Consider the following 72,089-nt stretch of genomic DNA (forward strand, 5'->3'; position numbering starts at 1 on the left):
TAACCAAATACAACCTCATCACAGAAATCCAACAATGACAATTAAAACAATGATGTTAAACTAACATCCCATTAGTAATAAGCAGCAGTAAATGGTAAACAAGATTAGTAATCTAACACTTATAATGGAAAACAAAAATTAAACTAACTAATTAACTAAAAGAAATGGTGTTACATGATGCTTGGTAGTGTTGGATGATGATTGAAGGGTGGAAAGAGAAGAGAAGAAGGAAAGAAATGGAAAGAGGAGAAGAAACGAAGGTGGGTAAAACAGGGCAATCCACGCGTGCGCGTCATGTGCGCGTAAGCGTGGATTGATGAAATGGAAGCGACGCGTACGCGTGCAGTGCGCGTACGCATGCATGGCAAGGCAGAGAGTCGACACGAACTCGCAAGGTACACGTTCGCGTGCCCTGGGGCACAATGTTGGCACACTTCAGGCACAACTCTCGGGTGAATGTATGGAGGGGGTGGAAAAACTTAATCCACGCGTACGCGTACATGACGCGTGCGCGTCGATGGCCGAAAATACTTGGGCATGCGTACGCGTAGAGTGCGTGTGCGCGTGGATGGTGCTCTGTTTTTTTCAAAATTTTCTATGTTTTTGCACCAAACCAAGCATTCCAAACCTCCAAACAACTACCAAAACATTATAAAACCTTATTTAACCTACTAGACTCCCAAATAAACTCAACTAAACAATTCAAAACATGAAATTAAACTAGTTTTACCAATATATACAAAAGAGAAAAAGGAAAGAGTTTACCATGGTGGGTTGTCTCCCACCTAGCACTTTTGTTTATTGTCCTTAAGTTGGACTTATGGGGAGCTCTTCATCAAGGTGGCTTGTGCTTAAATCCATCCTTAAACATCCACCAATGCTTGGACTTCCATTGTGCTTCATCATTCAAAGTTAATAACTCCAAGCTTTGATGGAGTTCTTCACAAACCATAGACTCCCAAAGTTGATCTTCCTTGTGCGATCCAGGATCCCACACTTTGTTTTTACACCCGTCCTTGAGTTGATCATGGTGATTTCCTCCGGGTGGCAAGAGAGATGAATTCTCATGAAGGCATGATAAACCCCATATTTAGGGTTTATCCTGTGTTGAATTTAGAGGGTTTTGTCAACCTTTCTCCCATTTATCCAATGAAATAGCATGATTTTGTAAATTCTCCTTTAATTGTGCTTAAGAGTGAAAACATGCTTTTTAGGTCCTTAATTGTTTAATCTTGATTTACCTTTGATTCCATTAGATGCCTTGATATGTTTGTTAAGTGATTTTAGATTTAGGATGCAAATATTGGATCAAGGGAATGAAGGAAAAGCATGTAAAAATGGAGAACTCATGAAGAAATGAAGGAATCGCAAAAGCTGTCAAGCCGACCTCGTTGCACTTAAACGACCATAAGTTGAGCTACAGAGGTCCAAATGATGCGGTTTTAGTTGCGTTGGAAAGCTAACATCTGCGGCTTCGAAATGATATAATATTTGTTATATTTGCATTTGAGAATAGGGACGTGCGCGTGCACGGTGCGCGGATGCGCCGATGGTGGCACATGCTTCACTTAATGCAACACGTGGCCAGCGATTTTAGAAGCCTTGTAGGCCCAATCCAACTCATTTCTGATGCTATTTAAGCCAAAGATTGAAGGAGAATCAAGATACTTTAGATACTTTCACACATTAGTTGAGTTTAGTTTAATTTTTGGAGGAAAAGTTAGTTTTAGAGAGAGAAGCTCTCACTTCTCTCTAGGATTAGGAGTAGGTTAGATCTAGATTAGAAACTCTTAGATCTAGTTTAATTTCATGCTTTGATTTACTTTTTCTTTGCAATTTCTTCTTCTTCTACATCTCCTCTCTCTAGTCTAGCATTTAATTCTTGTAATTCTCTACTTTTATGTTCATGCACTTTTGTTTCTTCTATTTCTCTTTAATGCAATTTATAATTCATGTTCCTTTATTGTTCAATTGAATTGTTGTTGTTGTTTAATTCCTTGCAATTGAGTAGTATAGATTTACTTTTCTTGCAATTTTACTATGCTTTCCTTTTATGCCTTCTAAGTGTTTGATGAAATGCTTGGTTGGATTTTAGTGTAGATTTTGTGTCTCTTGGCTTTGGTAGAGTAATTAGTGACTCTTGAATTATCTAACTCCTTTGTTGATTGACAATTAGAAGTTGCTAATTGATTTGGATACCACTAAAGCTAGTCTTTTCCTTGGGAGTTGGCTAGGACTTGTGGAATCAAGTTGATTCATCCACTTGACTTTCCTCCATGGTTAGAGGTTAACTAAGTGGTAGCAATGCATAATTCTCATCACAATTGAGGAGGATAATGAGGATAGGACTTCCAATTCTCATAACCATGCCAAGAGCTTTTCATAGTTGTTAGTTTATTTCTTTTGCAATTTACATTCCTTGTTCCTTAACTCAAAAACCCCCAAAGCTATTTCATAACCAATAACAAGGACATTTTATTGTAATTCCTAGGGAGAATGACCAGAGGTTTAATACTTCGGTTTATAGATTTTAGGGGTTTGTTACTTGCGACAAACAAATTTTTGTTTGAAAGGATTGATGTTGGTTTAGAAACTATATTACAACGAAAATTTATTGTGAATTCTAAACCGTCAAAAGTCTAATCATCAAAATGGCACCGTTTGTAACACCCTAACTACCAAAGCTCGCACTTCCGGCTGCGCGACTCTGATAGTTCGGACATTACGACGACACTTATATTAATTAATACTAAAATATGAGCCTGTTTAAAACTTTAAACCGCAATACCGCTCCCAAAGATACTTTCGTTCGATAACGTACATCCATAAATACCATTCAACTTACAACAACTCATAAAGAGTACATCCATATATATACATAAATATATATAAATAATATTACAAACATAATCCAATACAATTCCTATCCCTCTTACAGATTATATCAAGATAAAGGCGAGGGTGCAGTAAACCATAACTAAAACAATACAGAGCATCACAACAACAATTAAATAAGCTCTTCGTAACTTCTGCGCCCATATCCTGAAAGGGGAAAAATGTAGGGGGGTGAGAACATCATCCTCGAAAGGGTTCTCAGTAGAGGGTTTTTGGGAATTACTGTAATAGGATACATGAAGATAAACCGTACCAGTGATTAATAACTGTCTTATGCCTCTTTTCAAAAACAACGGTTTACAATAAAAATAAAGTCGGAAATCTTTTCTGAAAGAGGAACCATTCAATTCTCAAAAACTCAAAAGCCTTTCAAAACGGTTTACCTATGCTGAAACAAAATAGCCTTTCATATTTTATTCCAAACCAGAAACACAAAACCGAAATCAACCATCGGTTCATCTCATTCCAACCACAGCCCTAGGCCCAAACAATCCAACAACAACCAATCACCACAGTCCAACAGAGTCCCAGTAGCAAACACAAATAGGAAGATGCAAGCACAAACAAACAGTTATTGCAAGTAGAATAGTTAGCAATTAATCACATAGGCAAACCAAGTATAATATGCACACCCAAGCAATGTCACATAAATGCATATGATGCATACCTGTCCCTAGTGGCTGATGATATCATCTGTCGGTTATATAGCCAACCCGACACGTCCTGGTAGCTAACCATGGACAGAAACAGCCATCGCGGAGCAAGTAGGTTTGAGCTACAACCCCATTGCTACTACCCGCTCAACCCAGAGCCAGTGGAATAACCACTACTGCGGCTACTACCCAGGCGGGTGTTTAACAGCTCAACCTGGAGCGAGTGGAATCACCACTACTACCGCTACTACCCAGGCGTCACAGTCTCTGACCTGGAGCAAGTGGGATGAACCATAACCCTTGCTACTACCCAGGTATCTCAAGCATATATTCATTCAGTCCCAGTCATGGATCAACATCCATCTCAGTCATCCGGCTTAAGTTCATAATTCATAGTCAGCCAAACGGCCCATAACTCATTCAGCAATCAGCCATAAATCAATATCTTACACAGCCATTCCAGCTCACGGTTCAATCCAAAACCAGCCATTATTCATAATCATACACAGCCATTCCGGCCCATAACAAAACAGCACTTTCACCATTCAACATCATCGAATTCATAAAACCGGCATTTAAGCCTCAAATCACTTTTCTCAAGCCATTTCACTTTGAAATCAAATTTTAACTCTTTTCAGCCTTGGCTTTAAATATCTCATTTCTCAAATCATCTCAGGCTCATAAGCCAAATTTACTCAAAGTAAGTTCCCTTTTTAAAACAAAACCGCTCTCGGTATCCTCTTTCCAAGACTTCCAAAACCATGGAAAGTTAAAGATTCAATTTGGGAACAATCAAAATCACCCATTTTACAATGGGATTTTATAACAAAATTTCTCGGCAGAGTCCCAAGTCTTTAGGGGAGAATAACATAACTCATTTCACCAAATTGAGTCATGTAATCATTCACTTCTTTCAAAGCCGTTTCCTTTACTTAGGCAAAACCAACTTCAACCCCCATGATAATTCTAGAACGTTTTAACTGTTCAAAATTGTTTTAGTCTTGCAAGAATTCAGAATTCAAAGAGTACTTAAAACCTTTCTCAAAACATTTCAAAATAAAACTTGTCAATAGACATTCAGGTTCTTTCAAAGTCATTGAAACTTCTTTAATTGAAACCCCCAAGTCAAATTCAAAGGCATAAACCCTTTTCGCATTCAAACAGCTTTAAAACACAAGTTTCATCTAAATAACTTTCTCTTGAAAGAGATACAATGCCTTTCTTAAGAAGCAAGACTAAATCACAATTTTCTCTTTACTAACTCATTTCGAAAGCATGAATCATCCTTTTCTTGATAATTCAAATAAAATAGCAGAAGTCTTTAACTCATCATTTTCCAGACAACATTTCAATAAAGACTCGGATTTTATAGAAATTTCGGCAGCACCTCCCCTAAAACTTGGACTTTTGCCACCCGGTTCGGGTCCCAACTAAACCGTTTCTCATTCCTTTTCAACAGCTCAAAACCAGAAATCAATTCAAAAGCAAGCTAGATCCAACAATCGCCTCAATGGCATACCTCAAGGAAACCATTTCAAAAATCAACTCAATATCAACCGATTTAACTCATTTATAAAGCTTTAAAGAATCGGTTCAGCAATAAATCATTTATCAAAACCAGAGCAATTAAAGCAACTCAGGCTGGATTTCAAGAGCATTCTATCTTTCACATCATCAAAATAATTGACTCAATTCAAACCAATCCTCAACGGATTAAACTCATTTCAAATATTTAAAGAATCAACTTCAAACATTACATTTCACAAGCCACACAACAATTTAGCCAAGCCAACATCCATAATCGTTCGAGTCAATCAAGTAATACATAAGGCAGATACAATCACTAATTACACCATATCTCACATCAGTATCCATATGTAATAATTCCAATAATAAACTGTAGTTTTCGGAAAGCGCCCCTACCTCAAAACGCAAATTCCATAACTCAAACGCGTCACAGAGTCCTTTCCGCCTCAACCCGAAATCAACAATCAAAATCCCGGTTCCGCGTGTCTTTCTCAATAGTAGAAACAGCCTCAACGCCACAAGTAAACTCGGGTTCTAACTCTTAGAACCATCAATATCACAATTACCTTATTACACGGAACAGAACACTAACGCAGAGCTCTCGAAACATGAATACTTACTGAAACTAAGAAAGAACGGCTGAACCGAACCGCAGTGCCCTCTGAATCGGTTGGGCGGTAGCCCCGGCAGTTAGCCCCAAGCAGCAGCGGCGATCTGAACCACACGCAGCGACGATGAAGTTCCAGGAAACTCAACAGAAGGGAAACTCAACTTAAAAGCCTTACCGGCAATGGAGCTCGGTGGCGGCAGCGGCGTTCCCGGCGGTTGAGGCTCGGCCAGAAGCTCCAGCGACACAGCAGCAGTGATGTTTTCCGGCGGCAGAGGCTTACTGGCGCACCCCATGAGCGGCGATAAGGTTCCCAACAGCAGCTAGGCTTCACGGCGCGTACGGCGGCAATGCGGAAGGACTCCGATGCGGTGGTTGGACCTCAGCTCGGCCTCAGATCCATTCTCTCCTTCGTGCATCTCCCTTTCTCTCAGCCTGGCTCGGCGACTCGCGGATGGACCGAATGATGGCGGCACGGGGACGGTGGCGCGACGGCGAAACGCGGGTGGACGACAGGGCGCGGCGGCATGTTCTGTTCTCTCTTCCCTTGCGTGACAGCCCTCAAGGCGTGGCACGGCGGCGCGGCAAGATGGGACGGCAGCGCTGAGCAGGACGACGACGCGATGACGGTGGTGAGACTAGCACGCCAGCGCGATTCTTCCCCTCCTTCTCCCTTATTCCGCGGCCCCTTCCCCTTACCCTCATTCTTCTTTTTTTTTTTCGTTCTTTCAGAGAGAAAGGAAGCTTTGTGTGCGTGTGCTGCCACTGCTGGGTGTTTGGGGGGAAGGTTCGGTGGCTGTTAGGATTAGAGATTAGGGTTTCATGTTTTTGAAACTTAGGGTTAATGGTATTTTGGTAATTTCACATAAAATTGGGAATAATATAATAATTGAAACCCAAATTAAATCCAATACTAATTATATATAGAAAATACTATTTGCTCATCAATTTCACAAATTATTTTCAATAAAATGTCCAAATCCAAAATTTAGAAATAATATAATTAAGGGTAAAGTATATTTTTTGTCCTTGAAGTTTGATAAAAGTTTCAAAAATACCCCTAAGTTTTATTTTATTTCAATTTTGTCCCAAAAGTTTTCGATTTGCATCAAATATACCCTTGACGGGTAATTTTTAAAAAAATTTAAGATCAATTCAATAACAATCTCATAAGAACAACCCTCAACACAAGCAAATCAAGCATCATTTCCATGCATTATTGTTAGATTGGTCTTAAATTTTTTAAAAATTTAGCCGTCGGGGGTATATTTGATGCAAATCGAAAACTTCTTGGACAAAATTGAAACAAAATAAAACTTAAGAATATTTTTGAAACTTTTGCCAAACTTCAGGGACAAAAAATATACTTTACCCTATAATTAATTTCTCTATTTTCCAAAATAGCAATATCAATATATTAAAATATTGATTATTTAGTCCATATCATATAAAATCCTTATTATTTCATAGCTATCAACTTTATAATGCAAATATAGGAAATAACCCAATAATTATAAGATTGGATAATAAATCCTAATTATTTCAAATTCAATTAATCAAAACTTGCTCTAAATTTCTTTAATAAAGAAATTTCTGAAATTAAAGCTGTGGAAGTACTGAATTTGAAATTAGCTAATAATAGCCCTTTTTCAAAAGTTCTGGGTCTTACATCCTACCCACCTTATAAAAAAAATTTTTGCCCTCGAAAATTGATGCAAAACGAACGAATTTCTCATAACAGTTCACCCTTGAACACATTTAAGGAAGAAGCAAAAATATCTCAACATATAAACATATATACGGTTTTCAAATACTTGGATGGTCGTATGCATAAAGTTACAAAGGCAGGAGTGTGATTGTAAAGCAAACGTTACAAGGTAGGCTCAATGCAAGAGATAACATGGGTCAATCATGTGATAGTAGGGCAAGGCATCAAAGGCTATAAAACAGGATGGAGTTAAAACGATGTGCTCAATATCCGCACACTAATCTTATATCAACCTCAAGGTTTCAACTTTCCAACTCCATCAACCACTTTACAATTCCATACTCGATCACAAGTCTGCCAATCACAAACCTGTTCGCAAGGAACAAAACGCCCACAACTCATACGTTGCACACCTACCGCTTCAACTTCCGTATACACATATCACGTCTTAAAGAACTAACGCATCGCGTTACTACATCTACAAGTCGCACGTGATATCAAAACAATTCTCGAGTCTACTCAGAAGAATACGAGATCTTAGAAAGGAGAGACAAATGTCAAAGACAATACTTATAGATTTGAAAGAATATATCCAATTCCAGATAAACAAGGATGTTCAAGCAATGAAGTTTGCTAGACACGATTCAATTGACAACTTCAAAGATAACCCTTAGATCAAAGAAGTTCAATAGGATCAATAAGAAGAAAACCAGCGCATCGGTTTGAAACAAACTCAAGCTGAGTCGAGGAAGCATGAGGTTTACAGAAGAGAATATTTCAAACCCAAGACAAAGCTCACAGAACTCAAGAGCACGATTAAAAGTACTTCTGAATACATTGTTCATAAAGGAACCAAAACTTGCGGAAAAACCACTTCGCGGTCTAAAAGAAAGGTTAAGTAACAACATCCTTCAAGAGAGTAACAAAAGCATAATCGTGGCTTTACTTCAATACAATTTCATGTTGAAGTAAATCATGTAGAGTTTTAAAAAAAAAACAAAATGCACACAAGTTTCGCTAAGAGCTAAAATATTTCCTCAAATATTTTAGAAAGATAATTAGGTGCACAACTTAACCAAAAGTAATTCATAAAACTCGGAAGAGAAATCAAATGCTTGTTCAAAAATTCCCAAAGCCCATATTCAAACAAGCGTGTATAACATTTATAGCGGGGACAAAAGAGGAAGTTAAACTCTCTTTAGAAAAGAAATTTCGAGGTAAAATTTTACTTATAAATTGGTAAGAAAACAAGTGGTGCGTTACAAACGGACAGGTTTCCACTAACCAAGGAAGATTCTCAAAACTTCATTTAAAATAGCGCATGCCGATTTTTAAATTAACTTCATCAAAATTGAACAATGGTTTCAATCTCAATCAAGCAACAGAAAGTAAATTCCGTTTAATATTTCTTCAAAGAGAATTCAAAACTTCTTTAAAAGGTTCAAAACAAGACTCCAAAAGCGTTCTTGAAATCACCATCTCAGAAGAACATTCAAGAAGTTTAAGATGCACTAAAAGGAGTCAAGCCATACTAGAAAGGATCTTAAATTAAAGTAGTTCAAACAAGAGCCACTAGACATGAAACATCAAACAAGTTTTAAATTGATCCAAAAGAATACAAAAGTCATAGAAAAGACAACTCAATCATTTGTAATTTCTCAATGATAAATTTTTAACTAAAACTATTGTAGAGATAATGAGAGAATAAACAATGCACTATTTTGGAACGAATCAAACTGACTCACATACGGATGAGATTCAGAAGAGAGGACAACCAAGATCAATGGTAATTTCACAAGATGTAAAAGATTAGTTAAAAACAGGGTCACGTATGACATTCATAGAGGTGCAAAGCTTAAGAAGGAACGAGTCCATTCATAAGAATAAAGCTATGAGTCCAACATTTTCAAAAGAACAATAATGGCATAAACCATGTAATATGCTAAACCACTCTCAATTCAAAATAAATTAAGTAAAGCTTATCAAACGAAACTCAACCGAGATAGAAGTGAAAAATCTTTCCTTTCCAAAATTTTGAAAAATATCCAAATACATAATCAAATGAATAAGTGCACTGGAGTTATAGTAGAATTACTAGAAAGCCAAATTGTAACTTAAGGTAAATGCAGTTCCATAAACCAGTAAAAGCACAGGCGATGTATTAGAAATAAATAGTCGTTAAACTGTATAAGAAATCTTCAAGTTCCACATGTGTAGATAAGTATATATCTAATCAACAGCAACTTTCATGAAAATCTCAGAATTAGCTGTAATCACTGTCAAATAAGAGGAAAACTAAATCAACAAGTTCTCTAAGAATGAATTCGGAACCCGGAGTTAAAAGTCACAGCACATTAAGACAAGTTCAAAGCTACATCAAGGAATATTGGAATCAGGAAGAACTCAAACAGAGAAAAACAGATGCAACAAGGATTTCAAACAAGCATATGCAATTGAGGTCAAACAAGAATGCATATGAATAAAGAAATAGAGTGGAAACATCAAATTACTTTTCAAGAGGAGTAGCAAACAAGAACTTCAAGTTAGGGTATGAAGAACAGGTCAACTCGAAAAAAATCCAAGATACACAACTGAATATCCTCGAGAAATAGTTTCTAACGTTCCCAAACCAGCGATTCGCTTCACTCAAAACTCGTATATCATCTATGATAACCCATTAGTGCTTTCATATACAAAATTCACTAGTATTAAGCTGGCCAAACTTAATACCAAGAATCATGCAATGCAAGACTAACAGCGTTAATCAATAGACCGTCATGTGCATAAAGCTCTAATCCTCGTCATTCGACAAGACCTAATACATGACAAACACTCAGAGTATGCAATTGAAGCATAGTCATTCCATTCCTCAGGCTCTACTGGAAGAACTGCTCTGATACCATAATGTAACACCCTAACTACCAAAGCTCGCACTTCCGGCTGCGCGACTCTGATAGTTCGGACATTACGACGACACTTATATTAATTAATACTAAAATATGAGCCTGTTTAAAACTTTAAACCGCAATACCGCTCCCAAAGATACTTTCGTTCGATAACGTACATCCATAAATACCATTCAACTTACAACAACTCATAAAGAGTACATCCATATATATAGATAAATATATATAAATAATATTACAAACATAATCCAATACAATTCCTATCCCTCTTACAGATTATATCAAGATAAAGGCGAGGGTGCAGTAAACCATAACTAAAACAATACAGAGCATCACAACAACAATTAAATAAGCTCTTCGTAACTTCTGCGCCCATATCCTGAAAGGGGAAAAATGTAGGAGGGTGAGAACATCATCCTCGAAAGGGTTCTCAGTAGAGGGTTTTTGGGAATTACTGTAATAGGATACATGAAGATAAACCGTACCAGTGATTAATAACTGTCTTATGCCTCTTTTCAAAAACAACGGTTTACAATAAAAATAAAGTCGGAAATCTTTTCTGAAAGAGGAACCATTCAATTCTCAAAAACTCAAAAGCCTTTCAAAACGGTTTACCTATGCTGAAACAAAATAGCCTTTCATAATTTATTCCAAACCAGAAACACAAAACCAAAATCAACCATCAGTTCATCTCATTCCAACCACGGCCCTAGGCCCAAACAATCCAACAACAACCAATCACCACAGTCCAACAGAGTCCCAGTAGCAAACACAAATAGGAAGATGCAAGCACAAACAAACAGTTATTGCAAGTAGAACAGTTAGCAATTAATCACATAGGCAAACCAAGTATAATATGCACACCCAAGCAATGTCACATAAATGCATATGATGCATGCCTGTCCCTAGTGGCTGATGATATCATCTGTCGGTTATATAGCCAACCCGACACGTCCTGGTAGCTAACCATGGACAGAAACACCCATCGCGGAGCAAGTAGGTTTGAGCTACAACCCCATTGCTACTACCCGCTCAACCCAGAGCCAGTGGAATAACCACTACTGCGGCTACTACCCAGGCGGGTGTTTAACAGCTCAACCTGGAGCGAGTGGAATCACCACTACTACCGCTACTACCCAGGCGTCACAGTCTCTGACCTGGAGCAAGTGGGACGAACCACAACCCTTGCTACTACCCAGGTATCTTAAGCATATATTCATTCAGTCCCAGTCATGGATCAACATCCATCTCAGTCATCCGGCTTAAGTTCATAATTCATAGTCAGCCATACGGCCCATAACTCATTCAGCAATCAGCCATAAATCAATATCTTACACAGCCATTCCGGCTCACGGTTCAATCCAAAACCAGCCATTATTCATAATCATACACAGCCATTCCGGCCCATAACAAAACAGCACTTTCACCATTCAACATCATCGAATTCATAAAACCGGCATTTAAGCCTCAAATCACTTTTCTCAAGCCATTTCACTTTGAAATCAAATTTCAACTCTTTTCAGCCTTGGCTTTAAAGATCTCATTTCTCAAATCATCTCAGGCTCATAAGCCAAATTTACTCAAAGTAAGTTCCCTTTTTAAAACAAAGCTGCTCTCGGTATCCTCTTTCCAAGACTTCCAAAACCATGGAAAGTTAAAGATTCAATTTGGGAACAATCAAAATCACCCATTTCACAATGGGATTTTATAACAAAATTTCTCGGCAGAGTCCCAAGTCTTTAGGGGAGAATAACATAACTCATTTCTCCAAATTCATTTAAAATCATTAAAACATTGGCTTTCTTATTTGAGTAAGAAGATAGGATCTAAGCCAAACCGAGTCATGTAATCATTCACTTCTTTCAAAGCCGTTTCCTTTACTAGGCAAAACCAACTTCAACCCCCATGATAATTCTAGAACGTTTCAATTGTTCAAAATTGTTTTAGTCTTGCAAGAATTCAGAATTCAAAGAGTACTTAAAACCTTTCTCAAAACATTTCAAAATAAAACTTGTCAATAGACATTCAGGTTCTTTCAAAGTCATTGAAACTTCTTTAATTGAAACCCCCAAGTCAAATTCAAAGGCATAAACCCTTTTCGCATTCAAACAGCTTTAAAACACAAGTTTCATCTAAATAACTTTCTCTTGAAAGAGATACAATGCCTTTCTTAAGAAGCAAGACTAAATCACAATTTTCTCTTTACTAACTCATTTCGAAAGCATGAATCATCCTTTTCTTGATAATTCAAATAAAATAGCAGAAGTCTTTAACTCATCATTTTCCAGACAACATTTCAATAAAGACTCGGATTTTATAAAAATTTCGGCAGCACCTCCCCTAAAACTTGGACTTTTGCCACCCGGTTCGGGTCCCAACTAAACCGTTTCTCATTCCTTTTCAACAGCTTAAAACCAGAAATCAATTCAAAAGCAAGTTAAATCCAACAGTCACCTCAATGGCATACCTCAAGGAAACCATTTCAAAAATCAACTCAATATCAACCGATTTAACTCATTTATAAAGCTTTAAAGAATCGGTTCAGCAATAAATCATTTATCAAAACCAGAGCAATTAAAGCAACCCAGGCTGGATTTCAAGAGCATTCTATCTTTCACATCATCAAAATAATTGACTCAATTCAAACCAATCCTCAACGGATTAAACTCATTTCAAATATTTAAAGAATCAACTTCAAACATTACATTTCACAAGCCACACAACAATTCAGCCAAGCCAACATCCATAATCGTTCGAGTCAATCAAATAATACATAAGGCAGATACAATCACTAATTACACCATATCTCACATCAGTATCCATATGTAATAATTCCAATAATAAACTGTAGTTTTCGGAAAGCGCCCCTACCTCAAAACGCAAATTCCATAACTCAAACGCGTCACAGAGTCCTTTCCGCCTCAACCCGAAATCAACAATCAAAATCCCGGTTCCGCGTGTCTTTCTCAATAGTAGAAACAACCTCAACGCCACAAGTAAACTCGGGTTCTAACTCCTAGAACCATCAACATCACAATTACTTTATTACACGGAACAGAACACTAACGCAGAGCTCTCGAAACATGAATACTTACTGAAACTAAGAAAGAACGGCTGAACCGAACCGCAGTGCCCTCTGAATCGGTTGGGCGGTAGCCCCGGCAGTCAGCCCCAAGCAGCAGCGGTGATCTGAACCACACACAGCGACGATGAAGTTCCAGGAAACCCAACAGAAGGGAAACTCAACTTAAAAGCCTTACCGGCAATGGAGCTCGGTGGCGGCAGCGGCGTTCCCGGCGGTTGAGGCTCGGCCAGAAGCTCCGGCGACACAGCAGCAGTGATGTTTTCCGGCGGCAGAGGCTTACTGGCGCACCCCATGAGCGGCGATAAGGTTCCCAACAGCAGCTGGGCTTCACGGCGCGTACGGCGGCAACGCAGAAGGACTCCGATGCGGTGGTTGGACCTCAGCTCGGCCTCAGATCCGTTCTCTCCTTCACGCGTCTCCCTTTCTCTCAGCCTGGCTCGGCGACTCGCGGATGGACCGAATGATGGCAGCACGGGGACGGTGGCGCGACGGCGAGACGCGGGTCGACGACAGGGCGCGGCGGCACGTTCTGTTCTCTCTTCCCTTACGTGACAGCCCTCAAGGCGTGGCACGGCGGCGCGGCAAGATGGGATGGCAGCGCTGAGCAGGACGACAGCGCGATGGCGGCGGTGAGACTAGCACACCAGCGCGAGTCTTCCCCTCCTTCTCCCTTATTCCGCGGCCCCTTCCCCTTACCCCCATTCTTCTTTTTTTTTTCGTTCTTTCAGATAGAAAGGAAGCTTTGTGTGTGTGTGCTGCCGCTGCTGGGTGTTTGGGGGGGAAGGTTCGGTGGCTGTTAGGATTAGAGATTAGGGTTTCATGTTTTTGAAACTTAGGATTAATGGTATTTTGGTAATTTCACATAAAATTGGGAATAATATAATAATTGAAACCCAAATTAAATCCAATACTAATTATATATAGAAAATACTATTTGCTCATCAATTTCAAAAATTATTTTCAATAAAATGTCCAAATCCAAAATTTAGAAATAATATAATTAATTTCTCTATTTTCCAAAATAGCAATATCAATATATTAAAATATTGATTATTTAGTCCATATCATATAAAATCCTTATTATTTCATAACTATCAACTTTATAATGCAAATATAGGAAATAACCCAATAATTATAAGATTGGATAATAAATCCTAATTATTTCAAATTCAATTAATCAAAACTTGCTCTAAATTTCTTTAATAAAGAAATTTCTGAAATTAAAGCTGTGGAAGTACTGAATTTGAAATTAGCTAATAATAGCCCTTTTTCAAAAGTTCTGGGTCTTACACCGTTGCCGGGGAGTTGCAATGGTGTTATGTTATTGGTTATTGTATATATGTGAATAGTGTGAATATGTTTGCTTTTGTTAGTTCTTGCCAGTTTTAGGATTTGGTTTTCTTTGTTTCTTATTTGATTTTATTTTAATTTTCTCTTAATATCATGAATTCTCACTTTGGCTATGAGTGTGATTACAATTATGTTGTAGGAAATGGGAGCTACAATGAAGATATGCATCAAGGATGGGATAACCAAAGGTGGGATGAGCCATATGCATATGATCAATCTTCATGGCAACAACCTCCACCTATGCACTATGAAGAAGAGTCATTCTATGATGCATACCAATCCAATGGTTATGGTGAGTCCCCTTGTGACTTCCAAGAACCACCACCATACACCTATGAGCTATACCCTCAACATAGCCACCTACCACACTCACAAGCCTCTTTTTACCAACCACCTTCATATGACCCTCATCCATATCCATCATTACAACAATCATATGAGCCATATGAACCACATATAGAGCCACCACCATCCCAACATCAATACTTTCAAGAGCCACCCCCTCCATGCTATTACCAAGATGAACCACCTCCAATGTGTATAAATTTGCAACCACAAGATGAATACCACTTCCCACCACAACCTCCCATGAAAGAATATTCATGTCCATCAATCCAAGAGCCATATGATTCTAATCATATTATCCAAGAGGAACAAAAGTCAAGGGATCGTCTTAAGAAAACATTGGATCAACTTCAAGCAACCATGGAGCGTGTTGTGCAACAAGTGGAAAGAGTGGAAATTATTGAACCACCACAACTCTACCAAGAAGAACCACCTTCCTACTATGAATCCTTCCCCCAAATTGATGAACCTTTCCATCCACCCCAACCTCCAATGGATGACATCCTTGACGTTCTTGTTCAAGGACAAGAGGAAATGAAAAGGGATGTGCAACAATTCCCGGCCACCTTGGATGAGGTGGTAAACCGGCTAGCATCCCAATGCTTGAACACTCAAGGGACTCCCATGGCTACATGTGGAGAAACAAATAAAGAGCATAACATGAAGGAGAGATTGGTGGAGAACGAGGGAAGTTGCTTTGTATTGGAACAATTGGAGGAAGCTATGATTGTTGAAGAAAGGGAAGAATTGGTTGAAGACTTAGGAGATGCGGAGCCTCCATGGGAATCTAGAATTGAAGAAAACCCCTCCAAGAAGATTGAATTTGAGGCTAAGGAGAAATGTGCACAACCTCCAAGGCATATCCCTTATGAAGACTTGGATGGGATAGAGCAAGAATTGAGTTCCCTTGGTGATGAAGATCAAGCATCAAACCTTAGTGGTAAAGAATCCTTTGAGCATGAAGAACCTTTTCCCAACAAGATGGAAAGCAATGTGGAGGTAAATTTTTCTCATCCTCCCATTTATGACTTGAGTAGGAGAAAAAGTTTAGATAAAATTGTTGAACAAAGGATTATAATTGAGAAGTCTTGTGAAGAGGTGGAAATCCTTAGAAAAAGGAGGATGGGAGTTGAATACGCTTTATCAAGACCTTTGGAGTTGTCTTTGCCTAAGTTGCCATCTACTCCTTCATTTGAGTGGGCGAAATTCATTTCTATTAGCTTTATTATCCCACTTGAATATGGTTTGCTTGAAACGGATGGCCAACTTAGGGAGCTTTGTGGGATGAAGCGTAAACAAAAAAGGTTTTGTGGTTGGCGTTGCAAATCAAGGCTCATTATAGTTGAGGCATCAAACATGAGATATAAAGGTTGGAGTAATGCTCAAATAGATGGGTCTAGAAGGATTGTTGGGCACTTCATAGAGAATTCACCTTACTCACCACCCGAATGGACTAATAATGATGATGAACTTCAAGACGGGTGTGAAAATAAAGTGTGGGATCCCGGATCACAAGACGAGGATCAACTTTGGGAGCCCCAAGCTTGTGAAGAACTCCATCAACACTTGGTGCAACAAATAAGACATCTTGGGGCACAATGGAGAACCAAGCATTGGTGGGAGTTCCAAGATGAATTCAAGCACAAGCCACCTTGATGAGGAGCTCCCCATAAGTCCAACTTAAGGACAATAAATAAAAGTGATAGGTGGGAGACACCCCACCATGGTACACTCTTTCCACTCTCTTGTAGCTTTGATTAATAAGTGATTTGAGTTGTCATTGTAGGTAGTTTTCCTTTTCATGTAGTTTTGTCTTAATATCTTGGTTATTAGTTACTTAAAGTGCAAGTTATGTTTATTTGCACTTGAAATTTTTTGTTAATATTGCATTTTAGTTGATCTTGAGTTGTAGGTAGTGTTAGGGAGATTTTTAGCTGCTTATAGTATTTTTGAAAAAAAAGAGGGGGGGAGAGTCAAGGACGTGTACGCACGCTGTGCGCGTGCGCGTCCATACGCATTATTCAGGCCTATACTTTTTCCAGAGAGTTGGGCCAATCTCGCGCAATAGCTAGGCCAATTGCACAACTGTGTGTACGCGTGTGCGCACTGCGCGCTTAGGCGTCGATGTCCTTATTTTGCATATGCGCGCGCCCGCGCACATGCCGCGTGCACGCCGATTCGCTAAAGTGGTTCCCAGGCCAATGACCCGAGAGTTGTGCTAACTCTGGGCCAGCGCTAAGCGTTTGGCCCAACCTCACCCACACGTGCGCACACCAGGCGCGTACGCGCCCTTCGGCCAATATGCACATCAGCGCGTAGGCGTGCATAACGCGTCCGCGCCGGTAAAAAAAAAGAGTTTTTTTTTCCTCATCTTCTATTTTCTTTTGTTTATTGCATTCGCATACTTCCCTTCTTTGCATTTTCATTTTATTTTTATAGCCTGTTTTTACTTTATTTTTTCGAGTTTCTTATTTTAATAATGGTGTTGCATTCTCTTACTCAATTGTTGAGAATTTCTTGCATTATTTTGGTGCCTCTTGACTTGTTTGTGTCAATTCTTATTTGATCTTGATGCTGAATATGCTCTTCATGCTTTGATTTTACTCTTGCATCAAGTATTAGTTGAGATTCCCTTTGCCTATATTATTTTCTCACTCACATGTTGTAGCTACCATGTAGTGAGAACCTTACTCTTATGTGGCATTAGCCGCCGTCTACATTCTACTTGCTTTGATATCTTTGTTATAGGATTAATTTTCTTTTTTCCTTTCCTTTTAGGTTGGCCACCAAGAAAGGAGGAAAAGGAAAAGCTTTAAAATGGGGCAACAAACAAGTCATCCGCACAACCTTTTAAAAGAGCTCATCAATTGTAACAACCCATCCACATTGCTCTTCTTTACATGCACCGAAGACGGTGCAATCTTCAAGTGTGGGAAGGTCGTCCGACCGATCTCCATGGGTAACAATTTCCTTTTCAACACCAATTTTTTTTATTTTTCTTTGTTAGATAGTTGTTGCATTACATGATAGGTTGCATGCTAGTTAGAATTTGTATATATTTTTCTACTTCTTTCTTATTAGGCTACTTGGTTAGGGTGATAATTTCTTTTCCAAGAAATTATTTTTAGGGCACCCTGCCAATTTAAAAAATTTTTGGTTGAACTTGCTTGAAAGAATTTATTTTGGAACATGGTATTTGAGCTAAGAATACAAGCAAGTGAGATTTGAGCCTAATGGTGTGGTTACATCTTATAACCACTTATTTTCCTTCTTGTGTGCATTATTCTCTTTCTATGATTGTAATCTTTGATTTGTTTGATTCTTTATGTCCATTATTTTGTGTATTCATGCATTTATATAATTGAGGCCATCATTTCATTTAGCTCACTTACCCAAAAAGCCTTACCTTTTATCATCCATTGTTAGCAACTTTGAGCCTACGCTTAACCCACTTGTTCATAATTTTAGCACATTACAAGCCTTAAAGCGAAAAACAATAAAAGTCCTTAATTTGGATCTTTGATTGGCTTAGGCTAGTGTGAGTGTATCATTCAAGTGTGGGAATCTTGGGATATTGGGAGAATAAAAGGGTAGTTTTGTATTTTTATTGAAATTATTGGGAATTGGGTACATGCTCATGTATTAATAAAATATATAGAGCTTATGCATTGATATCTTGTACATAGTTTGAAAAAAAAATGAGAAAAAAAATATATAAAAGAAAATGAAAAAAAAATATAATAAATGTGAAAAAGAAAAGAAAAGAAAAAAATAAAAAAAGAAAGAAAAAGAAGAAAAACAATAAAAAAGGGGACAAAATGCCCCAAAGCAAAGCTCAATAAGGGTCAATGCATAAGTGTTGTGAAATGAGAAAAAAAGAAAATGCATGAGTATGTGAAAAAGTGAGAAAAATGGGTAGTTAGGATAGCCTTGAAATTGTATAGGATGTCATAGGTTAGGTGGGAAGTTTAAGCTTATCAAAGATTCAAATTTCAAGCTCACTTAACCATATATGCATCCTACCTTGACCCTAGCCCCATTACAACCTATGAAAAGACTTCATGATACTTGTATGCATGCATTGAATATATGTTGATTGTTAGAAGAAAAACAAATATTGGAAAGCATGAATAGGGGAGAATTGAGAGAATCGACCCTACACACTTGAGCGACTAGAGTGCAAACACTTCCGGTGAGGGTTCGATGCTCAATTTCTTGATTCCCGGCTTTCATGAGCATTCTTCTTGCAAGTCTACTTGAACTTCATTTTTATACTTGAATTGGTAGGATTCATGAGTCATCATAGGACCTTAGCCCTACTTGTGCATGTATATCTTGGAGATTGATTTATTTTTAACCAAGTAGGTAGAATCATTTTGCATTTAGTTGCATGCATATAGATAGGTGCATTTAGTTAGATCTCATTGAATAAATGTTGATATCCTTTGCTTCCTCTTGGTTTAAGAATGAGGACATGCTTGGTTTAAGTATGGGGAGGTTGATAAACCCCATATTTAGGGTTTATCCTGTGTTGAATTTAGAGGGTTTTGTCAACCTTTCTCCCATTTATCCAATGAAATAGCATGATTTTGTAAATTCTCCTTTAATTGTGCTTAAGAGTGAAAACATACTTTTTAGGTCCTTAATTGTTTAATCTTGATTTACCTTTGATTCCATTAGATGCCTTGATATGTTTGTTAAGTGATTTTAGATTTAGGATGCAAAGATTGGATCAAGGGAATGAAGGAAAAGCATGTAAAAATGGAGAACTCATGAAGAAATGAAGAAATCGCAAAAGCTGTCAAGCCGACCTCTTCGCACTTAAACGACCATAACTTGAGCTACAGAGGTCCAAATGATGTGGTTTTAGTTGCATTGGAAAGCTAACATTCGGGGCTTCGAAATGATATAAGATTTGCCATAGTTGCATTCGAGCATAGGGACGAGCGCGCACACAGTGCGCGGACGCACCGATGGTGGCACATGCTTCACTTAATGCAACACGTGGCCAGCGATTTTAGAAGCCTTGTGGGCCCAATCCAACTCATTTCTGATGCTATTTAAGCCAAGGATTGAAGGAGAATCAAGATACTTTAGATACTTTCACACATTAGTTGAGTTTAGTTTAATTTTTGGAGGGAAAGTTAGTTTTAGAGAGAGAAGTGAGATTAGGAGTAGGTTAGATCTAGATTAGAAACTCTTAGATCTAGTTTAATTTCATGCTTTGATTTACTTTTTCTTTGCAATTTCTTCTTCTTCTACATCTCCTCTCTCTAATCTAACATTTAATTTTTGTAATTCTCTACTTTTATGTTCATGCACTTTTGTTTCTTCTATTTCTCTTTAATGCAATTTATGATTCATATTCCTTTATTGTTCAATTGAATTGTTGTTGTTGTTTAATTCCTTACAATTGAGTAGTGTAGATTTACTTTCCTTGTAATTTTACTATGCTTTCCTTTTATGCCTTCCAAGTATTTGATGAAATGCTTGGTTGGATTTTAGTGTAGATTTTGTGTCTCTTGGCTTTGGTAGAGTAATTAGTGACTCTTAAATTATCTAACTCCTTTGTTGATTGACAATTAGAAGTTGCTAATTGATTTGGATACCACTAAAGCTAGTCTTTCCCTTGGGAGTTGGCTAGGACTTGTGGAATCAAGTTGATTCATCCACTTGACTTTCCTCCATGGTTAGAGGTTAACTAAGTGGTAGCAATGGACAATTCTCATCACAATTGAGGAGGATAATGAGGATAGGACTTCCAATTCTCATAACCTTGCCAAGAGCTTTTCATAGTTGTTAGTTTATTTCTTTTGCAATTTAAATTTCTTGTTCCTTAACTCAAAAACCCCCAAAGCTATTTCATAACCAATAACAAGGACATTTTATTGCAATTCCTAGGGAGAACGACCTGAGGTTTAATACTTCGGTTTATAGATTTTAGAGGTTTGTTACTTGTGACAAACAAATTTTTGTATGAAAGGATTGATGTTGGTTTAGAAACTATATTACAACGAGAATTTATTGTGAATTCTAAACCGTCAAAAGTCTTCTCATCAAGGCACCAAACGATCTTCCTAGACCCATCTACTTGAGCACTACACCAATCCATGCTCCTTGAAGCTTCAACCATAATGAGCCTAGACTTACAACGCCAACCACTAAATATTTTTCTTTTACGCTTCATCCCACAAAGCTCCCTAAGTTGGTCATCCATTTCAAGCAAACCATATTCAAGTGGGATAATAAAGCTAATAGAAATGAATTTCACCCACTCAAATGAAGGAGTAGATGGCAACCTAGGTAAAGATGATTCCAAGGGTCTTGCTAAAGCATATTCAATTCCCATCCTCCTTTTTCTAAGGATCTCCACCTCCTCACAAGATCTCTTAATCTCAATCCTTTGTTCGACAATTTTATCTAACTCTTTTCCCTTACTCAAATTATAAATGGGAGGGTGAGAGACATTTACCTCCACATTGCTTTCCATCTCATCGGGAGAAGGTTCTTCATGCTCAAAGGATTCTTCACCACTAAGACTTGATGCTTGATCTTCATCACCAAGGGGACTCAATTCTTGTTCTATCCCATCCAATTCTTCATAAGGGATATGCCTTGGAGGTTGTGCACATTCCTCCTTAGCATCAAATTCAATCATATTGGAGGGGTTTTCTTCAATCCTAGACTCCCAAGGTGGTTCCGCATCTCCTAAGTCTTCAACCACTTCTTCCTCTTCTTCAAAAATTGTAGCTTCCTCCAATTGTTCCAATATGAAGCAACTTCCCTCATTCTCCACCAATCTCTCCTTCATGTTATGCTCTTCATTTGTTTCTCCACATATAACCATGGGAGTTCTTTGAGTATTCAAGCATTGGGATGCTAACCGGTTTACCACCTCGTCCAAGGTGGCCGTGAATTGTTGCACATCCCTTTTCATCTCCTCTTGTCCTTGAACAAGAACATCAAGGATGTCATCCATTGGAGGTTGGGGTGGATCGAAGGGTTCATCAATTTGGGGGAAGGATTCATAGTAGGAAGGTGATTATTTTTGGTAGAGTTGTCGTGGTTCAATATTTCCCATTCTTTCCACTTGTTGCACAACACACTCCATGGTTGCTTGAAATTGATCCAATGCTTCATTGAGACAATCCCTTGACTCTTGTTCTGCTTGGATATCACGAGTAGGATCATATGGCTCTTGGATTGAAGGACATGAGTATTCTTCCATAGGAGGTTGTGGTGGAAGGTAGAGTTTATCTTGTGGTTGAAAGTTTTCATATATTGGAGATAGTTCATCTTGGTAATAATATGGAGGGGATGGCTCTTGAAAATGTTGATGTTGGAGTAGTGTTGGCTCTATGTGTGGTTCATATGGCTCATAGGATTGTTGGCAGGATGGATATGGATTAGGGTCATATGAAGATGGTTGGTAAGAAGGGGCTTGTGAGTATGACTGAGGGTTATGTTGGGGATATGGCTCATAGGCATATGGTGGTGGTTCTTGAAAGTCACAAGGGGATTCACCATAGCCATTGGATTGATATGCATCATAGAATGGCTCTTCTTCATAGTGCATTGGTGGAGGTTGTTGCCATGAAGATTGATCATATGCATATGGCTCTTCCCACCTTTGGTTATCCCATCCTTGATACACATTCTTATTATAGTCCTCATTTTCTACAACATAGTGAGAACCAAACTCATAGCCAAAGTGAGAATTCATGATAGCAAGAGAAAATGAAAATAAAATCAAATAAGAAACAAAGGAAACCAAAGCCTAAAACTAGCAAGAACTAACAAAGAAGCAAAAGGCAAACATATTCACAATATTCACATATATACAATAACCAATAACACAACACCATTGCAACTCCCCGGCAACGGCGCCATTTTGATGAACGAATCTTTGACGGTTTAGAATTTCACAAATGAATTCTCGTTGTAAAGTACAGTTTCTAAACCAATCACTAATCCTTTCATACAAAAATTTGTTTGTCACTAAAACAAACCCCTAAATTTATAAACCGAAGTATTAGAACCTCGGGTCGTTCTCCCTAGGAATTGCAATAAAGTGTCTTGTTATTGGTTATGGAGCATGTTTTGGGGTTTTTGGATGAGAAACATAAAAAGTAAATGACAAGGAAATTCAAAGAACAACTAAAAGGGTCTTGGCAAAGGTTGGTGGTCAAGGATCTCTATCCTTATCACTAACCACAACATGAGAATTGGCAAGAATCAATCCCACTAAGTTAACCCCTAACTAATAGTAAAGGAAAGTCAAGTGAGCTATATCAATCCAAGTCCATAAGTCCTAGTTCTCCACCAATTCAATTAGTGAGATCTAGAGTTAATGGCTCCCAATCGTCAATCACTTGGACATTAGTAACTCAAGAGTTCCTAAGTTACCTTCCCAAGCCAAGAGCATAAAATTCTACTCTAAAATCCAACCAAGTATTTTATCAAACACTTGGAAGGCATAAAAGGAAAACATAGTAAAATTGCAAGAAAAGTAAATCTACACTACTCAATTGCAAGGAATTAAGCAACAACAAATCAAATGAACACTAAAGGAACATGAATCATAAATTGCATTAAAGGAAAATGGAAGAACAAAGGTGCATCAATATAAAAGTAGAAAATTACAAGAATTAAATGCTAAACTAGAGAGAGGAGATGTAGAAGAAGAAGACATTACAAAAGAAAAGTAAATCAAAGCATGAATTAAACCTAGATCTAAGAACTAAACCTAATCCTAATTCCTAGTTCTAGAGAGAAGAGGGAGCTTCTCTCTCTAGAAAAATAACTAAAGGTTCATGTTGGCTAAACTAATTGCTCCTCCCTTTTGCTTGGACTTCAATTCTGCATGAAATACACTCAGAAACAAGTTGGATTTGGGCCTAGGCAGCTCAGAAATCTCCCCCAGCGTTTTGCCTTTAAGTGGGCCACATGAGAGTATCGGCGCGTACGCGCCATTTATGCATGCGCGTCGATTGGCAACTTCTTCATCCGCGCGGACGCGTCATGTACGCGTGCGCGTGCCTATGTGAAACCACTTCTGCGCGTGCGCGCCTTGTACGCGTGCGCGTCCATTGGTGCATTCCCAATCTTTGTTTCTTCATGCATTCTCCACTTTGCATGCTTTTCTCCTCATTTCTTCCATCCAATACTTGCCTTATGATCCTGAAATCACTCAACAAACACATCAAGGCATCGAATGGAATTAAAGTGAATTAAAATCACCAATTTAAGGGCCTAAAAAGCATGTTTTTACACTTAAGCACAATTCAAGGGAGAATTACAAAACCATGCTATTTCATTGAATAAATGTGGGAAAAGGTGGTAAAATCTCCTAAAATAAGCACAAGATAAACCACGAAATCGGGGTTTATCACCCCCGCCGTGACCACCAACCCTCATCTGGTCACATTTCGTCTCTATCTCCCTTTCTTTGTCGACTGTCTGTGCTGTTCATTATCTGCATTCCAGGTTTCTGCCTTCCCCTGTTCTGCTTCCTTTACTGTTTTATATTAATTCTGTAATTAGCTTAGTTAGTTAGTTAGTTTAGTTTAATTAGGTGGTTAGAGAACCTGGGCTGAGTAGTGGATTTAGGCTTGTTTGAATAATGATGATGATTGAAAGTGTTGCCATCTATTGATTTTCTTGCTTTGCTCGTGCTGTATGTTTGGCTTGCCTAATGCTGCTGCATATTGGTTTAATGATGCTTTGTGTTTGAAATATTGGAATTCAGATTGCTTGCTTATTGAATGGTTCATTGTTGATGGAGTGATTCTGTTTTTCTCGAATTCAAATTGAATTGTCAACTGCTCCACTTCAATTTTCCATTTTATTCTTGTTTCAAGACCCTGTTATTGCTGAATTCCTATTTTATTTTGTTCATGATGCTATTCTGGTGTTGTGCTGAAAGCCAGTTTCTCTGTGCATTGTTTAAGGAAATAATGCTTTTGTAGCATGCTGGTTTAGTTTAAATTGCTTTCTAATGAATTGTTGTTGAAAGATTGGCTATTTGTTCAATTCATATGAACTCATACATGGCTTTTGTGCTTTTGATTTTTAATGAATTCATATGGAATCTGATTTGACTATTTAAATTTGAAAAATAGCCAATGTACTACTAAAATGCTGCCGGATTTTTCCTAACCATAATTCTTGAATTAACATTATTTGATTGAGGCAACGAGCTTCTATTTGACAAAATTCTGCGTCGATAGGATCTTGTTTGCTAAATGGTTTTGGAAACTCCTCAAGAACAAGTTTTGGTCATGTTTATCATATTCCTTGCTGCTTACAATGTTGATTTACTCATATACATTGCATAGTTTGAGTAAATTTTCAGATTGACCACAAACTCGGTTTTCATTTGGAATTGAGCCCCATTTGCTTGCTTTCACAAGATTGATGATTTCTTCCACCTATGTGGCTAATATGATTCATTTTCTCTATGCCCAATTACCTTTAGTCACATGGCGCATCAAATTTTCAACTCTTATCTCAACCTTGTGACCTTCATGCCTCATTGAAATTTGGTGTTTGAATTTCATGTATGTGCATTGTTCACTAAAGTTCTGATTTTACCAACACCAATTCATACAACTCTGGTGATCTCTACATTAATTGATGACTTGTTTTCATATTGGTTGCTTTCTGGCAATGTTATATTTCATCATCAATAACTTGATGCATTTCATGATTGTGAGTATGCTTACATTCTTATTTTGTACATGCCTTTTGAATTGAGCCAGTAACCACCATATCACTGATTTTCAACTGATTTCTAACTCTAACTTGTTTAACCAACTAACCTCTTTTGGTTTTCAACTTAACTCTTTTGATTATTCTTTTTAGATATGGCGTTTCTTAGGCTCAATGAACAAGTATTGTACAATTGTGGTTTGATTTCTTGGTTTGTGACTTGGTTTGAATTTTGAAATTTTGTTGCTTGCATCCCAAGAATTCTCTTTTCTTTATTCACTTCATGAATATGCGTTGCTTTGAGTGCTTTATATCTGCTTGGCTAGCTGCTTATATTATATCATCTCTATTTTTCAGGATGTCAGACAAAGGAAAAGCTATAGCCACCACTTCAAAAAAGAGAAAGCACTCTAAGACCTCTACCCCTTCTGTAAAACCCAGAATCTTTAAAAAGTCTTATTATGATCAAGTCTCAAATCATATAGTTATTTATAGCCTTAATTTCAGAAATTATTTTATTAAAGATAATTAAGGCAAGTTTTGATTTATTAAATTTGAGATAAGTTATGGTTATTATCCAATTTTACAATTATTGGATTATTTTCTATATTTGAATCACATAGTTGGTAGTTGTGAAATAAAAAGGATTTTTATATGATTTTGGACTAAATAATTAATATTTTAGAATATTGATATTACTATTTTGGAAAATGAAAAAAATAAGTATATTATTTCTAATTATTTGGTGGGGACATTTTATTGAAAATAATTTATGAAATTGATGAGCAAATAATATTTTTATACATTATTATTAATGGATTAGAATTTATTTCTAATTACTATAATATCCCTATTTTTATTTGAAATAGCTAGGCGTTCAACACCCAATCAGCAGTCACTGGCGTTGAATGCTAAAGCAGGAGAAGATGGGCATCCAACGCCCACTGAAGACCATCCTGTTGAGGAACTGAAGGAAATCAGAGCTCATGAAGAGACCATAGAAGTTCCCCTGAATGCCCTATTGCATTTTGTGGAGTCTGAAGAGTACTCCTCTTCTGATGAGGAAGAAGAGACTAGGGAAGAGCAAATTGCTCGGTACCTGGCAATCCTCATTAAACTAAATGCCAAATTCTTTGGGGCAGAGGTATTGGAGAGGGAACCTCCAATGCTAACCAAGGAGCTCAATGCTCTGGTTCAGAAGAAGGTACCACAAAAGCTACCAGATCCCAGAATCTTCCTGATTCCCTGTACTTATAGGGGCAATCACCTTCGAGAAAGCATTATGTGACCTTGGATCGAGCATAAACCTCATGCCTCTCTCTGTAATGAAAAGGCTAGGAATCTTTGAGGTGCAAGCTGCCAAGATCTCATTGGAAATGGCAGACAGGTCTCTAAAAAGAGCATATAGCATGGTGGAAGATGTCCTCGTAAAGGTTGAAGACCTGTACATCCCTGCAGATTTTATAATCCTAGACACTAGAGAGGACAAAGATGAATCCATCATTTCCTGGAAGACCTTTCCTAGCCACTGCTAAGGCCTTAGTTGATGTGGAAAAGGGAGAGCTAGTCCTACAGTTGCATGACGACTGTATTTTGTTCAAGATGCACAAACCTCACTCTCCCTCTGACAAGAAAGGTACCATGGTGCAGCACATAGTGTTCGAACCTTCTCTCTCAGTGCAGAGCTATATAGTGCCCCCAGACACCAATTCTAAGTTTGGTTTTGGGCAACCATCGTCAAGCATTGGGAATGAGAGTACTAAGAAGAAGGTACCTAAAGGCTGGAGGGACAGGAAGATCCCCACTAATGGCCTCTCACCTAGCATGAGAGTTGTCTTCACTGACAGTCCAGCCGTTCCACACACTGTGAACAGAATCCTGTCTTTAGAGCATGTGGAGCTCATCCATGAAAGTAAAGGAAAGAGATTCACTGTAAGGGGTGAAGTTCTGAGCCCCTATCTATCTCCGTAAAGGAGCTTCCCGTCAAGCTAGTGACATTAAAGAAGCACTTGTTGGGAGGCAACCCAACCATAATTAAATTACTTTTAGTTTTTCTTCGTTTTATTTTTAGTTAAGCTTAAATTCACAGTTTCCCATTGCTTTAGATGTTTATGATCATGCACAGGGCCTATAACAGAAACAGAGACATTCAGAGGTGGAAACAAAACACCCTGGGGAGATCCCCTTGCTGGCGTTGAATGCCAGACAAGGAGGAAAATGGGCGTTCAACGCCCATAAATGAGCAAGGAGCTAGCGTTGAACGCCAGAATGGGACCATTCTGGGCGTTCAATGCCCTAAAGGGAGATAGCACTGGCGTTGAACGCCAGAGGAGGACTCCTTTGGGCATTCAACGCCATACATGGAGCAAGTCTAGGCGTTGAACGCCAGCCAGGGAGCAAGGTTGGGCGTTCAACGCCCCACATGGAGTAGCCAATACCCCCATTGGGCGTTCAAACGCCCATTCCTGGCGTTGAACGCCAAGTAGGGGGGCCTATCTCCATCACTTTCTTCCTACTTCTCCTCTTTTCTTCCCTTTCATTTTTCTTTGCTCGAGGATGAGCAAAACTCTTAAGTTTGGTGTTGCAAAATCTTTGCTTTTTGACTTCTACGATTCTTATGTATGGGACCCAAAGTCGGAGAATCCTCTAGAAAGAGGAAAGGAAAAGATCTCGGTTCCACTTCCGAACCTTGGTAAATGGAGAGATTCTTTACCAAAGCCCATCAAGACCACTTCTATGATGTGGTGAAACACAAAAGGGTGATCCCCGAGGTCCCCTTTAGGCTAAAAATGGATGAGTATCTGAAAATCCAACAAGAGATCTGGAGAAGAGATTGGGAAGTTCTAATTAATCCTATCTCGAAAGTTAGAATCTTAATGGTGCAAGAGTTCTACACCAATGCGTGGGTCACCAAAAAGCACGATACTAGTGTGAACCCAAGCCTCAAAAATTGGCGCACCATGGTCTGAGAAATACTCTTGGATTTTAGTCCAGAAAGTGTAAGATTGGTTCTCAAACTACCACAAATGGTAGGAGACCCACATTCTTACACAAGAAGGGTCAACACCGACCAAAGGTTGGATCAAGTCCTTGCAGAAATTTGTGTGGAAGGAGCACAATGGAGGAGGGATGCGCAAGGTAAGCCTTACCAACTAGGAAGGCTTGACCTCAAGCCCGTGGCAAGAGGATGGTTGGAGTTCATCCAACACTCTATAATCCCAACAAGTAACTGCTCTGAGGTTACCATAGACCGGGCAATAATGAACCATTGCATCATGCTTGGAAATGAGGTGGAAGTACATGAGGTGATATCTCAAGAATTGTACAAGGTGGCGGACAAGCCCTCCACCCAAGCGAGGTTAGCATTCCCTCACCTCATATGTCACTTATGCAATTCAGCTGGAATTGTCATAAAAGGAGACATCCCCATTGAGGAAGACAAGCCCATCACGAAGAGAAGGATAGAGCATACTAGAGAGCCTACACATGGACCACAGCAAGAGCATGTGCAACCACCTCCACCAGAAATTTTTGAGATTCCTCAAGGGATGTATTTTTCTTCCCAAGACTATTGGGAGAAACTGAACACTTTTCTAGGAGAGCTGAGTTCAAACGTGGATTAGCTGAGGTTAGAACACCAAGAGCAATCTACCATCCTCTATGAGATAAGAGAAGATCAAAGAACTATGAGGGAGGAGCAAGAAAGGCAAGGATGAGATATAGAGGAGCTTGAACGCTCCATTGGATTCACTAGAGGAAGCAGTAGCCGCTGTCACTGAGGTGGTCACGTTCCATTCCCTTGCTTATGTTAATTTCTGTTTTCCATTGTTTGTTTCTTGTTGCATGATCATCTTTAGTAGTTTGTTCTTTACTTGTTTTGTCTTAAGCTATAAAATATCCAATGTATATCTCACCATGCTTAAAAGAAAAATTTAATTTGAAAAAGAATAGTGAGATACATAAGCTTAAGTTATATAATAAGAGTAGTCGAATTATTTTGATGTGGTGGCCTTGCTTCCCCTAATTAAATGCTTGTGGTGTGAAGGTGTCAAGTGAAAATCTTGAGACTAAGTAGTTAAAGTCATGATCCCAAAAAGCAAAAGAGTGTGCCTAAGAACTCTGGACACCAATGTTTGGGACTTTAAGCAAATCTAAAGTCGAATCTAAGGGTTCCCCCAGTTAAGTGTCTGTGGCGTTTATGTATCCGGTGGTAATACAGGAAAAAAAATGCTTACGGTCACAACCAGGCTAAAAAAGAAGCTGTTTTCAAGAATCAAGAAGAACTAAACTAGGAAAATCAATAATATCATTTGGATTCTGAGTTCCTAAGGATGTCAATACTTCTGAGCTACAAAGGAAAGTAAGATGCCAAAACGGTTCAAAAGTGAATAACTACTAGCCCCACTCATCAATTAGAACTGAGCTTCATTAGAAACTTTGAGACTTATTATATCTTTCTCTTCTTTTCAATCCTACTTTATTTTTGGTTGCTTGGAGACAAGCAACAGTTTAAGTTTGGTGTTCAAATGAGCGGATATTTTATACGCTTTTTGGCACTATTTTCCTAGTATTTTTTTATGTTTTGTTGAGTTTTATTATGTTTTAATAGGTTTTAGTGTAAAATTTATATTTTTTTATTCTACTTTGAGTTTGTGAGTTTTTTATAATTTCATGTAATTTCTGGCTGAAATTGATGAGTCTTGACAAAGTCCGATTCAGAGGCAAGGAAAGCGTAGCAGATGCTGTCAGATTCTGATCTCCATGCATTCAAATGAGCATTTCAGGAGTTACAAAGATCCAAATGACGTGTTATTAACGGCGTTGGAAAGCTAACTTCGAGAGCTTTCTAGCAATATGTAATGATTTATACTTTTTTTTGAAGGAGACTGCCCATATTGGGCATTGAACGCCCAAATCACCCCTTTCTGGCGTTCAACGCCCCAAAGGGAGAATGCCCAGCGTTGAACGCCCAAACCTGGCATTCAACGCCCCAAAGGGAGCAAGGCAGTGTGCAAACAACACCCTAATGGGCATTCAATGCCCATTCCTCAAGCTAGACGCCAAGCTTAGCCCAAAACACTCAACAAAAGTGGGCCCAGGAGTGGATTTTCGCACCTGTAGCCTAGTCTATCATATTTTGTACTTCTTAGTTATTAGATTACTATATATAGGAGAAGATCACCCATGTTAGGATCTTCTACCTCATCTTTTTCCACTTATTCGAATTACACTTTAAAGGATGAGTAACTAAACATCCTAAGTTAAGGTTAGGAGCTCTACTAATTCTTATGGATTAATAATATTGCTGTTTCTATTTCAATATATGTTTAATTCCATTCTAAGATGCATTCTCGTTCTTCGTCTTTATGAATCTGTATGACCCCTTTTTCTACATGAGTTCATGCGAGTCTCGGGAGGGATAGCATTGAAATATAAGCTTGAGATTACATCTCCTAGACGGCTAATCCACAATCCCGTTGGGGACATGAGAACATCTGTTCAGCCAGGATCTGGGGTGATTAGAGCCTTTGTGGTATAAACTAGAATCATAAAGCTTCATTCTCCAATCCGGAAGATCTGATATTGTTTGTGGCATTTTGAGTAGGATCACTAGAGATTGAATTGCTAGAGCTTCACCCTCGTTCAAATTGAATGACCATTGGCATGGCGTTTGATGTGAATCAGAGGAGATTAATGACCATTGGCGTGGCATTAATCACTTACAGTTTGCCATGGAATGAATCATTCATTATTGGAATAGACAACAAGAAAAGTTAATCCAGAAAGATAAGGCATCTCCAAAGCCTTAATTGATTTCTCACTATCGTTTCTTCGGTATTTTTTTATTGCTTTCTTATTTATTTTATGTGCATTCAACAACAACCAATCAACTTTCTATTCACTTGATTAAGATCTGCAGGATAACCACTGCTTGCTCAATCCAACAATCCTCGTGAGATCGACGCTCACTCACCTGAGGTATTACTTGGATGACCCAGTGCACTTGCCGGTTAAGTTGTGCGGAGTTCTGAATTTCGCACACCACAATATTTCTGAACCTCAAAGGAAAGTGCGATGCCAAAGCTATTCAGAAATAAAGTGTTAATAGCTCCATTCAGTAATCGGACATGAGCTTCATTGACAACTCTAACCTGATGTATTTTTCTCTTCTACTTGATCCTATCTTGTTTTTGGTTGCTTGAGGACAAGAAACTGTTTACGTTTGGTGTTGTGATGCGTGAGCATCTTATACCTTTTTTTGGTTGTTTTTAATTGAGGATAGATTGTTGGTTTGGATCTATACTTCAACGGAATTATTTTGTGAAAATTCCTAACCGACGATTTTTCTCCGTCAAGTTTTTCATATACCACCTTCTTCTACAATGGGTACTCTTCCTTTGCAAACCGCCGCCACCACTTAAACAGCAGAGCTATGTTATGAACCATAGTATCTCCAACTCCTAACCCGCCTAGTTTCTTAGGAACCTGCACCACTTCCTATCTTACTAATGCCATACCATTTCTACCATCCTACCTACTCCACAAGAATCTTCTCTGCAATGAAATCAATTTCTCAGCAACAACTTTCAGCATCTTGAACAAACTCAAATAATACACTGGCAAACTATTTAATACTGATTTGATCAGCACCAACTTTCCAGCTTTGTTTAGCGCTCTCCACAGACTGAGCTTCTCCTCCACGTTGTCTATTATAAGCTTCTAGGTCTTCACCAACCTCGAATTTGCTTTTAAGGAGATTTCAAGGTATTTAACTGGAAGGGTATCTCCCTTACAACCCAACAAGCTACACATACACTGAATATCATGCCGACACTAAAATCTCAAGCTAATTTTATGAAAGAGTTTAATTTTGATATACTGACAGTGTAAAGCGTTTTAGAGTTTAATTTTTATTTACATAGTCGTACGATCACATCCTAGATGCTCTCTTGGATGACCATTCACGCAGTCAATGTAAAAAGTAGTTATTTTTACTGATATAACGTTATGTAATTGGATGCACTTGTAAAACTATTTTACATTGACAATACATCAAAATTAAATTCATTCCATGAAAAACGAAAATAAGTCACGAATAATAAATTTTAGAGCAAAAATATACAGTGAACTAGGTTTCCTTACCTAGCTTGACTCAGGCTTCAAATATTTTGCAATATATTTTGAGGCAAACCACGATCTACTTTACTTCCAATGGACTCTTTGCATCTAAAATCATCATTAAAACCATAAATTCCAATAACATCTCTCTTGTAATGGCACTAGCGGAACAGATGAGGAAGAGGCAAACGCCGAGGAAGAAGAGGGAGGAGGAGAAAGAAAATGAATAAAATTTAGAAGGAAAAATCAAAGAACGTATTTTTTTATTCTTCATTGTATAAAAGGTAAAAATGACATTTTAAACAACGTATTTTATACTTTTACGTCCCGAGGATAGTTAATTGTTGTCAAATTCATTACTCGTTGAAGAGGGTTTTCCGATTTTGCATATATAAATTCAATAACATGTAATACATAATAAAACAGTTTTGGGAATTTGTTGTAACACAACATTTACAAAACTACAAGTGAGGATACAAGTGTACATATGTTCTATTTCTATGAATGCTTATCATTGTAAGACATCTATCTAAATCATATACTTAGCTATTCTCACATTAGAATACTTATCTTTGAAGTCATACCCTACCAATCATATAACAACCATATAACATGTGATTGATTTATGTAAATATTTTTACAATGATATTGATAAAAATTAAACTCTGTACAACTATAATCACTCTTTGTTGTTGGCAGCCCGATCCCTTCTTTGTCTACCAAGAATACGCGAAATCTGTAGACCTCGACTGAAGGCTTGGTTGAAGAGCATTCTTGTTTGAAACTCTGAAACAAATGGGAACCATGCCAAGAAAGCAACTGGTGTGAAGAGAAGCAAACCCATTATTATTTCATATCCACGAGCAAGCGCCCGGACAGAACCCCAAAAAGCAGCATGTTGAATGGCTGGCTTACAAGCTTGTGCTATCTGTGAAAGAGAGAAAAGAAAATGCAATGAGAATGGAAGGACAAGGATAACTAATTAACTATACATGATCAGAACTACATATATCATCAGCAATGAAAATTCAATTTTATAGAGGATTCCACGAAACACAAATGCCACAGAAAGAATGTGAAAACTGACCAGCAGCAATCCCCAGCCTGTTGGCATTACAGCTAGAATGCAGACTACTATGTCCTTGATTGTCATTTTTGCCACTGCTATCAATATTATGAAGGTGGCAAGGAATGTTAAGAAAATGGAGCCCTTAATCAACCGAAACAAAAGCTGGAAGTCTGCGCTGAGGCGGCGCCTGCCAACAGATACACCCTGCAAAAATGGCAGCATCATTGTATAGAACGGTTTAATATGACAGTGAACAGTTTGCAAGAAAAATGCAAAAAGGGATGTAAGAAGCTATAGTGTTTGCTAGATTAGCACTGCTCTACATCTTTAGCTTATACAACATCAAAATTATGTCAACCATTATGCAAGCAGAAACAATCAACAATATGTCTACATGGCCATCACTGAAAAGAGAACTGAGAGAATAACATTATGAGTTGTTACTGTTGTGATGTTCAAAATATTTAACTGAAATAACATAAGAACTCTGTAACTCGACATTTACTTGTGAGGTATTTGAAAATTCTATATCCTGAATTTTGGCTCTGTTTAATTAATTGTTGTGTTCACTACGAATCGGCTAACCCATGTAGTTGATCTTACTTAGTTGGACAAGGCTCAAAAGTTGCTATTTAGTTAGTGATTTTCCATGTAAAATAATGCTTAAAATTCATGAATATGCTTAAAAACAGAATTTCTTTTTCCTCCAATGTGTATTCTGTAGGATTTCCTGAACAAAGGATTATGCCAGTATTTAAGGATATAAAATACAATAATTTAAGCCCTTACCTTCATTAGACCCAAGATTACAAAGATTATCAACCATGACAAACCGTAAACCTGTAAGCCAAAAGTAATTATGATTAAATTGATATCCTAGTTGCAAGAACCATGAGCAGCCAAGTAAGCATTCCTAAAGGGAGCCATTTGCGAAAAGCACTTACCAGAACACTTTGAGTCGTGTTAGTGATTGAGAGGTGATATACAAGCCCGTATTGATATAGGAAAAAGCGAAGAGATAGTATAATCTCGGTAATAATACCACGCATTCCAGAGTGGTGGAGATGCTCATGTTCCTTTTCCCACCAGGATTCCCAACTTTTCTCAGGAGGTACACCAATACCTCCACGGTTGCTTATCCATTTATGCCAATCAGTCCAATCATCAATTATCTTTTGCCACTCAAAGCCTGAGGGGTTGAAAAGGAAGGGAGCAAAAAGCCATGTCGCTACCATGAACCATATGGTTAGGGTAATTAAAACATAGGTCACTGTGCCTCTGTAAGACTTGCCAAATATATGGTACACCACAAGCAGAATCATCAACTCAATCCCTTTAACAAAATGGCTGCGGGAATAGAGTCTATAGTTATCAGCAAACTTAGCATGAAACACCACAAAACCACGACCAGTGCCTCGGTACTGTGCACCTCCATGAAGCAATGTCCTTCCATAATAGTGTGTTTTTGTTCCAAGTGAAAATGTGAAAAATACAGGAGCCAACTGAATTTGCATGAGTACAAATTCACTTAATGCTTGACGAAAGCCCCTCTCCAAACCAATTTCCATCACCATAGGTAAGGCCAACAAAAATCCAATTTGCACAACAGATTGTGAAGTAAGAGCTGCTTGAAGGGCTCTGTTATCTCGAATGATTCTTTTATTGTTCAGCCCTTCTTCAAGTCCACTAAGGGCAAGATAGAGGCGGCCATAAAGGAAAACATAAACGGTGAGGACAGTAACCTATAAAAAGCAAATTTAGTACTTATAAATTGATCATAGTCATAAATTCACAAGGTAGGTTTCAAGTATACCAGGGTACTGAAATAGAAGCCAATAGTGGTGAAATAACAAGATAACATTCGGAAGAAATCAAAGCGGTGCCCAAGCCTATATATGTCCCTACTCATTGTCTGCTCCCCATTCCCATTAGCTATCTTTGCCTCAAACATTGATATCTGGTTGAGACCCACGTCTCTTCCTTTACCAACTTGTATGTACTCATGATGAGTGACGTTGCCTTCACGCAATGTAGAATTGAAACCTGTAGAAGATGGAAAACTTATAATATTAATACTTCTCTGGAAGAAAAAGAAAACACGATACACATGCAGAATTTAAAATACATGCCTGCAAATATATCTTCGCTCAAGTTTATGACCTTGGAGGCCTTGCTTATGCCCCCTCTTGTCAGGTGGAAAAGTCTATCAAATACATCTGGATGGCCATAATGGAACCGTACCCTGGATGAAAGGTTAAAAAAAAATCATTGAAAACTTCAACAAATAGTGGATACACAGTCGAGCTTAACATGAAGACTGAACACCTCAACCTGAATAGTAAACAGCACGTACACCAACCATCCCACAAATAAATAATAAAAATAAAAAAGGATATACCACAATAAAAGAGAACTTCAACTTTTATATTCTGGTCATTTTTCAGTTTATTGTGGTAATGCAGTTATGGGACTGTCTGTTACTGCTAAAAAGTCTTATCTCGGTATTATATGGTTAAATCATTGCACTCTTGAAACTTTTCATTTTTCTGTCACCCTCCTCTTTTTCCGAACTCATTCACTCCCCCCTCACCCTCAACATGTTGCAACTATTTATCTGGAACTAACTAGGTTGTTTAAACATATGTCAAAGTTCTCCTTGCCAATGCTCACTGGCTTTCGCTCATGCTATCTTTCCATGGTGAGGAGAAATCTTTTGTGGGGAGGAGGGGGACTTACTTCAGGGGGTTTGCCAGCAATCTTTGCCCAATTGTCACAAAACTATTCTCCTGATTGGACATAAACCAAGCAAGGGATGAAACACTGCAACAAACAAAAGGAAGATAAATGTGAACAGTCTTCATATGTATATTTCAGCTTGTAATGGAAATAATACTAAAAAACCATGCAGAAATTGGTAATAGATCATACCTGCCAGTAAATATATGTTCCCTAAGCCCAAGTATTGTTGGCTGTCTCACACCATGGTTTTTGAGAAATTCTTGCAACAAATTCCTCATTTTGAAAGCTTCTTCCATATAATTATCCTGTAACATGAATAGTTTAGCTATCTAACTATTTTTAAACCTAATTTTCCCGTTTCATTCACATATAAATAATGTAGGACCTGATTCATGTCTATTGTTTGCAAGCCTTCCCCACGTGTGAAAATGATGGCATGGTTCTGATTCTCTGGTTTCCCCTCACCCAATATAGCAGGTCCTGGAAGCTTTATTTTGTAGATTACCTACAAAAGACAAGTAAAATGTTGGAATCGTTATAACTGCATAGAATATATCATTGACCCTTGATATTTCTAATTTAATAACATTAGTGACCAGGAAAAACCTATACATATAGAACTTATTTGACAATTTTCATTAGAAAATAGTCTGGAAACTAGAACAAATACCAGTTCCTCCTCCAAGGCTCCAAGAAAGATACCTTAGGAAGTGCCTGATGCTTTTTTATTAGAAATTGTGGTGACTCATGTATGCATGAATTTATTATGGTTTCATATTTAATATTGATCTTTCCGAAGTAGGATTTACAGCAACATAAGCAGTTTCATCATTTGCAAAAGTGGGGTTCAGTTATCATAATTTCAAGAAGAGTAATCATATAACATCCTAAGACTATTCCGAAGCATCCTTCTAAATCCTAAATAAAGTAAAAAGAAAATACATTCAGTGTCTTGAAATCTTGAAAAACAATCAATTATTTCCTAGTGGTTAGAATGATCTATTAAAAGAATAAGTCATTTCTCTTTAAGGAATTGTCTAAGAACAATACCTGATCTAAACTTTGAACTGTTTCAGACGAACCAATTGACTTTGCTGGTAAAGCAGCTTTCACAAGAGCTGAATAATAAACCTTTTCATTCTTTTTGGTTTTATCTTTGCTAGGCTCTTCAACCTCATCAACATAAGCAATTCTAAGAGATGGGTACCTACAATAACAAAGTAGCAATTGTAACAGGACAGTGCTAGCTCAAGCTATAACAAGGCAGGAGCTCGGTTTGAGTTACAAACTTGGTCATGAGCTTTAAAATTTCTTTTGCCCTAGGATCACCAGATCGCTTGTGAATACCATATTGTTGACATGAAACCACATATGCGAACTTCATGTCAGCTAATGATTGACATTGAGTCCACAACGATCGCTCAGTGTGTGGATTTTCCTTACTCTCTAGTTCAGCTGCCTTGTAACCTTTCATGAGATCTGTTAAACGATTGAATGGTGATTTAGGCCATGCTTTATAATAGATAAGCTAGTGATACACTAATATAAACATTGAGTTTATCTCCACTTACCGTCATCTTTTGCCATATCAAGAAAAGCCTGTAGCTCCAAAGCTTGTCGGATATACATCATCCCTCGGACTTCATTCATTGATAGTGAAAAAGTGAAATTGAAGGATATTCAAAATTGTATAATGCCAAAAAGAGTATCAAATTGCATATTTATACACAAATAAACATTGGTGGTGGGAGAGAAAGCATTTTTTACCAGTTTTGGTCAATGTTTGGCCTCTATATGATGCCCATAAACGGAGTTCTTCTTCTAACTCTCCTCTGACTTGTTCTTCACTCTTACATTCAACTCGTTCAAGAAAGTTTTTCCATTCATCTGAAGTGAAGAATGATCACAATCAGAAGTATATTATGGCATTGTACAAGGTAATGGCAAGGATGGACAGCTGTTTTCAGCAATGAGGTACAACGCTACTTTAAATTTATGTCTTTTACATTTACTATCAACAAAGAAATATATGGTCATTTTTTTCTTCCATTTTGTTCCAAACTCTGATCCATCATGATGATGGATGAACGAGATTTTATCACTGAGCAGTGCACATACAGTGATTAGAGAGTGAACCAAAGGTGCCTGGAACCTACTCTGATCAAAACTTAAAAATGAAAGAAAATAGATTGTGATTCAAATTCACTTAATTGCATTCAACAATCAACATAAAGGGAATATATGCACAAAACGTATTATCTGCACCTTTAACTTTTTCACCCAGTAACAAGACTAGCATAAGTGTCCTAAGCTATTTCATAAACCACTATCTTAGATATATGAACTAACTAATTAAAATTGTTCAATCCAAACAATAATGACTAAAGTGTTTAGATCAAGAAATTCATTTGATAAAGATAACTGGAAAACCTGGAAATATCTTTTGCAAGTAAAATAGGATAGACACTCCATCTTCATTTGGCTCTTCTAGCTCGTCTATGGAAAAAAGAACAGCTTCATCATAGTATGGTGTCAAGACACTACAAAATCAAGAAATAGAGTCATCAATAAGTTATAATAGATATTGTATCCAATACTGTTATGCCATCCCCCAAATTTATCAATAACATACTTTGATAATCTATGACTAACATATATTATGAAATTAAATGGAGACAATGCCCTTACAAAGAAATTGTGTTAGAAGACACAACATGAAAGAAAAGGAAAACGGTGTACAGCCTCTTGTAATCAATATATACAGTATGCTATTTATTTGTGAGAGTACAAGAAATATTCTCATATATCATGTTCATTTCCATAGCAAAAAGTTACTTCTCCGTAATATAGAACTTACTGATAACTAAAATAACCTAGTTGTTTTTTTATTTGTTTGTCTGTTTGGGTTTTTCTTTCATTTTCTAAGGTACTTAACCATGTCTGTGTTAGGTTAAAAGTTGATCAAAGTTAAAATATTAGGCTGGAGTGAAATGACCCAAATTTGGAGTTCAGAATTACTTTGACACGGATCAAGGAAGTGGAGTATAATTAACTCGATCATAAAAATATCTTATGCAATTTCAACATGAATTGAGCTTACGAGAAGGACAGCATATTCCGAACTTTGGGAGCAGGTGGCATATCCATAAACAATGAATTAGAGAAGAAAGATATACGCCTCCTAGCATCCAGGTTGGATGGTACATCCATAGCAGACTCCTTTACAGTGAGCAATAAATGAAGCCTTTTTATCTATGAAGAACAAAAGAGCACAAACAGATACATCACATCATCATATAGGGGAAATATATCGAGATATTCAGATAAACTAGTGAATTTAAGTGCACATTCTTAATTTTCATAGAAATGACAACCTATAAATGTAACACTTACTTTCTCTTTCCAAGCTTCAGTTTCTGTTTTGACAGGAAAAGCAAGTCTACCAAAAACCTGATATTGTTGATCAAGGGGTGTCATCCTTTCATCCTTTCCAAAAGACCCACCATGGCTTGAATCTAGCAAACTACAAGTGAATGCTAATCAATTCTAATTCTTAATACTAATTGAAATCAAGTGAAACAAAAATTCCCGAATCACTTACCCCTCAACTTCTCCTTCCATTATGTCTCTGGTCACAATCTCTAGCATGTCAAGCAAAAGAATCACAACCTGATCCTTGTCCTCCTGTTTGTTATCTGACTGAAGAAATAAAGCGAAGTTCAGTTAAACTCCACATTCAGTCTAACATAAGACATAGAATTTTATTCATAACAATTACCAATAATTCAATCAGTTTAATAAATCGATCATATAGACTGGGAAGAGCACTCATATTCAGTTCAGTCAGAAGATCTCCATTCTTTATGTGCTCATCAACTATTACAAATATATTATTAATGACCCTGCATTAGTGAAAGCATAATGTAATAAAGTCAGCATATGAAACTATGTCAAGCCTCTCTTCCCATGTAAACTTCAAATACCAGGAACTTACAATTTCTCACGTTCTGCTAAAACCAAGAAGTTAATAATATTCCTAAAAGAAGCATAGCATTCAAGAACAGCAGATTTCATGTACTTGTCCCGAGTCAATCTCTTTTCCAGCTCTTGTCCTTTCCCAAAACTGTCTTTGGCCATCGACACTGCTATTGGGATCTGTTCAATATATATGGACATACATATAGATTTAAGCATGAAATTGATTATTCTAATACAAACACAGAATAATTGACATAAGTAGTTGAACCTTGCTAGCAAGTAAGAAAGGAGGCCACTGGATAAGGTTTAAATCACGGTCAGCCCAATATGGTACGAGCAGGAGGTCCATTTCCCTATATATATATATATATATATATATAACTTTTTTAGAAACAAACATATGGGCTTTAATGAAAACATGAAAATCTGAACTATATATAATAAATATTCACTAAAGACGTGGGATGAAGGAGGTAATAAGCAGTGCTAAATCATCATACTACCTGTTATCAATCAGGTCCTCCTCCCTCAAACTAGTAATAATTTTATTCCATAACTGTGCAAACCTTGCAGCCTCCTTTTCTTTATTGGAAGAGACCTGATTTAGAAAGGAAACAAATACATAATGAGAACATCAGAATCTAAAACAAAAACTCAGTACAAAGGAGAAAATAAGTGTAGTAACATATTCCTCAATGAAACACTCTTAGAAAACCTGTTATTCAACACTCACAAGATATCAACTTTAAAATTTATCGTAAAACAAATCCAAATACACCATATAGCAGAAAACTCCTAATCATCCTACCATTCTTTCTACTCCAATACCTCTATAATGCAACAGGAAGAAAGGTAATTTAGACATACATATAAAACATTCTCTCGCAGCTCAAACAATTTCATAGTAGGGTACCAATTCTTAGAAAGCAGAAAAGTTGAAAAACCTGTTCAAATTTGCGGAAAAAAGTGGCCCATAGACTCTTTCTCTTGGTTTTCTCACTTTTCTCCACAGGAATCAAGCAAGCATTAAAAGCACCCGGAATTGATTCAAAACGAGACCGCAGGAGTTCCAATGTTCGTATCTGAAATTGGAATGAAAAAAATAAGGAAAAAAATAGGTCTGGAAGTCCATAGTTGTGCAGCCAATGTAGCAGAAAAACCTCCATGGTTTCCTTAAACATAGTTTGACGAATCTAGTTTTCATAATTCAGACAGTAGCAAGCACATAAAATGAAGAAAAACATAAGAATCCAATGCATATTTGAACATCAACCCTTGAATCTTTCCTTATAATCAATTATATTTTACAATTTCAACCAAGAAATAATTCCATTGAGTTTGGATTTCCTATCTAACCAGTTGCCATCAAATTTGCAAATTTCCATAGCTATTACCTCCAAATTTATGTTACTTATAAACCATAAAACATTTGGTGTTCATTTTACTATAAGTGAGCAGTCAACCTAGAGTTATCATCAATGAAGAGAAGCTCCAAACAAAAATGTTTTAAAATGTTGTTAGATATGAAAAACCATAATACAAGCACATGTAGTTATTAAAGAATGTAAATAAATATTTCCAAAAAAATATCATATTTCAAGTCTAATTGTGACTTTATATATTTGATTTGATGAGTCACATATAGCTATAAGTTATAAAAATTTGTCTTTTGAAAGCATATATTAGAGACCCAGTGCATAAAATACTCCCATTTAGCGGGGAAATACAACAAAGCCTTATCCCACTAGGTGGAATTCAATTTCATAGCAAGATAACAAATTAAATTTATAGTGAAGTGGATTGCTTAATACACATACCTCTCCAAGACGGCGAAATGCACCATATATGCCTCCTACTATTGTAGAGAAGATAGCATACCAAATCTGTGTATCCATAAAGTAGACCTGCAAAGGGGCACCTAATTGACTAATATACATATCTTTAATACAAAATGGTGAGACATTGAGACATGATATAAAGATGGACTTACAAGAATGATCGGAGACCATATAGCAATCACTACACCAATATTGCTTTTGGCTGCACAAAGTAGAAAATGATTTCAAAATTCCATTATATGAACCAAAACTGTTCATTTTCTTTTATTCCCAGAGTCTTACCATGGGGGAAGAACTCATGCCACTTATAAAGTGATACGTGGGCCTGCATGATGACCTTTGTTGGACCCACAAGAGGCTTAATCTGCAGTTGAAAGCAAGAGTCAGGTTTATAACAAACACCCGAATGCAGGGTTGCTCTCTAGTAAACCTCCTTAGATAACCACAAATTGACATTTGTTCCTGAACTGATTCATTTATGGATGTACACATATGTTAACAGACATAGTATACTATAGACATGCTAAAACCGGTGAAATTAACAGTTAGGAGATGGAACTTGTGAGGGAAAAAGCAAAATAAGGAGGAACGAGAAGAAGAAAACAAAATCAGAAAGGAAATATTTAACACTAAAAGATGTATTTTTCAACAATCACTCTATAAACCTCCTCCATGCAAGAGTACATGGAACTTATTGAAAAGAATGGTAAATAGGATAAGAAAGTAAATATAAAATGATAAAAAAAAATCTATTCTTCAGAAATAATCCTACTCCATTCAGGTAGTGGATTACAGATTTTAAAGCTCTATTCATCATTCTAATTATCAATATAAAAATGCTATACTTCTGGATCAGATCGTTACCTCCATGTAGTAACTAAATGCTAGTTTAGATAGAATAAGGAGAATCCAAAATATAGTGTACCTATAAAATTACAACAATTATACTTTAATTAGTCAGAGAGGTCAAAATGATTGTAAATAATTCAAGACATTAAATTAAGTTCACTGTCTCACTTCATGAGTTGAATTGGTCCCTCTTGCATTCCTCTTCCAACAAATAACCGAGGCTGCCAATTGTTAAGAAGAGGAGTAAGAGATAGAAACACTAACAGGAGATATAACATTGCCACTTGTGAATGGAATTTGTTGAGAATGATACGAAGCTATTATTCATAATAAAGAACATAAACTATATATACATATGCACACAAAATAAAATATATATTGGCTTACCTGGGACCACCACATCATGAGTTTCACAATGCCATTGTTAGACCTCTCCAAATAACGGCGAATGAATGGGAACACGAATAACAGTGCAGAGAGAATATTTGGAGATAAATAAAGGAAGATAGCCAAAATGAACAATGAAGGCGATCCTGAACCATTGCCAAACCAATTCTTGATGGTCTGTGCAAAACCAGATGGATTTTTCCAACTAAAAGCATAAGTGACTGGCAAAACTACTACCCATGCAGCAGCTGAAATAACTTTACATATATATCGCAGCTTGACATGAAGTGACATGACTTTCCTTGCTTTCCAACTCAGGACTACATCAAGAATCGCTGGAAAAGTATAAAAGACATCATAATTATTCAACTTTGATCATTAAATATCCAATAAAAAGAATGACAATTTTAGAAGGCAAGGTAACTTCTTAGATGAGATGTTACATGTTGAAATAAAATCAAAAGCCTAAAGAGATCAAGGGACTTCAATATCTTGTTATAATTCTATTGATGCTACAAGGGACTTTTATTCTTGATTTTTCAAGGTGTACTTGGATTCTTTTCAGTGAGAGACTGTTCTGAGTTAATTAAAATTTTTTTTCTTTTTTCAATATTTTTGCAAAGTGATAGAGATGCATACTCAGTTTGGACCTTCAACTGCATTTTACAGCGTGATGATGCAAAATAATGTTTCAGCATCTTTTAATAAACTTATGGCTCTACATGGCATGAATCATCAATCATCCTGCCCAAACAGTCCCAAACAAATTGAAGTTGCAAAAAAAAGAGCACTCTCACATTCTTGATACAGCTAACACCCTTTTATCAAATGCTAATGTTCCTTTAAATTTTTTAGGTGATGTTGTTATGGCAATCTTTTCGATAAATCACATGCCATCATGTAATAACAGAAAATATTGAAAACTAATGCTAAGAGATTATATCTAGCAGTCCTTGATATTCTAAGATATTATAACTTCGATTTCAATTTTCTAACAGATATGAATTGGGGAAGAGAGGAAAACTCAACTTTGGTTATTTTATTTATTTTAGTTTCTTTTTTATTAACCATTAAAAAAGAAGGGATATGAGAAATCACAAGGAAATAGATAGGTGGTTGGTTTATCTACCTTGAGCAAGTTTCAATATTGCAGCAGTTATAAAGATGCTGAGAATTTTCTTGAAAACTTCACCATCAAATATGGAGCTTAAATCACCCGAGCCATTCCAAGCGATGATTATCATTGCCTTATTCAAAAAGCATATTTAACACATCTCCTTAGATTGAATGGATGCAGAATGGGGTAAATGTTGTAAAGTAAAAGTCAAATGTTTATTACCTGTAAACAGAGTATATAAAAGCTCCACATTCTATCAAAACTTCTAAACACATGCCAATATGAGCGTATTTCAACAAAATTAGTTTTCCCAATCCATCGACCTCTGGCAATATTTCCAGTTTCCTGGTTTCAAAATCAGGAAAAAATAGTTAGGAAAAGAAATGGAAAGAGGTTGCTAACGCGTCTTAGAGGCAACAACTGCAATGATGAACAATGACTATGGTCACATCTAATAAAAAATGAAAGGTGGCAAGAGCTCCAATAATGATAAAGTTCAATACTTATGCAGTCAAGTTCTACAAGTTCTAGTGGAAGACACAAATCTATGACAGGAAATGCAAAAAGATTAACATCACAAGCTTAGAAAGAACAAGTCATATAATATGTTGAACCTCATCTTTGTTAGCTGAGCGTTTCTCAGGGAGTGGAGATACATAGAAGAATTCAGAGTCAATCCGCATTGGCCAGCCTAGCCGGAAACAATCAATTGACCTACAAGTCAGGATGGTGATCACTTCAATCATGAAAATCTTCACAAGCTGAAGGAACATGGGTAAAAAATTAAGTAAATACCAAAAATATTCATTCAAATCATCATAATTTCTCCACTGAGAATGCTTTGCTTTTCCTGTATTACTCCTCAAAGCTTCCTGGAAAAAACAAATGGTTTTTGCCGCCCGGGGGGGGGGGGGGGGGTGAGGGTGATTAAGTTTTTCCATACAAATAATAATAATAATAATAAAAACTACACATAACAGAACGCAACCAAACGTTGAAAGAAAACCAAACAGTTCATCGGCTCGTAAAAATAAAGCACACCTTTGCTATTGTATCATATATTGGTTTTACTACTTTCATCAGAAAAGCCTCATTGTCACCACCATATGCAGGCTTTACAGGCTCACCCGTAAGTTGACTAACACTCCCAGCCAGTATGCCATACAACTCAAATGCCATCTAATTAAATCAAGAAGAAAAAGATTTATAAGTTCTTTTAGTAATTATTTTCACATTCAGATTAAATAACATCAGAAAAGTAGGATTACAACAACAGATATAACAATGAAATTAAGATGTACTAGCAACCCATCAATAATAATATAAACAAATCTTGGACTTTCATTATTCTTTGTCATTCCATTTGTAAAAGTACTGTGAAGGAGATAACTACCTTAAAAGCAAAAACAGGTCATATATGTCTTAGAAAGGATTTTCTTTCTTTTTTATTTTTTTTTATTTTATTTTATTTTATTTTATTTTATTTTTTGATAGGAAAATTGTACTAAGATGGAGAAGAAAGTATAGTAGAAGATGAGACGCCCTCACAAGATACAAAATATGCTGCTAAGACCAGATGGACCATATGCAAAGGTAAATTTAATATTAATTTGAAGAAACTCCAGAGTGAAAGGTCAGAAACCAGCTTAACTTCTCCTCAAATGTTATGTAAGTAATAAGGACTGAACTTGTAACACTAGTCAAAGAAACTATTAACAAATCCACGTCAAGGAGCCAACTACCCTAAATCTTAAAATTATTAGCAGCAGGCGGGTCGGTCGGTGGAAGGAGGAATCAATAGGCAGAGAAGAGAAGAGAAGTTATGTATCACTCTGACAATGAAAAGAACAAATATGATTGGACTGTATCGATGCATCAAAACTAAACTCATATATATGTATGTGTGTGTCTTTGTGTGTGTAATCGTAGTGGATTATTAGCTATTCCATATCTTAAGAGATTCCCTCACACAACAGCACTTTGGACTGAACAATACATAGGTTCATCTATCTTATGAAGAAATTCAACGTATTTATTTTAAAGAATAGGGGCAGTCACTGAACTCTAGTCACTGAAACTCTAAATTACTTGATCCTTAAGATTCTAATAACATATCCTGTTGCATGAACCGTCTCAACTAAAATATTTATTTAGTAGAAGCACAAGAATATATTGTTTACATTTTTAAAGTTTTAATTTTAATTGATATTTTTCTTCTTTTTTTTTTTTTTTGGCTAATGTATAAGCACTTGACCCTAAACGAGAGGCAAAATTTTGATTTACACTTACATGATGATAGATATAACAAAGGCATTCTGGCATAAACCTCAAGTTTGCAGCTTCACCCCATATAAGAAGATATAGACCCATGTACAGTAATTTGCGCTGTTGCACCTCCTGTTGAATAGTTGGTAACCTAATAGCCATAGAAACCAAACTACGTCAAAAGATAGTAAACTACATTATTTTAGGACAGACAATAGTGCATAAATCAGGTGGTTGGAGGAAATGGGTTGGAAAATCAAAGGAGATGAACTAATACAATCTGATATCAAACAAAGGAAAGGATAAAAACCCAAACAGAAACTTCCTCCAAATAATGCATTGAGTAATAAACTCACCTTTTACACAATTATACATAGCCATATGTGTGTAGATACAAAATCCCTAATCTCTCACTGACCAAAAAAAAGTAAATAAAAATTGTGTAGATAACCTTAGGAGATACAGAACTAAGATCACTTTATTTATGGCAACACAAGATGAGTCAAGAGGAGGTTGCCTCAAAAGCCAGTTGACATGTAGCCACTTCATCAAGATGCATTTAAGACCATATGGTTAAACCTGATACTTGACAAAACTTGCATTCGAAGTAATTATTCAACTAAGAGATGCGAGCCTTACCAAAGGCTACTTTTGCGACCCAAATACTTGCACCACTTTTTGTAGTTTCTAAAGAGTTTCTTCATCACTTCTGTTAAGGCGCGATCATCCAACTAAATAGGAAAGTGCAGCAAATGAGTTTTTTGTTTTTTTTCGAAAAAAAAAAAAAAGAAAACTCCAACACATGGAAATATATTAAAATAAACCTTTGGTGGTTGATCAGGTCTTGGAACTTGTCTTATATGTACATTGGCGAGCAAAAGAATCAAGTGTTCCCTTTGATTTTCCACGTTGCCTTTCTGCATTAGGGTACATGATAATCCTTGAATGAAATAAAAATTCAAATGGTTAGGAAAGATCTATTTAATCACTACCTGGAAACCAAACATAAGCTGAAGCCAGTCAAGGATGTCTTGATTTAATTTGTTCTTGTCCCCATGACCCTTTGGCCAAGGCAAACCCCTTATATTACGGAGTGCAGACACAGCTGCTTGAATCTGTTAAAGGAAAAATACATTAAACAATTTAATCAACAATTTGAAAGAAATTCTAATAGCAGTTACTCAGCAGCTACTCGTGTAATGGTATGTTTTTCTGGGTGTGTAAAAGGATGAGAAAACTTTTAACCATCTAATGCTTTGTTATATAATTACTGGGTTTTTTACTCTTAACTTGTTAATGTGCAGGTAATAATACAGTTTATGCCAACAAGTGAAAAAATTGATGATTATAATTTATAAGGCATATTTTTTCTGTTTCCTAGTTCTTCAACAGGAGTTTCCTATTTCTACTTATCCCCATTGAAACCTTCAAAATTATACATTTAAGTCCAAATAAAAAGGAATTAGAACATAAGAAAGAACAAACCTCAGGATATCTCATTATAGCTTCTTTCCCACTTTCAGGATCAAGAGGCAGAATATTATATGGGGCATATAACTGCTTGTTTTCCTCGACCTTAGTATGAGCCTCCAAAATCTACAATACAAAATAAAAAAACAAGAATATAAATCAAGGTAAAATTAAAGTACTAAACAAGGAATATACATGCATTATTTTCTTTATTTGTACATTACATTCAATGACTGAGAGACTGGAATAACACAGAAAGGAGGACAAAGAGTTTACCTCTTCAGCTACATCAACTGCCTCTGTCTGATTAACTGCCTTCAAGACCTCAAATAAAACAGCAGCAGTTTGGTATGCTTTTGTGAGTTGGGCACTGGAGAAGTATATGAAGTTAATGGTTAATTAATTATTTATTTTGGATAAAACGAAGAAATTATATACCGAGAAAAAATTACGAGTATTCACATATGATTGTGTGATAAAGAGACCAAGTCAATGAGAATAGACTGTAAACTGACCGGTCCTTGTCAGCAGCATTCTGTAACGCTTGAATATACTTTTTGTAATAATGCTGATAAAAGTTTTGCATTTCCCGAGCATCACTCTTAACTCTTCCTTGCAATGTTGTGTCATTTTCCTGAAAGAATTGAAAAAATACATATCTTTAGATTTCTAGAGAAATAATTTCAGATCTATGCAACAATGACAACAGAAACATATTTTCTTCGTTTGGCCTTTTGCTGGTTCATTAACATACTTGAATAAGAGATCAATAAAGAGCCTTGCCAATTCTCTTAACTGTCAAATTTAGTGGTTGGCAAAGGAAATGATACTAAAATGGTTTAAAATAGTGAAGAATGAGACCAAACATGGATATTCTTAAATGATCAAATAAGAGGTTTACCCTTTCTAGACGTTGAAGAAGAGCAGTTTTGAACTGTCGAACACCACGGCCGCTAGATGTGGGATCTAATCTATGAGCCTTTTCAAAGGCATAAAATCGACCTAACACCAAAAGGATACAGACATTAGGTGAAGAACATAACATTAAAGTTCAGAAAGAATCTCAATGCTGTGTGACAAATTCAGGAAAATTAAAAGAAAAACTCATGACAGCAGTCTCATACAAATTGTGAGCTACATGAGGAGCAGTTACCAGTTGACCTAACAAAAGCAAAGGTGGAAAGATGAAACTACATAGCAGATAGCTTCACTTGGTAATCTTTTACAAATTAATAATCGTTGAAATTCTTAAAAGCAATGCATTTATTTAAACAATTTAAATAACATCAAGCATTCTTGGAAAGATTGGATCAGGACATACCAAAATGTTTTCCTCCCGAAAACTCTACAAACCAACCACGCTAGAAAAATACACAAAGCCATTCTTAATACAACACTAAGTAACAATTCTGATGAAGTCAAAATTCAAGTGAGCCAACCAATCAAGTAGCCTAAAATCACATTTCCTTCCTATCTCACATATTATCAGTGAAATCTGAATGTTGTCAAGCATTTCTAAAGCAGCTAACTTCTAAAGCATTGGCCTTTTGCTTTCACATTATAACAGAATAAGAATTTATCCAAAATCGAACCAACCAAAAAATGGCACTATGTCAAATAAAGTCCACTCGTAGATATACAAAGAAAACACAATACAAAAGAAACTTACAGAGATAAGCAACCCTTGGGTTGCTAGCCTCTACTTCATTAGCAACACGAAGAATGGGAGCTATCTCAACTAGTGAGGAAGGCACCACTTCACTGTCCAAGATTGGGTCTGCCCCCAAATTCCCAGCAGTCTGAGTCCGCAGTATCCGCCTCTGCGGTGGCGGATCAGACCCCCTTCTGCTGTAAGACATCTTGATGTCTCAATTTATCACTTCTAGCTGCTATCACCATAGACGACAAGCATTAAAATATGAAATTCGCCCTTCACAGTTATGTAGATGAATCAATGTTAAATACAGCTGTGCGAAACACAGACAAATATTTTAATTTTGTTTTTTAGCATCAATCAGAGGTCCAATTTTTTACTTCACTCTCACTCCCTCTGTGATAAGATATTAAGATTTGGTCAACTAGATGGGAAGGAAAATTTGACTTTACTATTCATATGGTCAGTATAAAGGGTAAGTTCACCTTCATAATTAAGCAACGAAAAAATTATATATATATAAAATATATATAATTTCCCCAGACCCCCGATGCTATGATCAGCAAACACAGCTAGAAGAAGAAAAAAATCTGCATATTAAACACACCTAATATAAACCATGTATTATAGAACTCGATCAATCACGGATTTTGGCGTCTATGAATTCTGTTCAGCATCTGCAAGACACAGCAACCACGGAAGAATTTTTTTCGTTCAGTTTCCGAAATCAGCGGAATAAACTATTTAATTAATAATTAAAAATAAAAAATTCTACTTTTGCATGAATCAGCAAGCAAACGGTAGAGACTAAGAATATGAAGATGAAGTTCACCAAAATTGATCCGAAACACGGTATGATAAAATAAAGTTTTGATAAATAAATAAAAAAGAGGGGGGAGGCGGAAAGGCTCTTGAGAAGTGTGAGTGAGTCAAAAAGGATGCTTTTGCAAGAAAGTGGAAAAGAAATACATAAAAGTGAAGTGATGAAGAAGCTTACAAAAGGATATGAAAGAAGAAAGAGAAGTGAGAGAGTAGTAATAGTAGTGTAATAGTAGTAGTAGTAGTAGTAGTAGCAGTTGTTGGGAAACTAAGATGGGATGAATGATTGGTACCTATAATTCACAAATGAGAGAAAGAAAGAGAGTAATGGTAAGTAAGTGAGGGAAGGGAAGCGAAGGGAAGTGTCATGTGCGTGCAACACAGCGAAGACGGGATGATTTTCATTCAAGTCAATGCTTGCATTTTTTAGCGGGTAAAGCCTGTCCAATTAGAAAACGCCGCGTCACTCACTTGAGGGTTCTGCCCCTCTAGTTTCTTCTTCTTACTAATTTTTTTAACGTTTAAATCATTATTTAAAAAATAGACAAAAAATTAGAGAATATATTTAATATTTAATTATTTTTGTTATATTTTTAAATTTATTTGAGACTTATTTATTATTTGTATTTTTTAGAAGTTATTTTTAGAAAAATTACTCTAAAATATTATTATCGAAATTTAATTATTAAAAAAATTTAGTATTAAAATTATTAAAGAGGATTAAATTTTGTAATATGTAAAAAAAGACCAAAACCTTTTTAAGAAGAATTTGGATTCTCTAAATTTTGAATTTTACGAAAAAAAATATAATTTTTTACTATTTATTTTATAAATGGGACTAAGAAAATATGAGAAAGAAATCATTTAAAGATAAAAGATCATACTTTATTCTCTAAAGTGAAAATTTAAAATTTAGAGAATTTAAATTTTTAAAAAAAAATAGGTATATCTTTAAATTTTTTCTTATAAAGATATATTCTATCTAATTGTCTATTATATATACTCAAATCTTTATTAATATACTTTTATTTATAACAAAAATTTGTTACCACTAGTTCACTATTAGTAAATAACTTCATTATTTTACTATACTCCCAAAATCCAACACAACAACATAAGAATAATAAATAGAGAAAAAAATTTATTATTTTTTTAAACTTAAAATGCATATATAAACTATAGTTCATTTTATTATGAATATAAATTTTATTATTATTATTATGTTTTTAAGTAAATTTTATCACTTTTTTTGTAAAGAGTTAATTTTGATATTGTTGTTATATAGTGTAATTTTTTTCTTCATTATTAATGTTGTAAAATTGAATTTGATTATAGAATTTAACCACCACGATCGATATAAAAACTTTACAGAATTGACATCAGGGACGGATCTAAGTGTAGTGGTATGGGGCAAGCGCCCCCACTATAATTTAGAATTTTTTTTAGTAGTATATGATAATAATATTTATTTCTCTCCGTTAGATTATTAAATTTGATCCCACAATAATATTTTACTCAACTTTTGGTACTTAATCATCAATTTAAAAATTTTATATTAGATATTCGTTAGAATGATCAATTCTCAGATTTAAATGGAATTAGTATTCTTTTTTAAAAATCAACTCAAAAGAATATTATTTATCTTTTTTTCAAATTAGCTTTAATTTTTGCGTAACAACTATATTAATTGAAAGAACTTTTTTAACTATGAATATCAATAAGAGCCAGCTTCTAATTGTATTGGAAAGTGAATTTTTAAATAATTGGTTAGTAATATATATAGAAAGAGAGAAATTTTGATGGTAGTGTTAAGAGAAAAATTACTTAATTTTTTAAAAGTATAAAACCTAAAAGAATAGAATTTTAAATTATATATTATTATTTAAAGTACTATTTTAGTGTTTTAATTTGTATATTAGATATTTTGAAGGCTAATCATATTTTACAATAACAAAATATAATTATAACAATACTTATGCTATATGTACATAAAAAATAATTATCTGTATAAAATATAAAATACACCTTGAAAATAAGTTAAATAATACATGTATTTATACATAAATATATAATAGTTAATAGATAATTTAATATTTAATTTTTTATATACACATATTATTTTTATTATAAAAATTATTATCATGTTATATAAATTTGCCCCCACTACCAAAATTTTCTGGATTCGTCAGTGATTGATATATTATAATTGAATTAAGTTATTTTATAATTCTCAAAAATAATAAAAATAAAATAAAAATATATATTCGCTTTCTTTTATTTTAGTTTTTATTCTGCGGTTGTCGTATTAGAGTTGGGTTAAGTACTGAAATCATCCCTAAGGTCTGGGGTGAAAATCAAAATCGTCCCCGACCTTTTTTTGTTATTAAAATCATCCTCAACGTTACAAAATATTATAAAATCGTCCTTTTTACCAATTTTATTTTTTTATTACCAAATTACCCTTTATTAAAAAAATTATAAAAAAAAAAAGAAAGGCTGAGGGAGAAAGAGAATCGGGGGAAGGGGGAAGGGGGAAAGGGGGGTGAGAAAGAGAGAGGGGTGGGGAAAAAGAGAATTCGGGGGAGAGGGGAGGGAGGGCCTCAAGTTCCAAGCTATCCGCGAGTTGTCGTTGCTCGGTGGCATTAGATCCGCGAATTTATTTTCTTCTTCTGTGAGGGGAGGGGGCAGGGGAGAGGGGAGAAGGGAAAAGGGGAAGGGCGAGGGGGTAGGGGAGAAGGGAAAAGAAAGAGGGGAAGGAGAAGGGGGGAGGGGGGACGACGCCGGCGAAGGGGGGAAAAGGGAAAGCTCGCGGGGTAGGGGTGGGGGGAAGGGGAAAGGACGCGGGGTGGGGGTGGGGGAAGGGGGTGTGGGGGAGGACGAGTGGGAAGGGGAAGGGGGGAGGAGATCGCCGCCGTTGGAGGAGCCGCGTCCTATCGCCGCCATCGCGCTAGTCACCACTGCGTTACTCAGGATCGTCGCCTTGCCACAGCCACCGTCTATCGCGCCGCACCACGCCACATTGCCATCAGGAACAGAGTGCGCACAAGGGAGGGAGACCGCCGTGCCTTCGCGCCGTTCCTCGCCGCCTCCGCCTCCGCCTCGCAACCTCGCCGCCTCGCCGCCTCCGCCTCCGCCATCTGCATCTGCTTTCTTGCTTTCTTGTTTTTTTGCTTTCTGTTTCTGCTTTTTAGTTTGGTGTTGTTTTGTGTTGTTGCTGTTGTTTGGGGTTCTTGGTGTTGGTGTTGGTGTTGGTTGGTGGTGTTTGTGGTGTTTGTGGTGGTGGTGGTGGTGGTGGTGGTGGTGGTGGTGGTGGTGGTGGTGGTGGTGGTGTTGATGGTATTATGTTGTTGCTGTTGCTTGATGTTCTTGGTGTTGGTGTTGGTTGGTGTTGGTGGTGGTGTTTGTGGTGGTAATGTTGGTGGCAGTGGAGGTGGTGGGGTGAGAAAGGTGAAGAGAAGAATGATGATAATGAGGGTATTTTGGTCTAAGAATTTGGGGAAGGATGATTTTAAAGCGTTTTTGAACATTGAGGATGATTTTAATAATGAAAAAAGGTCGGAGACGAATTTAATTTTCGCCCCTTACCTTAGGGACGATTTCAGTATTTAACCCTATTTAGAGTTTGAGAGTACAAAATAAAGGTATAAAATAAGATGACAAAGTTATTTATAATAAAATTTAAATAGAAAGCAAAGTAGAGCTCAAAAATTGATTTGATGCATAAAAACATAATTAAAAAAGAAAAAAGATGGGAAAAAAACATTCAATTAAAGAGAAAAATATATCTTTAAGAGAGAAATAAATGAAAAAAATAATCTAAGAGTATATTTGATTTAATTTTTTAATTAAAAAATTAAGTCTTTCTTTATAAAGATTTTATTAATTAATTTTTTTTAATGATTTTAATAAAAGTAGGTATCTTTTAATAATTAAACAGTTTTTTAGAATCATTTTCCTTATTTTTATTAACGATATAAAGTTTTAAATATTATTTTAATAATTTATCTTTTTATTAAATAAATATATAAAAAAGATGTGGTTTAGTAGTTCTCTCGTAAAATTTTTAATTAAATGGAAAAAAATTTCATCTGTAACTCTTGCAAACGAAGAATATTTTGCAATAAAAAATATTACATAAATATTAAATATAGTAACTAAATATTTAAGGAAAATAATAAATTATTATAATAATTAAATTTATAGTAACAAAATAATCAATTTTTTCAAAATAGTATAATCAAATTTATTCATAAATATTAAATATATGTATCTTTTATAGTAATTAATTGTATACTGAATTTTTATATCTATAAAGATGATTATTTTGTAATTAGTCATAAAATCTTTTTTTTTTATCAAAAGATATAGAAATTCGAATTCACAATTTTTTAAATAAATATAAAAATTTTATATTATTTAAATTATAATTTATTCGCCGGAAAATTCTTTGTTAATGGTCTAAAAAAGTAAAAAGTGAGGAGATTTATTATTTCTGTGGAAAGGGAGCATTGTAAAACAATACTTAAATAATAGAGAGAGAGAGGAGCTGTTACAATTGGATTGAATATTGAATATATAGAAAGAAGGTACATGCCAAGAATAAAAAATTGGAAAAACATGAAGCAGTACGTTCTTATCTTAAACGAATTACATTGTTTAGCTATCTATTGGCTCTATTCAAAAGGAAACGATTCAATGAGTAGGAGCTCTTGAAAAGGCAGGAGTGCAGGACCGCAGGACTCATTTAATTATTTTTATTTATAAATATCTCAATAAATTGTAAGTAATATGTGGAAGTGTCAAGTGTGAATAAGAATATAGATTTAATTTTTTTTCCCCGCACGAAAATACGGAATACACAGCCATAGAACCTTGATTTTGATATATTATTATGGGTAAAAAACCTATTTAAGCCAAGGGAGGAATTTTGATACGCAAATCAGTTAAATACGAATTCGATATACCATTCAATCAAAGCAAACTTTAATGTAATTCGAATCAAGTAATCTCGAATTACATTCGTTAATAATTCGAATTGACTGAAATCGAATTATTCCCAAACATGCCATTCATGTAATTCGAAACAACTTGCATCGAATTAAACAAGCACAATTCGAATTATATCAATTCGAATTACTAAGCAAAAGTGATGCTGGAGGAAGTTCGAATCATCTTGATTCGAATTACATATATATAGTGCGAATGATGTTGATTCGAATTACAGTGAAGGAGATCTGTATATATATGAGGTGAACGTGAGTTGCTCTCATTAGAGGGTTGATATGGCTAGTGAGGATAGTTTTCTAGTGTTGGTTCACCACAGAGGATCGATTAAGAGAAAAACTCGGTCCGGTGTGAAGTTCACCGATAAGGATCCTCTCTGTATTATCGTGAGGCCTACCACGAGTTATGATGATATTGTTAGCTCTGTACTGCTGAAACTTGGACTGGAAGGTGTGAAAAGGGTTAAGAAGTTTTTCTATCGCATTCCAATGACCGTGCTACAAGATACCGTGAAGTATGACTGTTTCACGATCGGCAGTGATGACGACATGCAGGTCATGTTTCACTGTCGCCGGCAGTTCCCCGAGGTGAGGACACCAGAGCTGTTGGCAAAGTTGGTTGACATGGTATCCAATTCAGGGGGTTCGAACCGGAATACAAACACTTTAGCCACGGTGGCCGGTTCTAGCTCGAGACCTACCGTTGCTTCTTCCTCCGTCCCTGCGTACGAGCTGCCCACTCAGCCTGTCGCCTCCCCTTCGTTCGCTGTTGATCTCAGCGGCAATGTCGGCGACGAGGTTGGAACAGGGGAATATCTTCCGACCTCAGTACAGTGTGCTGCACCGACTGGTGTTGGTGACGCATTCTTTGATGATCCAGAGGACGATGATGTTGAGCCGGATATGATTGCTGATGACAGTGGCGATGATATCGGAGCGAGTGAACCGGGAGGGGCTGCAGGTGGTTCTAGCTCTGGCACACAGCAGTACCCTCCACATTTTTCATCTTTGGACTTGGATGCCATGCGCCAGGAGGGGGTTGCTGGGCAGCCTGCTGGATTTGGCGCTAGAGATGCGGAAGGGTCTGCGGGTATGACAGAGTTCCAGGTTGGACAACAATTTCAGGATAAAGATGAGGCCCTGTTGAGTGTGAAGACTTACAGTATCCGCCGAAGGGTACAGTACAAGGTAGTTGAGTCTGACTATTGCCGGTATGTGGCCAAGTGTACTAAGTTTGGAAATGAGTGCACATGGTTGATTCGGTTGAGTCTCCGGCAGCGCAAGGACATTTGGGAAGTCAAACGCTACAACGGACCTCATACGTGTCTCGCCACCTCTATCTCCAGCGACCACAGGAGTTTGGATTATCATGTGATAGCGCCATTCATTATGCCCATGGTTAGGGCGGATGCATCTGTCAACATCAAGGTGCTCCTAAATGCCACGGCGCACACTTTGGGTTCAGGCCGACGTACAGGAGGGTCTGGCTTGCGAAGCAGAAGGCTGTTGTCGTCATCTATGGTGACTGGGATGAGTCGTACAACGAGCTTCCCAGGTGGGTGTTGGGAGTCCAGTTGACCATGCCTGAAACTATTGCAGTGCTGAGGACTAGCCCTGTTCGAGTTGGGGGACAGCTGGACGAGTCTCAGGCTTACTTTCACAGGCTGTTCTGGACGTTCCCACCTTGTGTCGAGGCATTCCATCATTGCAAGCCGTTGGTGAGTATTGACGGCATCCATCTATATGGGAAGTATGGGGGAACGTTGCTTGTCGCGATTGCGCAGGACGGGAACTCAAATATACTCCCTGTTGCATTTGCACTAGTCGAGGGTGAGAATGCTGAGTCATGGTCCTTCTTTCTCTCGCACCTGCGTCAGCATGTGACCCTGCAGCCAGGGATACTAGTTATTTTGGACAGGCATAACGGCATCAAGGCCGCACTTGAGGCTCCTGACGGTGGATGGCTACCTCCGGCTGCATACCGGGCATTCTGCATTCGACACGTAGCTGCAAATTTCGCCCTCACCTTCAAGGGCAAAGACGCCAGGAGGCTTCTTGTCAACGCCGCATATGCTAAGACCGAGGTCGAGTTTGATTACTGGTTTGACATTCTGCGCTCTGAGAATCCGGCGATGTGTGACTGGGCGAACCGGATTGAGTATTCATTGTGGACACAGTATTGTGATGAGGGGTGCAGATTTGAGCACATGACGATCAATATATCCGAGTGTGTGAACTCAATCCTGAAGGGTGTCAAGAACCTCCCTGTGTGCTCCCTGGTGAAGGCCACATACGGACGGTTGGCGGAACTATTTGTCCACAAGGGGAGGGAGGCCGAGGCCCAGCTGGGTACCGGACAACAATTCAGTCAACAACTTGTAAAGTGTATCGAGGCCAATCTGAAGACCGCCAGGTGCTTCACCGTGACTGTATATGACAGGGATAACTTTGAGTACACCGTAGTAGAGACGACTCCGACTGTTCGTTCTCACTGGGTAGCTACAGGGTCTCACTTAGTTCTCAGACATGTGACTGTGGATACTTTCAGGCACTTCATTACCCGTGTCCGCACACATTGGCATGCTGCGCCTACTCACGGATTACTTGGCAGCCGAACGTCCACCAGGTGTATCGTCTTCGTTCGGTCTTCAGTGTGTATCAGATGGGATTCTCACCTCCCATTCCGGAGGGTTTCTGGCCACCATATGCCGGACCGACCGTTATACTGGACCCGAACAAGAGGCGTGCAAGGGATGGTCGTCCGAGGTCCACTCGGATACGGACCAATATGGATGAGGCAGATCCAAATCGGCCCAAGAGATGTGGTCTCTGTCGGCAACCCGGACACACCCGTCGGAGCTGTCCACAGGCCGGGTGACCCACCCATACAGTGATAAAATAAAAAGAATGTCTAGTTTTGTGTTCCTAGTTGTATTAGTTTCATCATCTGAACTTTTTTTTTAGAAATATATGTTCTTGGTTTGCTTAGTTGTCGGTGTTAAGTGATGAAACAATGTTGTTGGTTAAATGCATGTATTTTAAATGTCTAACTAATTTTGGAAATAACTTAGATAAGCAAAGAAGACAAGTTTTCATAGTCACTGATATTTGAACTGATAAACTAACAGTTGATACAAAAGAACACTGAAGGCGAAATAAGTCAACCAAGTAATATAACATACAACACTGATAATCAAATAACACACACCACGATACACATATCATCTAAAGAGGTGCGACCCCGTGAAGCAACGACGTGGAACCCGTGTCCTCTGACCTCTCCGGATAAGGGGCTCCTCATCCTCGATCTCATCCTCCTCGTCATCCGGGGGTGGCTATGCAGGCGCCCTAGACTGGAGATGTAGGGTTCTAGACGAAGACGGGCCGGCTACTGAATGTGACCCAGCAGTATGTGCGGATGCTGGGGTCCCACCCAAGGCGAAACTCTGAACAGGAGGCACAGAAGGAGGCTCATTCAGATCCACATCTAACGTTGCCTGTGTCCCCGTCGTCTGTCCCCGTCGACAGGCAGCCTCATCCTCCTGCATGATGGTGGTGATCTCATCTAGAAACTGGTCTCCACCAAAATCCGCGTCAATCCCATCACCAGCAAGAAACTCTGAAAACATGGATCCCGGAATCACCCATGGCGTATTCTCCTGAGGTGTCTGCTCGTCAGCGGGAACACCAACGAAGTAATTTCCGAGCGGCCCCTCTCCAAGCCCAGTCTCAGCACGGCTAGATGGATCTCCCATGTCGGATCCATACCACTCTCTACTATGTCCGCCATGAGCGGGCATATGACCCCCCACTGGAGCCCCTCCTCCAGCGGCACCATCACCACGATCAGGCATATTTTGCCTAGGAGCAGCCCCCCTCCTCCTGCCTCCACGCCCTCGTCGTCGACCACCGCCTCTACCGGCCTCATCACCCTCCTCCATAGCCTGGTCCAGCCATCTCCACTCACGCTGGCTACGACGTGTCCCGACTCGAGCTCTCTTCTCAACCCGACGCCTGTCAGGAACGTCGTCAACTCGGTCCATATCAGGAACTCGGCCGGCACCCCTCTGTGTCACCTCAACTGGAATAGGAATACCTCTCGGATTCCCCAAGTACATCTCAGGTGACAAGAACCTCTTTCCATGCTGATGCCACCAGGCCAAGAACTCATGTGAGGGCCCCGGGTCGGCAACAACGTCGAACCGTAACACGTGATCCGCACGTGACTCCCAGTGAAGATGCCAATGCTGTAAATAGGACGGGAACCAACGGTCACCTTCTCTCCCGTCCTTCGACATCAAGAAGTCGATGTTCAGGGCAGGATGCGGGGGAGGCTGTACGCCGCCAAACTGCGGTAACACTCTGTCAACCTAATGCCACTCAACCACTGCAAAATATATAAGAGAGGTCACTCACCGCCATAACATCGTATGCCGAGGCTCCAAGACCTCCGGATGGACAACCTGGAGGATCTCGGGTGTGCTGTAGGGCATCCATATAAACTGAAAAAAGCAAATCAAATCCATTTGACCAATTCGTTAAACCATATAAACTGAAAGAAGCAGTAACTACACGTATGAGCTTAGCGTACTTACATCCGAGCCTGTAACAAGTCGATCCTTAGTCGAGCCATCTGCACCCGAGGCCCCTTCTCGCTAATCCCAGGATTGTAACCTGACCACCTGCGTAGGAAATTTAACATGGTACAACATTCAGGAGTGATTCTAAAAGGCATAAAATTGCATGCGAAATTGAAAATAAATAAAATAATGATAAATAGTACAATACGATAATGGTACCTCTCGGCAAGGGGCCAGCTAAACGCATCATAACCAGCAGGCCTAAAACCAGGAAACCGCCAAAAGATCCAAGACTGAAGTAACTGTAACGGCCCAGCTAACTTTACGACATGTCTGTTGGCCACTCGACACATGCAGTGGTACAACCATGCTAGTGCCGCCGACCCCCAGCTATAGCCACCCATCTCCTCCAGCCTAGCGACAAACGGTAACCATATGATGTGAATATGATTGCCGGACTTATCGGCAAACAGCTGCGTGCCCAACAACATCATGATATAGGCACGGGCAAAGCGCCTCACCGTCTCCTCATCTGCCCCCTCGGGGCACTCTCCAAAAGTCTCCTGGAACCAGGTGCAGTTCACTGCGAACTTTTGTATTTGGTTCGCGGGAGGTAACAAACCAAGCAACTCATGGAACCACTGCCAAGCTGGCTGGCCACCCTGTATGTATACGTGGAAGTCTGTCAGGCAACCACTGACGTAATGTCCGTCCACTGGTAACCCCAACTGGTACGCGACGTCCTGAAGTGTGATGGTGCACTCTTCGAACGGCATGTGGAACGTGTGCGTCTCCGGACGCCACCGCTCCACGAATGCACTGACAAGGGGCTCGTCCAATCAGAACCATCTGTCGTTCAGTCTCGCAAGATGGTATAGTCTGGCCATCTGCAAGTACGGAACGTACCTCTCATCAAGTCGCATCCCCTGCTGCCGCCGCATGCTCGATATGCAACGCCGGGACTGCGCATTACATGGACCACATAATTAGAACGATTTACAATACCACTAACGGATAAAATTCACGACGTAAACAAGTAACAAATAACACATGCAATAGGAGATATATCAGTCCAGTACGGAAATTGCAAACAAAAACCCCAAACATATACCGCTTCTAAATTCCACATGCAAAAGCAAAATGTAGTAAACGGCATCCAAAAAATCAGAAAAATAAATCACATGCAAATCCACTAAAGAAAATTACGGGCAAAACCACTCATTAAACCACTCATTAAACCACTCATTAAACCACGGACAAATCCACTTACAAATACCACGGGCAAATCCACTTACATAAACCGCATGCCATACAACTAACCCAAACCACTAACATAAACCGCCAATAAAACCGCATGCAAAACCGCTATCATAAACCACTTGAAATGCCGCTTTTATAAACCACTAACATAAACGAATATCATAAACCACCATCATAAACCACCAACATAAACCACCAACCTCGTCGTTGATCACCCCGGCTATATGAGCGACTCCATCCAGTCGATACAGCCTTCCCGGATCGTCCCCCATCGCCTAAGTATGCCGTTCCAGACTTTTTCGGTCTGGTTTTGGGTCGTTTTCTCTGAGATTTGGTGGGTATGAGAATGGAAAACTGATTCGAATGAAATAGGGCACTCACTTGTAATTCGAATCAACTAGTCTCGAATTACCTTTACTTTCGAAATGTGAGTAATTCGAATCAAGTCATTTCAAATTACTTTTTCTTTCGATTCGTGAGTAATTCGAATCAAATCGATTCGAACTTCTTCTTCTTAACGTCTTCCTAGTAATTCGAATTGATATAATTCGAAATATGTTTCTTTAATTCGATGCAAGTTGTTTCGAATTACTTGGATATCATGGCTGGGAATAATTCGAGCCTTCTCAATTCGAATTATTAAAGAATGCAATTCGAATTTACTTGATTCGAATTACATTAAAGTTTGCTTTGGTTGAATGGTGTATCCGATTTGTATTTGGCTTATTTGCGTATCAACTTTTCTCCCTTGGCTTAATTAGGTTTTTTTTTCCTATTATTATCATTAAAAATATTAGATGAAAACCATTTAATTTTATAGATAAATTTAACTAAATTTGTTAAGATAAAGTATATTTTATATTTTAAAATTTTTAAAAATATTTTAAAATTTATTTTATTTTAATCTTATCCTTAGTATTTTAATAAGTCTTAGTTATGCCCTTATTTTTAAATTTTTTATCAAAATATAATCAATATATTTTTTTAGTTTATTGTGTTTTCATTTCATACTTAATACTCTCTCTCTCTCTCTCTCTCTCTCTACCACAGTACCACCCATGATTTTCACCTTCGTCTCTTCATCACTAATATCGTCATGGTTACCGCTTCACTGCCATTGTAAGTCTGCAACCTCCAATCCCAACCATCCCTAAATTTTTACTTTACAACTTGTCTAAATCATCAAGCAATAATCTTCTACAATGGCAGAGAAATCATCTTCACATTTTTCTTCTTCTTTCGTTGCAACCTGTTTTCTTCTAACTCTAACTCGTACTCTTTCTGCTTCTTCGTTCGCAGCACCATTACCATCACGATCTCCTTCATCATCTTCAAATAAGTAAAAATGAGAAAGCATGAAAAGAATTAAATAGAAATGAACGCAACTGATGTTAAAAGATTAAAAAATTGAGTTATTTGAGTAAAATCTTAAAAAAAGTCCTTTAACTAACCAGTAAAATTTAAAATACAACTTTAACTATTTATGTGTAAAAATTCATATAATTTGGATATAGATAGGGGATACACAGTTCTATCTCACTAACGCTTAATCTATTGTTTTTCCAAGAGGCGTACTTTCGTGCCTATTTTCAAATGACTTTCGTAGCCACCTTTTGCTCCGTGACTTGGCCGAGGATATGAAAAGTCACCATTTTCAACGTGTCGTGTTCTATTTTTGGTTCCGATTGTTTAGTGTCTCCGTGACAAAGACATATTAACATATATCAATAGTGATTATTTATATAAAAATATTTTAATAAAAATAATAGTTAAAATTATTAAATAATTTAATTATTTATTTACATTATTTAATATAATAATCAACATTTTAATTATTATTTTTTCATAAAAGTATTTTTATGTGAGTTACTATTTTTATATCAAATCAACATGCATCTCGAAACTTAAAAAATTGTGGGACACTAATATGATATTTTTTTGAATATCTTATCTCTAGTCCAATGTCAGATCCTATCTTGTTCAATGTTCTAAATATACTTGTTCCACTCTGTTACCTTATGGCGGTTTCTTTTCCCTTTTCATTTTTAATCTCAGGATAATAATATGGGACCATTGTTATTTGTCAATTGCCACTCCATAGCATGTTGCAATCACACTTTGACGGTACTTTCCCGCAACTACAAATAAAAAATCATTGACCAATGACCCTAATACTGCATTTGATTTTACTATTTTAGAATAAAATAGGATAAAATATTAAGAATAAAATAAAAATATAAAAAATTAATATTTTTATATTTTATTTAATGATAAATTAAAATAAATTATAACAATTTAATTTTTTTCTTTTTTTAAATTTAAAAATATAATTATAAAAAATTAATAAAAATAAATAAAAAATAAATTATATTTTTTATTAATATTTTTGTGTTTTTTCTGTTATGATAGATAAACAATATATTAATTCAATATTTATGAACACAATGTCTTTTAAACACGATTTTGTATCTCTGTGTCTCTGATGAGCCAAAATTGATATGCTCGGATGTTGGTAGGTGTTACGATGGGTAACCGGAGATTAATGGGTTGGACTCGTTGGGTTGGCCCGATCGTCTGAGGAGGGAAGCCTTCGCAATGGATCACGCTTCTGGGCCTCCGTCCGACTTGTGAGTATGAATGAGCGGGGGGTGGTACCTGCAAAGACACTCCGATGCTTAAGTCAGCAAGGGAGTAAGCAGGTTTAGAAAGTATTGGGACTTAGAGATACCTGAGGGGTGTCAGTGTATTTATAATGGTGAGCCAATAACCACCGTTGGAGTAGTTCCACCTTTTAAGGTGGATAACCGTCCCTTTATATTAGGGAAGTTGAGATATGGCTCTTGGAAGTGGGTTGAGAGATTTTAGGGGCAGTTACTCGTTTGAATGAGTGCCTATCTGCCAGCTAATCTTCGTTCCCGACTTCTTTAGAGCAAGTCGCGGTAAGGACCGACTTCTATAGGGAGAGGTCGGTGTAGGATGAGGCTCAATCCTTTGGGTTGGGCCTTTCGTTTGGACCTGGGCCTTAGCGTTGGGCCAGGGTATGAACAGTGCCCCTACTCGAGCCCAATTTCTTTTAAGAGTTGGGGTCGAGTATTTAACTCAGGACCGTAACCGACCTAATAAGGAACCGACGTGATGTTTCAGAACCGACGTGTTTTAAAAATTCTCAACAGTCGCGTCAAATCAAACATCGCGTCCGTTAGGGATTTGTGTATTCATACGCGGGGATCAGTTACATTGGGAACGATGCCTCTCTTTAAATGACGGCTTCTGTTTTTACCATTATGCCCCCGACGTTTTTATAAATACTTTCCCTCTCTTTCCTCGCTTCGTTTCTGAAAACTTTCACACTTCCTCTCCTCTGTTCGGAAGAAGCTCTTGTTCGAGAAAATTCATCTTTCTCTGTCCCTATCCTTTTTCAAGCAAATATTAGTTTTCCTCTACTCTCTTTTTATAAAATGCTTTTATTTGCGTGTTTTTATTTTTAGAGAAGAGGGTTGGCTTGTAGGCTTCTAGTGATTCTGTTTTGTTTGATTCTAGGCCCCTTAGAGACCTTGTTTTTTATCCTTTTTTCTTTTTCCTTTGTAGGTTTCACTAACCTTTTCTAGGAAAAATGTCTTCTATAGAAACCCTTGCTCAGTGGTTGGATGTCACGGTTCTGGGGGAGGAACCTTTTGTTGATACCGACTTCATCACCAACCTTCGCACTCATCATAGGCTTTGCACCTCTGATGAGAATGAGCCGAAATATGAGCTGATTGCCCCTGGTCCGGAAGACCGGGTTTGTTTTGGGAGGGCTTCTGAGGCAGCCCCTCATTTTTTCTATATGTATGAGAGCATGATTACTCGCCTGGGCATTTTTCTTCCTTTTTCCGATTTTGAGATTGCTGTTTTATGTCATTGCCGGGTTGCTCCTACCCAGCTTCATCCTAATTCTTAGGGTTTTCTGAAAATTTACCAATTTATCAGCCATGCTTTAGACTTTCCAACTTCTTTGAGGATTTTCTTTTTCCTCTTTCACATGACTAAGCCCTTTAGTGGGCAAAATAACAAACATCAGTGGGTGTCTTTCCGAGCTATACAAGGTCGGAGAGTCTTCACCCTTTTTGATGAATCCTTTCACGATTTCAAAAATTATTTTTTCAAAGTTCAAGCTGTAGAGGGTCACCACCCCTTTTTCCTGGATGAGAATTCTTCTCCTCGCTTTCCTCTGTACTGGTTAGAGGCCTCCCCCTGTGAGAAATATAGTTTGGATGACTTGGATGAAATGGAGGCAGCCATTGTGGGGTTCCTCCGAGAAGTGTGAGGGAGGGCCTCCTATCTGGATACAAAAAAGTTTCTCCAGGGGTCTCCGACCTTTGTCCAAACACAACTAGGTAGCTTTTTGTTTGTTTATATTTTCTGACTTGTTTCTTCCGACTTGTTTTGCTGATTTTAGCTACCTAATTGTTTTTTACAAAGATGGCGAAGAAGAATTCCAGGGAGTCTTACTAGAGAGTTCAGGAGGCCAAGGCAAGATCCCGCGCCAGAGTTGGTGGCGCCAGGGTAACTAGCTCTTCCCTTCCTTCCCCTTCCCCCTCTTCTCGGAATTTGGGGACCCCTACCCAACCCATTGTCATTTCTTCCTCGGCTTCTTCTCTGCCGTCCCCTCCTCCCCGATCTTCCCCTGAGCCAGAAAAGAAGAAGCGCAAGACCTTGGAGTCTAGCTCTTCTTTTGAAGGTGAGGTCAAGGTGGATGCGCGTCAGTTCGTTCAGAAGTATATCTATCCTCATACCCGTATAGGTATGGATGATGCTTCTGTACGAAACCACCTTACCATTCTGGCTCAAGAGAGTATCAGCGCCGCGGGGGTGTGCACAAAGTTCCTTGATATTTTTGAGAAGACTCCTTTTAGCTCTCTGGGTTCATCCTCGAGGGTTGAAGAGCTGGAGGGGAGGCTTCTCTTATATCAAGGGCAGGAGAAGGCGTTGAGGGAGGAGGTCGCCAAGTTGAAGGAAGAGAGGAATGGTCTCCAGGAGAGGGAGAGGAAGCTACAGGCCCAGTGTTCCATGACGGAGGGCCTGAGGGAGAAGGCGCAGGAGAGTTACTCGAGTCTGTTCGAGGATCTTGTGGAGGTGAAGAAGGATTTGATGAGGGCTCGGGAGGCCTATACAGAGTTGGAGGACTCCATTGCTGACGGGGCTGAAGAAGCATGGAGGATTTTTAAGGAACAGGTCGGGGTTTGACAAACCCCAATTTGACGGTTTGTTTTGCATTGAATTTAGAGTATTTTGATAACCTTTTGTCACATTTAGCCTAGGAATTAGCATGATTTTGTTATCTCTCCCATATTTGTGCTTAAGTGTAAAAACATGCTTTTTAAGCCTTATTTTGATGAATTCTAGTTCCTCTTTGATTCCATAAGATGCCTTGATGTGTTTGCTAGTAATTCCAGGATTGAAATAGGCTAGGCATGGATCAAAGGAAGCAAGGAAGGAAGCATACAAGTGGAGAGAAGCATAAAAAGTCAAAGAAGCAAAGTCAGCCATGCACGCGCACACGCACAAGGCGCTCGCGCGCACATCGCAGAATTAGCCAGGGACGCGCACGCGTACCGTGCGCGCACGCGTCGATGAGGGCACATGACCTCACTAATGCAACACGTGCCTGGCGATTTGAGAGGGTTTCTGAACCCATTTTTGGCGCCAAATTGCTAAGGGAAAGGAATAAAAGGATGAAGGATTAAGGGGAAGGCATCATCATTGTGATAACCATCACTTCCAACTAACTAATCACTTTAGTTTAGGGTTTTAGAGAGAGAAGCTCTCACTTCTCTCTAGAATTAGGATTAGGTTTAGTTCTTAGATCTAGGTTTTAATCTTTGCTTTCTTCCACTTCTATCTCTCAATTCTTTGTTGCTACATTCAATCTTCTTCTACTCTTTTGTTGTAATTTCCTTTATGTTGTTCTTATATTTTGTTGTAGATCTCTAGTATTGTTCTTTCTACATTCTACCAATTCAATAAGAGGTAATTCATAATAAATGTGTCTTCCTTGCTTTTCTATTGTTGATCTCTTGTTTTTGTAGTTGTAGATTCCTTTAATTCTTGCAATTAATAATGTTTACGTCTATTGCACTTTATGTGTTTGTTGAAATGTCTCTTTTAGTTTTAGTGTAGATTTTGTTCCTCTTGGCCTAGGTAGAGTAATTAGTGACACTTGAGTTATCTAATTCCTTTGTTGATTGATAATTGGAGAGATTGCTAATTGGTTTGGAGTGCACTAAAGCTAGTCTTTCCTTGGGAGTTGGCTAGGACTTGTGGCTCAAGACAATTCATCCACTTGACTTTCTTTTAATTAGCAAGGGTTAACTAAGTGGTAGCAATGAACAATTCTCATCACAATTGAGAAGGATAACTAGGATAGGACTTCTAGTTCTCACACCTTACCAAGAGCCTTTTTTAGTTGTTAGTTTATTTTCATTGCCATTTACTTTTTATGCTTCTTATCCAAAACCCCAAAATAACTCATAACCAATAACAAGACACTTCATTACAATTCCTAGGGAGAACGACCCGAGGTTTGAATACTTCGGTTTATAAATTTTAGGGGTTTGTTACTTGTGACAAACAACTTTTTGTATGAAAGGATTATTGTTTGGTTTAGGAACTATACTTGCAACGAGAATTCATTTGTGAAATTCTAAACCATCAAAAATCCATTCGTCAAAATGGCGCCGTTGCCGGGGATTTGCAATGGTGTTATGTTATTGGTTATTGTACATATGTGAATAGTGTGAATATCTTGCTTTTTGCTTTATTTGCTAGTTGTAGAATTTTGTTTCTTTTGTTTTCTCTTAGCTTTTGTTTTTATTTTATCTTTTTACCATGAATTCTCATTTTGGCTATGAGTGTGATTACAACTATGTTGTAGGTGATGGGAGCTACAATGAAGATGTGTGTCAAGGATGGGACAACCAAAGGTGGGAGGAGCCATATGCTTATGATCAATCCTCTTGGCAACAACCTCCACCAATGCACTATGAAGAAGAGCCATTCTATGATGCATATCAACCCAATGGCTATGGTGAATCACCTTGTGACTTCCAAGCACCGCCACCATATGCCTATGACTCTCACCCTCAACATGAACCTCAACCATTCTCGCAAGCCTTTCATCACCAAACACCACCCTATGATCCATATCCATCATATAACCAATCATCCACACCATATTCTTATGACCCTTGTGAGCAAGAACCTTTAGAACCACCACAACCTTATCAAGATTACTACCATGAACCACCTCAACCCTCACCATCTCCATACCCTTACCAAGAAGAACCACCTTCCTACTATGAACCCTCTCTCCAAAATAATGAACCTTCCTATTCACCCCAAGCCCCAATAGACGATCCTCTCACTTTGTTACTCCAAGGACAAGAAGCCATGAAGCGGGATACACTTGAGTTTGTGACCAATTTGACCAAGGTGGTGCACACTTTAGCCCACCAATACTTGAATACTCAAGGTACTTCCGTAACCACACGTGAAAAGTCAAAAGAAGAGCAAAGCATGAAGGAGAAATTGGAAAATTCGGTGGAAAAGGAGGAGTCAAATTTTGTGTTGGAACAATTGGAGAAGCCTATGATCATTGAAGAAAGGGGAGAAGTGGTTGAAGATCTCGGAGATGTTGAAAGTCCATGGGAATGTAGCATCATGGAGAACTCTTCCAAGAAGCTTGATATTGATGTTGAGGAGGGCGCGCAATCTCCAAGACATATCATCGTTGGAGACTTGGAAGAGGCTTATCAAGAGATGGATTCAATCATGGATGAATTTCTCTCTACAATGGAATCCTCTCCCATTGGACATGGAGTTGAAAGTATAAAAGAGTGTGCACAACCCCCCATACCCTTGGTGAGCAATGAGAAAGAGAGCTACCAAGAGGAAAACGTTGGCATGGTGTATATCGAAATTGAAGAATATGAAGAGGTTAACCAAAAAATGGATTTATTCATCAATGAATTTCTATCCAAAATTGAACCACCTCCCATTAGGCAAGCAATCAAAGTTCTTGAAGACAACACCAAGCTATGTGATAAAAGAGGAAAGGTTGGAATCAAGGAAGCTCGTAAAGAGGTGGAAATACACAAAGAAGAGCACAAGGATGCATTGTCTAAGTGTGGGGAAGTCTCCCTTCCCAAGTTACCATCTAATACAACATTTAAGTGGGTAAAATCTCTATCTCTAAGCTTTAATCTCTCACTTGAATATGGTTTTCTTGAAAATGATGGTCAACTTAGAACTCTTTGTGGAATTAAACGTAAAAACGAGTTGTGTAGTGGTTGGAAAACAGGTGTTAAGCTTATCAAGGCCAAGGCCTCAAGGCATAGAGATGATGTTGGGACAAGAATTGCTTTATATGGATCTAGGAGGAAGCATTGGTGGAGTAAAGAGAATTCTATGTGTCAATTACCTTTATGTCAACCGCTCATCCGACAAAACCATGAAACTCAACTAACGGATGGGTGTGAAGACAAGATATGGGATCCCGGTTCGCTATGTGAAGACCAACTATGGGGACTCGTATCCTGGGTAGAACTGTGCCCGAGCTTGATGAATATGGTTGGAAATTCTGTCAACCAATTGAGGAGCAAAAATCCTTAGAGATTCAAGGATGAGTACAAACATAAGCCACCATGACAATAAGCATCTCAAAATGTCCAACTTAAGGACTTAAACTAAAAGTGCTAGGTGGGAGACACCCCACCATGGTAAACTCTTTCCATTCTCTTTTGAATTTGCCTAATAAGTGATTTGAGTTACCATTGTAGGTAGATATTTCACATAATTTGTTTGTACAACTTAATTGTTAGCTTAGTCACATGCATGTTGTGTTTAGTAGTAGATGAATAATATCAACAATTGCATTTTTGTGAATTGCATGATGGTTGAGTGAATAAGAGTTGTGAACACTAAGGGGAGCACCCAGTAAATTTTTTTTTTCTGAAAAAAAAAGGGGGGGCGTGGACGCGCGCGCACAACGTACGCGTACGCGTCCCGACGCGCATGCACCACGAGCCACACTCCAGAGAGTTGGGCCTCCCTTGGGCAAACATTGTTCCTTGAGCCTAACATTGACCCACGCGGACGCGTACCTGCCGCGTCCGCGCCGATTTGCTGCTGCAATTGATTGAGCCGAACCCCAGAGAGTTAAGCCATTTCTGGGCTAGCTCTAGGCCCCAGGCCCAACTAGACCTGCGCGAGCGCATGCATCGCGCCGGCGCGCCATTTCACAACTCGTCAAAGTACGCGAACGCGCACTTGCCGCGCGCGCATCCTTGCGTGGTGCCACCAAACTGGGCCATGGACCAGAGAGTTGGGCGTGCCTCAAGCCCATTCTAAGCCTCAGGCCCAATCTCATGCACGCGTGCGCGCAAGGTATGCGCACGCGCCCCTGCCTAATATGCCACCCCACGTTAGCGCGCACTGTACGCTCACGCGTGGTTCTCCATTCCCCTCAATGCACGCGGACGCGTACTTGCCGCGTGCGCGCAAATCTAGTGGCGCGACTCTCAGGCCATTCTCTAGAGAGTTAGGCCTGAGTTGGGCCAACTCTAAGCCCCTAGCCCAACTCCATGCACGCATGCGCGCACGGTACGCGCACGCGCCCTTCCCTATTTTGCTCACCCCCGCTCAAGCGCGTTGTACACGCATGCGTAGGACCCACGTTTTTTTCAACGGACGCGGACGCGCAAGGTGCGCGCGCGCGCCGATTCAAAAATAGGGATAACCCTAGCTCGCGAAGCACACTGCGCAGTCGCGCACCCCATTTCCCCAGCCTCCATCTTCTTCTTCTTCTCTCCTCCAACTGCCATCGCAGCAGCAGCACTGGCCGCCGCCGCGCCATCATCACCGCCGGCCACTCGCCCTCAACTTCTCTTCCCCTCTCACCACCACCCGTCCTCTCCCTCTCTCTCTCACTCCTCTCTTTCTCCACCACCACGCCACCATCTCCGCCACCGCGCCACCATCACTGCCTTCCCCTCTTCTCCCTCCCCTTCTCTCTTCCTCCTCGGACCTCCTCTCTGTCTCCGTCCCTCTCTGCCTCTGTCCCAACCGCCGCGACCACCATCGCCGCCGGTGCAACCCCACAGCCGCGCTGCTCCGGCCA

General features: G+C 38.1%; 1 protein-coding gene across 6 annotated transcripts; it reads right to left on the reverse strand.

Moving 5' to 3' along the window:
- Positions 1-33,331: 33,331 nt before the first annotated feature.
- Positions 33,332-51,504, reverse strand: LOC112770928 (callose synthase 1). 6 transcript variants are annotated; one of them, XM_025815412.3, is made up of 44 exons: positions 51,384-51,504; positions 50,879-50,948; positions 50,287-50,503; positions 49,519-49,619; positions 49,133-49,251; positions 48,894-48,987; positions 48,633-48,743; positions 48,140-48,262; positions 47,972-48,064; positions 47,787-47,878; positions 47,172-47,298; positions 45,924-46,061; positions 45,678-45,754; positions 45,497-45,596; positions 45,105-45,227; positions 44,895-45,012; positions 43,766-44,100; positions 43,547-43,599; positions 43,394-43,454; positions 42,812-42,893; positions 42,682-42,731; positions 42,509-42,595; positions 41,636-41,773; positions 41,195-41,289; positions 40,960-41,044; positions 40,708-40,868; positions 40,492-40,615; positions 40,315-40,412; positions 40,107-40,236; positions 39,814-39,965; positions 39,144-39,253; positions 38,481-38,600; positions 38,285-38,353; positions 38,003-38,192; positions 37,764-37,920; positions 37,099-37,218; positions 36,903-37,018; positions 36,711-36,794; positions 36,104-36,216; positions 35,788-36,017; positions 34,919-35,716; positions 34,764-34,814; positions 33,993-34,178; positions 33,332-33,833 (listed from the first exon to the last, which is right to left on the reverse strand). In XM_025815412.3, the coding sequence occupies exons 3-44, from the start codon at positions 50,474-50,476 to the stop codon at positions 33,585-33,587; spliced, it is 5,850 nt and encodes a 1,949-aa protein (XP_025671197.1). In that variant the 5' UTR covers positions 50,477-50,503; positions 50,879-50,948; positions 51,384-51,504; the 3' UTR covers positions 33,332-33,584. The 6 variants fall into 6 exon arrangements, with proteins under 6 accessions (XP_025671197.1, XP_025671202.1, XP_025671198.1 ...); XM_025815417.3 differs by having other exon boundaries at positions 50,287-50,506; positions 51,384-51,500; XM_025815413.3 differs by having other exon boundaries at positions 51,047-51,486.
- Positions 51,505-72,089: the final 20,585 nt, after the last annotated feature.

This window comes from Arachis hypogaea, chromosome 18 (assembly GCF_003086295.3).
Source record: "Arachis hypogaea cultivar Tifrunner chromosome 18, arahy.Tifrunner.gnm2.J5K5, whole genome shotgun sequence".
Taxonomy (NCBI): domain Eukaryota; kingdom Viridiplantae; phylum Streptophyta; class Magnoliopsida; order Fabales; family Fabaceae; genus Arachis; species Arachis hypogaea.

Coding starts and splice junctions, on each gene's coding strand:
- LOC112770928 (XM_025815412.3), bottom strand. CDS start 50,476: ATGTCTTACAGCAGAAGGGGGTCTGATCCGCCACCGCAGAGGCGGATA. Junction 39,966..40,106: donor CTGAAGCTTGGAAAGAGAAA/GTAAGTGTTACA, acceptor TGTTCTTCATAG/ATAAAAAGGCTTCATTTATT. Junction 39,254..39,813: donor CGGAATATGCTGTCCTTCTC/GTAAGCTCAATT, acceptor TTGATTTTGTAG/TGTCTTGACACCATACTATG.